The sequence below is a fragment of the Lacerta agilis genome, chromosome 8 (genome assembly GCF_009819535.1).
Source record: "Lacerta agilis isolate rLacAgi1 chromosome 8, rLacAgi1.pri, whole genome shotgun sequence".
Classification (NCBI taxonomy): domain Eukaryota; kingdom Metazoa; phylum Chordata; class Lepidosauria; order Squamata; family Lacertidae; genus Lacerta; species Lacerta agilis.
In genome coordinates, this window is record NC_046319.1 from 77,017,296 (window position 1) to 77,088,089 (window position 70,794).

Consider the following 70,794-nt stretch of genomic DNA (forward strand, 5'->3'; position numbering starts at 1 on the left):
ACAATTCAACGTCTCCTCGGAAGCACCTTGGGGTATGCAATTCGCAGGACTGCGGCAACCGGGGTGGTTTCACAGAGGAGCTGTTAGCAACTGGGCCACCTCGGAGGCAGATAAGGGGACACAAAGGGATCCAGTTGGCTGCAGACACCAGACTCAAACAGATCATTTGCCGAACAGCCGCAACTGGGAACCATGAGATACCTCAGGGGGCGGGAAAAGACAAGGCATTTCCCCAGGGCCTGCCCATGACACTACAGCTTGAGGCAAAGGGCAAGATGGCGTCGCCCTGTTCTGCATACAGAATCCAACCAGACTGACGGGTGACTCTGATTTCAACACTAGGTTGGCATCTTCCACCCCATCTGAAGGTCATCAAGGAAGTGGTGAGTCAGCTACCTTAGGGGACTTGAGTATTGGGGTGTGTTTGTGTGGAGAAACTGCTGCCACCCCCCTAACTGCCACCTGAGGCAGCTGCTCGCTCAGATTAATGGTAGGGCTGGCCCTAGCTTTCCCCTCCGCAACTGCTCACTGTGCAAACTGATGCACCCCTTACATCGTCTTCTGCAACAGAAACCACAGCGGGCATCTCCTAATGTGGATCGGCTTCTACACTGGAGAGCCAGTGTGGTGTAGTGGTTAAGAGTGGCAGACTCGTAATCTGGGGAACCGGGTTCACTTCCCCTCCTCCACATGCAGCTGCTGGGTGACCTTGGGCTAGTGACACTTCTCTGAAGTCTCTCTGCCAAAGTGATCGCCAAAGAAGAAGGAAGATATAAGGAGGGCTGTTTGACTTCTGCAGTCTCTCTCACACACACACAGGCACATGCAGAGTCCCACATGAAATCTGACATTTCACAGAGAATTGGAAAAACAAAATAAAAAAATTCCTTCCAGTAGCACCCCCTTAGAGACCAACTAAGTTTGTTCTTGGTATGAGCTTCTGTGTGCATGCACACTTCTTCAGATACTCAGTATCTGAAGTACAGATATTCAGTATCTGAAGAAGTGTGCATGCACACGAAAGCTCATACCAGGAACAAACTCAGTTGGTCTCTAAGGTGCTACTAGAAAGAATTTTCGATTTTGTTTCACCTCACAGAGTGTTTGTTGTGGGGGAGGAAGGGAAAGGAGAATGTTAGCCGCTTTGAGACTCCTTAAAGTAGTGATAAAGCGGGATATCAAATCCAAACTCTTCTTCCCTTCATGGCTGTGTAGCTGGCCAGGGAGCATGGGCAGATGTCAAGGCGCTAGATATCTATACCCAGAACTCGCCAGCTGCTGCTTACGGAGGCTAGGAGAATTCTCGAGGACGAAAAGTCTTGCATCAAACAGCTCTTAAGCATGATGGACTAAAACAGGGCCTTCCAGATGTTCACTAGACTGCAGCTCCCATCATCCCTGACCAACGGCCACAGTGGCTGGAGCGGATGGGAGCTGTAGTCCAGTAACACCCAAAGCACCACAGGTTCCCCCATCCCCGGCTTAAAACATCCAGGAGCACAGAGGCATTAGACTTAGGGGGCGGACAGCGTGCCCACCCCCCACAGGAGCATCCCCCAAGTCACATGACAGGCTCTTACAGGCCTCTGGTCTGATCCAGGAAGGGAGGTCTTAGCTTTGATGCCCGTGACAAGAGGCGGCCGATACAATTGGTGGGGGTGTAGGGCCTTCAACGGGCATCTTCTCCTTGGCACATTCGCCACCGCTCCCAGCAAGGCCGGCCCACCATGACGCTCGATGAGGCAGTTGCCTCAGGCGGCAGGTTGTGATGGGTGGCAGATCCGGCCCTCCAAGGAGTGTGACACTCGCTGCTTCCTGTGATTTTCGTCCACACTCCCCCCCCCTTTTCTGGGGCCTCCATTTTTCCCTCTGCTGCCTCCCCTGGCCCTCCTCCAGTCCCCTCAGGCAGAGGAGGAGGCAAGGGGTGGCATTTCCTGTTTTCCCTCAAGTGGCAAAACGGCCTTTCCTCCGGCAGTTGTCAGCAACATTTGGCCACGAGGCAATCTTCCGCCCCGACCCCCTGCACTCCATAATGTTGCTTTCCGGACCATGTAGCCAATCGGTGGCTAGGTCCAGATGGGCGCGGCCCAGCTCCCCAATCCCTTCTCTCCATTCAAATTACACCCCCCCACACACACACCTTTAACCCCTTTGGAAGCAGAAGCAAGGCAAGGTGACTTTTCATTGTTCTCCGGCCAACCTGGACTCCCTAAGAAAAGTCCGGCAGCGGAGCCAAAATCCTCCCGGCTTCCATACTGCCTTGCCAGACTAAAGTTTGGAGGGACAGACAGGAACCCTGGCATCCCTTCCAAGACAGAAATACAGCAGCGCTGGGCAAGTATGTACGGACGGCTTGATTGGTAAGGAAGGTGCTTTGGGGATCGCGGCCGCCACTTTTTTGGGGGGTGTGGGGGCCAGTGCCACTGGGGTCTTTAGCCCTGATCGCGGTGCTGACGGAGTCCTCCTCTGCGGGTCCAACTCCCCTCTCCGCCTTTTTGGTTTTTTTTTGCGCACAGCTGAAACACCGTCCCCTCTCCCGCTGGGTCAGAGCAGAGGCCTCGGCAAGGCCGGGGCGGCGTTCAGCCGGTTCAGTTTGGCCCTCTCCTCGTTGGAGATGTCTGTCTTTGGGAGCCCGCAGGGAGGGCGCGTTCCGGGGGGTCGCCCCGCTTTGGCCGTGGCATCGTCCTCCCCGGTCCCCTGCTCGGCGTCGCCGTGGGTGAAGTTGCGGATCAGGTGGACGGCGTCGGGCTGCAGGCTGTTGTTGGCGGGCTCCGGTGCCGCTGGAGTCCCCCGGGATTTGCGGTGGATCCACAGCACCAGGAGGACCAAAGGGGGGACCGCCAGGAGGAGCAGCGCAGCCAGCGGCAGCACATAGAGGATTGTCGTGTTGGCGGCGCCTGGAAGGGAGAGGAGTATGAATGAGGCCTTGCCCGCTGGGAAGCAAAAAAAACAGGCATTCCCAACCTGGAGCCCTCTAGATCTTTCAGACTACCACTCCCATCATCCTCGGTCAGGCAGCATGGGTGATGGGAGTTGTAGTCTGGAGGCCCCAAATTCAGTCCTTGGCCTCTCCAGGGATGGGGAAGATGTTTTGCTGGACTACAACTCCCATAATCGCCTGAAGAGGAAACGGGGCTTAGTGAGCTGGAAGAGTCTGTGGCAGAGAGCAGTCCAGAAGAAGAGGCTGGAGAGGAGGCTAGAGAGGAGGGGGGGGCCAAGAAGCAGAGATCGGGCAGGCTGGTGAGGAAGCCAGGAAGTCCCCCCCTCCTGCTTCAAAAAGCTCCCCTCTTGTCTGGTCTCCCAGGACCAGAAGAGGCATGAAAAGGGCAGAGGAGAAATTAGCATCACACATACGCAGTCTCCTATTGCTTGGGGGGGGGGAACCATGGAGAGGAGGGGACTTAGGCTGCTGTGGGAAGGCAGGAACTTTCAGTCTTGGCAACTGATTCATGGGGCAAAACCTACCAGTGTGAGCTGCTGTGCTCCTTAGGCCTGACACTGTGCAGATTGTTGTTGTTGTTTGGCTAATAAACAGTTAACTCCAACTTTGAACAGTGTGATTTACTGCCGGCTCGCTCTTTTGACACTTGGGTTTGTGGATTCAATGTGGCCCTCCGGGCTTCTCCATGTGGCCCCTTGGGATTTTCCCAGGCCCACCCCTCACCGGCCTCACTTTGCATCCTTCACTGGGCTGGAATGTGCCCTTCAACCCTGACAACCCTTGTTCAGAGGACAGAGAGAGAGGTGTGTATACAAGCGACAGCCGTTGTTGACCTCTCCTATAGCACTCTGACAGCGTTACCCTGGGCCCCGCCGGCAGCTCCTGGCACCTACCTTGGCACACGCCGTCGAGGCAGGCCTCTCGCAGTTGCCGGCAAGCAGCGCCTTCAGGGCAAGAGCAGACGTAGCTGCCGTCGCTGCCCACGCAGGAAGCGTTGTCATGGGTTCGAGAAGCAGGGATCCACAAAGACCTGCCCGGATCCAAACAACAAGGACACAAATTGGTTTGCGGAGGGGTGGAGAAGGGGCTGCAACCGGGTGGGGCAGAAATGTTCCAGATCGCCAGAGGTGGTTCTAAAAGATGACCATCTGCAGAAAGCCTGGATTCCACTTTTCTCTCTTTCTCCCCCCCCCACCCCCCCACCCCCTTGAAAAGGCATAATTTGCACAGGCAACATTCTGCGATGCATACGTCACTCAAAGTGAGCGCGTTTGCATGCATTTTGCATAAGATATCCAACTTCCGTTTGTTAATGCACTGCACGACAACATAGGTTCTGGAAAGCTAGCCTTAGGAGGGAGCTGGGAATGTTTAGCCTGGAGAAGACACAGAAGTGATAATGATATTCAGGGAAGTTTTTTTTAATGTTTGATATTTTATTATGCTTTTATATTTGTTGGAAGCCGCCCTGAGTGGCTGGGGAAACCCTGTCAGATGGGCGGGGCACAAACAGTAAAATTATTATTATTATTATTATTATTAATAATAATAATAATAATAATACGGCCACCTTCGATCCGAAGAGCTTCCACATGGAAGATGTGTTTTCCACTGCTCTGGCAGGTAGGACCTGAACAAATGGATTCCAACGACAAGAAAGGAGATTCAGGAAGAACTTTCTGACAGCAAGAGCTGTGACAGCAGGCTCCCTCAGGAGGTGATGGATTCTCTTTCCTTGGAGATTTTTAAGCAAAGGTTGGATGGCCATCTGCCATGGATGGTCTAGCTGAGATTCCTGCATTGCAGGGGGCTGGACTGGATGACCCTTGGGGTCCCCCTACCATCTCTTCGATTCTATGAAGGCACAGGGAATCGCGCTCAGCTTTCGAGGCTCCACGAGAAACAACGCCCAGATTAAAGGAAGAGATCTGTGCGGCGCTGTCTCGGCACCCTTGCCCTGTGATCCTTTTAGGAACTGAAGGGTTTTAGCTTGGTGCTCTGACCTGGCCCCACAGAAGCCCCAGCCACCCCAGGACCAGGGGACAATTACCTCGCAGCGACTGCCACTAAGCCCGGGAGGGCAGCTGCAAAGGAAGGTCTTGTTTTCCATCTCCTGGCATTGCCCTCCGTGCAGGCAGGGGCGCCACCACAGGCGCTCAGCTCCGTCTCGCACTCTGCGCCTGTGTAGCCCTCCCGGCAGCTGCAGAGGTGCCTTCCGCCTTTCACCTGTTGGGAACAGAGAGGGAGGAGAGAGACAGGAACTGGCGTTGTGGAACACAGGAAGGGGCATAGGAATCGTGGAGTCATAGAGTTGTTGAGCTGGAAGGGACCCGAGGGTCACCAACTCACCGCAATGCCGGAATAACACAAATGGGCTAAAGAGGACCCCGTTAAACGAAACTGTGGACAACTCACAGATGAACTTGCACAAAGGGAAACTGGCCCTCCGAGTATTGCTAAACCCACAACCCTTGTCATCCAGCTCATGGGCCATGCTGGGTTGAGCTTGTGGTATCTGCAGTCAAAGAGGTTCCCCATGCCAGAACGAAGTGGAAGTCTTCCTCCAGGCAGACGTAAGGCCGACAGAAAGATCATGGGCTGGCAGATATCACGGATCTAGAATACCTAAGCTACTAGATACCGAGGCAACCCATCTACTATATACTTTGGAAAGTTGTCCATCCTGTCTGTTCTCTATAGGTTCGGCCGTCTCTTGAGAGCCAGTGTGGTGTAGTGCAGGCATAGGCAACCTTCGGCTCTCCAGATGTTTTGGCCTACAACTCCCATGATCCCTAGCTAACAGGACCAGTGGTCAGGGATGATGGGAATTGTAGTCCGAAACATCTGGAGAGCCGAAGGTTGCTGACCCCTGGTGTAGTGGTTAAGAGCGGTGGACTCGTAATCTGGTGAACCGGGTTCGCGTCCCCGCTCCTCCACATGCAGCTGCTGGGTGACCTTGGGCTAGTCACACTTCTCTGAAGTCTCTCAGCCCCACTCACCTCACAGAGTGTTTGTTGTGCGGGAGGGAGGGAAGGAGGAATGTGAGCCGCTTTGAGACTCCTTCGGGTAATGAAAAGCGGGATATCAAATCCAAACTCCTCCTCTTCTTCTTGATATCTCATTGCCAAAGTCGGCACAAGGGTTCCTGGGGGGTGGCGGGGCAATCTTTGTCTCTGTTTGGACGCCATGTTGAATCAAGATGGCGGACCAAATTGGGCCTGACACTCAGCCCAGTCTGTGGAGATGGTGTTTTCGCTAACAAAGAGCTAACTCTGTCTTTGAACTTTGTGATTACTGGCTGGTTGGCTTCTGTGGCAGCAGGGCAGTGGCCCAAGAAAGTCGGCAAGGCTGTGAGGATGAAAACAACCTGGCGGGAAGTGTCTGCCAGCACAGAGCTGGGTGGATTTCTCAGGGTAGCACCCCTTAAACAGCAACCCCCAATTCTTATTTTGAAATTTCTCTCTCTCTCTCTTTCTCTCTTTGACCTGAGCACCCACAAACTTACCTGGCAGGTCCCTCCATTGCGACATCGTCTCCGGCAAGAGTTTTCTCCTATTTGGGAATAACGGAGGGAAAGTAGAAAATGGGTGTGTGATTGCTGAAGTTCTAACCCAGACACCCTAAGGCCCATGGGCCACAAGCGGCCCACGGGGGTTGTTTAACCGGCCCACGAGCCACCCTCAAACCAAGCCACCCACTCGGCGAGTCCCTGTGCGCTGCGCTAAACCGCAGTGCAGGGACTCGCTTCCGCAGTGCCAGAAATCGCGTCTGCGCATGCTCAGACGCCGAAAATCGTGTCTGTGCAGACGGCAACGATGGAAATCGAAGCTGTGCGCGGGCGTGATCCGTCCCACAGAGGGATCTCTGCTGGAGTGAACCGGCCCAGGCCAGGTAAACCTTGCCGACCCCTGTTCTAACCAGTTCCCGTGAGAGAAATACACCTATTTTTTAAGACAGTGGTTCCCAATGGGTGCTTCCACACATCCATTTAGGGGTTCTGTGGCACAATTCACATAACAAAAACTACCACAGAGATATCAAAAAATTTCAAAAGTCAAGGGGTCCATGGCTTGGCTTTCTAAAAACAGTACTTCGCTAATTGGGAAACGCTGATTTAAGACATTTCTATACCCCTTGATTATTCCCCTTTCTCAGCGGTGTACATAAAAAACTACCTATGAGAAACAGGTCAATAAAACAATAACCATTTATCCGTAAAACCAAACAGTACCTTAAAATGTCTGCCGGAACGAGAAAGGTTACATCATATCCGCACTATGCATTGAAAGTGCATCCAGTGCACAGTTAAAGCATGTGAGTTTCCTCAAAGAATTCTGGGAACTGTAGTTTTCCCTCGCAGAGCCACACTTCCTAGCATCTTTAACAAACTACGGTTCCCTGGTGGGGGAGTCATGGGGTTTAAATGTGTGGGGTGTGCTTTGAATGGGTGGTGTGGATCTGCCCTCAGTCATGCGCCTCAGTCATGTTCAGCAGGAAGCCAACCAGATTGCAAAAGGCCAGGACGGTTTTCAGCTGAGCTGTCTGGCTCGAAAGCAGCAGTGGGCAACCTTTGGTCTACAAATCCACCTTACAACACCTCTGTGTCCCTCCAGGCCCGCTTTATCCAAACCTCTACTGTTGCTTAAAACCGCCATTTTAACACCTGACTTGCTGTTTTGCTCCCCCTCCTGAACCCTGACGTGGTGCAAATCCAGAATTGTGATGTGGCATCCCCAGTCCTCCAAAGGCGGCTGCGTGACGACAGCCTTACAGTTCTATGTCTATAGGAAGATAGCTGCCTGGTTCAGTCTCACCAGTCATCCATACAAGGCTCATTCTCTCATCTGATTGGACAAAGGGCTCTCTGAAGTCTCAGGCACAGGTTCCCCCTAGCCTTGCTAAAGTGCGGTGTGTTCTTATCACTGGGTAACAGTGCTACGGGTACAACTTGCAGCGCATCAGCCAGATTAAGGCTTACTTTGCCCCGACTCCTGAATGCATGCCACCCCACTGGGGTCCCCCGTCCTTACTGATATTGCAGTTTGTTCCAGTCCAGCCATCCAGACAGTCACAGAAGTAGCCCCCGATTAGGTTTTTGCACCCGCGCACGTGGAGACAAGGGTTCTCTGGCATTCGTTCACATCTGGAAACAAGAACATGGGAAACGCGAAGAAGATCAGAGCAGAGGTCCATCGAGGTCAGCACCAACAGCTTCCGACAGTGGATCAGCCAGATTTCTCTAGGAAGGAGGGGCGTGGTGGCCTAAGGGTTGCCTCTGCTGGTTGTAACCAGCCACTAGAGATACTACTCCTGTAAATGGAGGTTCAGTCTAAGTATGTGACTAAAAACCCAAATGCACCCTTCTTCCAGCAATATGCCCGGCCTGATTTGTAAAGCCCATCTGAGAAAGAATGTATTTTGTGGCCACTGTAAATCACACTACTTAATCAACAGGGCACCCGTCAGGGTTCGAACCTCCATAAAGCTTGGGCAGAGTCATGCCCAAAGGACTCCAACATAGCTGACTCAGGAGAAAAACCACAGAGATGACACCACTTTGCAAGTATCTGGCCTCACGGTTACAGAGAAAAACCTGAAACCAAAAAAGCTCTGGTATCAGCGCAGGATTTAGGGTAGTGGGGTGGCTTCCCTGCACAGGGTGCCGATGCAAAATCCATAATGGGAAAATATCCATTTGGGGGGCACCCAATTTTGGCCTTGCACAGGGCGCCACATTACAAAAGGTTACCTAAATCCTGCCCCTGTTAAAAGGCTAAAGGCTCCGGTTTTTCATCTCTTAAGTGGCAGTTCTACTGCGGATCAGCGGAATGATCACAAAGCATGATCACATTCTAACACCGAGAGGAGGAATCCATCTTCCAGAATGCTGAAAAGGGCAGGGGTGGAGAGGGAAAGAGGGGTGTTGATTTGGGGGCAGGAAAGAAAAGGAAAACCACACGGGACCAATTGGAAGGGCAAGGAGGTGGAACGGCGGGAAGAGCAGAGCCGTCTTTGCCCTAGGGCTTAGTGGTGCTTTGTGCCAGGGCGCCGGCCTCTCAGGGGCGCCCCAGCAAGTGGCAGCCTCCCCTTTCCCTGCACCCGCCAACTGCGCCCTGTCAACCATATGGCTGGGGGCGTGCAGCTTGCCTCCCAAGCCTCCGTGGGAGGAGAGCGATCCCTGCAGAAGCTTAGGATGGAAGCTGCGCCCCGCCAACTATATGGCTGGCAGTGCACAGCTTCCCCCCCCCGCCCCACGCACACTATCGTGGTAATTTGGGGGCGCTGGGCAGATATTTGCACCCTGGCACCACATCTGCTAAAGACGGCCCTGGGGAAGAGGTAGGAGGGGATGATGTGACCCAAGGAGGAAGAAGAGGAGTTTGGATTTGATATCCCGCTTTATCACTACCCGAAGGAGTCTCAAAGCAGCTAACATTCTCCTTTTCCCTTCTTCCCCCACAACAAACACTCTGTGAGGTGAGTGGGGCTGAGAGACTTCAAAGAAGTGTGACTAGCCCAAGGTCACCCAGCAGCTGCATGTGGAGGAGCGGGGACGCGAACCGGTTCACCAGATTACGAGTCCACCGCTCTTAACCACTACACCACACTGGAAGAGCGACTCTGGACAGAACGTCATGCAACGAAGGGCAAAAAGCCTCACCGATCTGGCAGGTCTCCCTGTCCACTGAGGAGGGCAGAGGCACTTGAATCCGTCGGGGAGGTCCTTGCAAGTCCCGCCATGGCTGCAGGGCTGGGAGAGGCAGTCGGTCACCTCTAGGGGGCAGCAAAATCGTGCTACGGTTAGGAGGATCCAGCACAGAGGCAGAGGAAAATCCCAACGCCTTAATAATCCCTTAACTTTACAGCCATCTAACTAACGCAGCGCCCGGCGGTTTGCAAAACTGCACTTCTGCTAGCAGTTACGGCAACCTGAAGCTAATTTGTCTCAGGAAAAGAACAGAGATGCCGCTTCTTAAGGTTTCTGGCTCTTATGGTTACAGAGTTGGGGGAACTGAAACGCAACAGAAAGTGTGCATGTGGAATGCAATGCATAAATCGTAGAAGAGTTGGAAGGGACCCCCAAGGCTCATCTAGTCCAACCCCCTGCAATGCAGGAATCTCAGCTGAAGCATCCGTGGTAGATAACCATGCAATGTTTTGTCGCAAAAGACTTGTCAGTCTAGCCCAGCCATTGGTGTCCTCCAGCTGCTCTGAACTACAACTCCCACCCTGCACTGGGGCTGATGGGAGTTGTAGTCCAAAACAGTTAGGGGGAGGTCTCAGTTGGCTTGTTTTTTATTGGTTTTGCTGCAACAGCCCAATTCATTCTACTGGAATGAATTAATACGTTTAGCATTTACTGCGGCTTTAAAATTCCCACACTTCAGCTGTTTTTCTTTGTGTCCTTTGGAAACACCTTCAGCAGCCCAAATCCCTGAATCTGAAATCCAAAAAACCTCTGGCACCTTTGCACTTTAAAAAAAATAGCTTTTTAACAACAATATTTTGATGAAGTTTAGAATTTCTGGTCTATCTCTGGACTGCGTCTCATTTTTAAGCATCCATGCATGTCCCCAAAACTCATCAGTCGTTCCCCCCCCCCCAAAAAAAAAAGTGGGAGGAGGTCATCCCGGTAGCTGCAGGTACTGATGTTTGAAACATCAACATTTTATTTTTATTTTATTTATTTCTTAAACATACAGTTGGCATATACAGAGTTTTAATGCGTATAATCTATCAGCAAAATTAACTCGATGCAAAGTCGAATCTTGCGTAACTTGGGTCAGAACCTCAATAAAGGAGAAAATAAAAGTAAGAAAAACACCAAAAAAGAGGAAAAAGCAAGGGGAAATAGGAAACACTTATCCATCCATTTGAGGTTCCCTTTCTACTCGATGGAAAAATTGAACTCGCATAAAAATTAGGCATGCAGAATAAATGATTGTCGGCCCCGATCTTCTAAAATTCATGTCCATCTATTAAACGGTCTGAACCCAGTAAAAGATCAACGTTTAATAAGCATTTTCCATTCAGATTTAAAATTTGCAAAGCTGAGTGCTCACACCCGTCATATGCACCCCTTCCCGAAAACACACACACACTTTTACCAATGCAGAAATTTGTGCGTTTCCACCTTTGAAAAACTTTACATCTGTTCCCAAAGTTTGCAAGTGAGAGTTCTAACACTCTGTTTCCTTCCTCGTAAGTAGACACCGTCATTTGTTTATTCTTTTAAAATGCCCTTAAGTCAAGACCTGGACTGTTAAGATTGGTAAAAGCAAACATCGCATTTGAGCTCTTGCTATGGAAATCGCACGAGGTTCTCCACAGCTCTAAGAGGAAACACTTTGCCTGGCGGGAGGCAGGGGGCAGAGAAGGAGAGGGAAAGAGAGGACTGGCTCTGAAGAGTCATAAGAACTTAAGAAAAGGATGGAAAGAAGAGAGAACTCCCAACTAAAGAAGAATGGATAATAAAGATGATGCGACTACGCAGAAATGGGGGGAAATGACCTGGACTATCAGACACCAAGGTGATAACAAATTTAATAAAGAATGATATAATTCTATAAATTACATTAAGAAGCACTTGTAAACAGCTAAAAACGCTGGCAGGGTTGTTATAACACTTGTAATGTAATTCGGTAAGGGCTAAAAAAATGGATATAAACGAAGTTGGATAAATGAATTTAGATGCAGTAAAAGGGAGGAAAAGATATACAGTACTTTGGAAACCATGGGGGGGGTCTGCAGGTTCAGAGAACCCCATAATTGTGTAAAAATGATTGTGTTTAAGCATAAACAATATTATTTGTAAAAAAAACTGATTGTTTTTTTAAAAAAAACCTAAGAAGTGTTTGCTGGATCCGGCCGATGGCTCATCTAGTCCAGCATCCTGTTCTCACAGTGGCCAACCAGATGCCTGTGGGGAGCCCGCAAGCAGGATTCGAACACAAGAGCCCTCTCCCTTCCTGGGGTTTCCAGGAATTGGTACTCAAAAGGATTGCAGAACACAGCCATTGTGTGGGACCAAACATTATCACTGACTTCTCTTTCTCCCCAACACGTCCAAAATTTCCTCCAAGCTAGAAGCCGCTTACCGTGCTGACACAACTCCCCACTCCATCCTGGGGGGCACGTGCACTGGAAACCGGATGAGGTGTTGAGGCACGTTCCGCCGTTGGCACACAGCTCAGGAGTGCAAGTCAGTTCGGCAACGGGTAACGGAAGGAGAGCTGGCGTCGGGAGACAGGGGAAAGAGAAGGCACAAGGCTGCTTTGCAAACGGGCCTGCCCCAAAGATGCTAGCCCACAGTAAGGTCTACTAGCTGGCCCTCCCCTGCATGCTTACGGCCGCCAAGGGTTGGGCATGAAAGAAAAAAAGACCCCACTCTCACGAAGTTCCTCTGTTCGCCTGGAAATTATCCTCAACTCACCAAAGGCGATCAGGCAGGTGGCTGCTGAATCCCACTGCTGAATCCCACCCAATTTCCAGAGCTGGTGCGAAATGGGCGAGGGAGACACAGGTCTCTTCTCCCAGCCTGGATTGGAAAAAGAACCCTCCTCCGTTTATGACCTCTGCGTCTCCTCCTGGAGCAAAGAGTGGAGTCATTTTCCATGCCCAGACTATCGTTCCGCCCAGTTCTCTGTTAACAGACCGGCTTCTAATTTCCAGTCCCTCACATTGCACAGCTGGGAAAACATTTCTGAAGCAAGGAGGGGGGAAAGGAGGAGATTTTGTCACATCCCAAAAAGCAAAGGCCCTTCCTGGCTTCCAGGCTGCAGCTAAAAATTAATCATCTTTTTGGGGAGCCAAGGACAGCTCGGATATATAAGCGACCCACCAAGTAGAATCCACTGCAAGATTATATTTTATGTACCATGTTTCTATCTCAAACTTCCTCCACGGAGCTGAAGCTGGCATAGCTTTTTTGCGGTAAATATTATTTCTTAGAAGGTGAAGTCAGGTGACTCCTAGGTTGCTTGGAAGTTTTTTCACAGAATCAAGTGGAATATGAGTTTTACGAAAGATAAAAAAAAAATAAACGACATTAGTATATTTGGGAATAAGTTTATATATAGCTCCCGGTTAGGTCACTTTGTTTCCTTGGGTGCTAACAAGGCACCAGTATTTCAATCAGAAAGTGCTGTATTTATCCTCTTTTGTTTGTTCCTTTGATTGTTTTGTGGTTTATATATTTTGGGAAGCGCAATTTGCATCGCATCCCTGCCCTAAGGCTTTTACGATGATGGGGAGATTTGAAACATGCTTAATAACAAATGGAGGCACCTTATTCAGTTAGCTCGCTGGCTGAGTGAGGGTAGGACCCCTGCCACCCGCGTTCAACTCTGACACCCAACCACTAAGCTAGGGGTGGCCGAAGCAGTGCCCCGAAGACGGACTACAGCTCCCATCATCCCTGACCGGCTGCGGCCAATGGGAGTTGCACTCCAAAGCATCGGGAGGAATATACCTGCAGCACACCAAAATAGCTCTCTGCAAGCTGGGCCCCCCCGCACCGCCCCGAACTCTGCGCAGCATCGCAAAGGATTATGGGAGGGATCCTGCGAGGCAACCGTTCCGGAGGGGCTTTTCTCGCCCGACATCTCGAGTCGCCGCTCACCTTCCTCGCAGTTCCGGCCGTGGAATCCATCGGGACAAAGGCACTCGTACTCGTTCGGCTCGTTGTTTGCACAGGTGCCTCCGTTTTTGCACGGGCGGTGCGACCCGCAGTAGTTCAGATCTGGGCAAGGGAGGAAAGCTGAGGTGATTCCTTGGTTCCAGCGAGTTTGCATCTTTCCATCACCGCTGTGCTTTGATCTAATAAGTATCCCCCGTCTACTGGCCCGTATGAAGAGCACTTCTATATATCTGACAGCGGCCTTGCTATCAAGAATGCTTATGAAGGACCTGCTGGAGAGTAAAGTAAAGGCAAAGGGACCCTGATCATTAGGTCCAGTCGCGGACGACTCTGGGGTTACGGCGCTCATCTCGGTTTATTGGCCGAGGGAGCCGGCGTACAGCTTCCGGGTCATGTGGCCAGCATGACTAAGCCGCTTCTGGCGAACCAGAGCAGCGCATGGAAATGCCATTTACCTTCCCGCCAGAGTGGTACCTATTCATCTACTTGCACTTTGATGTGCTTTCGAACTGCTAGGTAGGCAGGAGCTGGGACCGAGCAACGGGAGCTCACCCTGTGGCGGGGATTCGAACCGCCAACCTTCTGATCAGCAAGCCCTAGGCTCTGTGGTTTAACCCACAGCGCCACCCGCAAAATGACACCTGTTGGCTTCAGTTCTTCCTTAATATACCTGTTTCAGGTTCAGGACGCATACATATCTGGGTGTACATCATACAAGGGATCGTCATTGTTTGGCTGCAGTGTTGCATAATCTACCAAACACTAAAGAGAAGAAACCCCCCATTTAACCTTGCCACTTAGCAAATGGACCTCTGCTTCCTGGGTCATCAGAAGTACAAAGAAAATGGAAGGGGCTCAACCAGCAGAGAAATTGGAGACTCTCTTATCCCTGGGAATAAAAACTTCGCAGTGTGTGGCTGCAGAGAAGAAGCTGCAGGATCTTGACCTCTCTGTGTCTTAGAAATATTTATTGTTGGGGGATTTTGGGGGGGGGGGATCTTTAGTATATAGATCTTATTGGGGTTTATGTGGAAATTGTTCAGTTTGGTTGAGTATTTGTTTAATATTTTATGTATTGTTTATGACCGATTTTGTTACGTTATAGCTATGTATTTTTTCATATTGTAAGCAGGCATACAAATAAAATTATGTATGTATGTATTTTATTATGCATGTATATTATTATGTATATTATGTATGTATGTATTTTTGGGCCTGACTCTGTTCCCTTCTCTGGCTTACCATTGCCAGGCTTACTGGAGAGAAATTTAGTGACCGATTTTCAGGCGCACACAAAATAATTTAAAACAAAGGAACCTGTCCGTAGAACATGAAAAGCAATGGCAAAGAACCCCAGAGGTTGGGTTCAATTTGAGTCATAGAGTAGCCTGGGGGGAAATTCCAGACTGGCCAATTTCCAGTAGAAGCCAAGCCTCTATTGAGCATCCTCCAAGAAGGGGGGGGCTCACCTTTGTTGCAGAGGATGCCCCCCCAGTTGGTCTCGCAGTCGCACTTCCAAGGCTCGGTGCAGCTGCCATGGACGCAGCCTGGGAAAAGAATGCACTCATCGCAGAGGTGGCCGGTCCACCCGTAGTGGCACCTGGGAGGAGAAAGGGGAAAGCTCAGAGCTGGTGCAGCACAGTGGTTATGAGTAGGAGATGTGAGCCAGCCAGCTCTAATCTGAGCAGAGAGAGGCCTTGTCCAGAGGAAGGCAACCAAAATAGTCAAAGGCCTGGAAACAATGCCTTATGAGGAACGGCTTAGGGATCTGGGTATGTTTAGCCTGGAGAAGAGAAGGTTACGGGGTGATATGATAGCCATGTTCAAATATATAAAAGGATGTCATATAGAGGAGGGAGAAAGGTGTTTTCTGCTGCTCCAGAGAAGCGGACACGGGGCAATGGATTCAAACTACAAGAAAGAAGATTCCACCTAAACATTAGGAAGAACTTCCTGACAGTAAGAGCTGTTCGGCAGTGGAATTTGCTGCCAAGGTGTGTGGTGGAATCTCCATCTTTGGAGGTCTTGAAGCGGAGGCTTGACAGCCATCTGTCAGGAATGCTTTGATGGTGTTTCCTGCTTGGCGGTGGGTTGGACTGGATGGCCTTTGTGGTTTCTTCCAACTCTATAATTCTATGAAGTTATTGGCTTCATTGTTTAATAATAAATAAATAAATAAATAATAAATAAATAAAAATAAATTACTATTTATACCCCACCCATCTTGCTGGGCTTCCCCAACCACTCTGGGCGGCTTCCAACAAAACATTAAAACAATATTCCATCAAACATTAAAAGCTTCCCTAAACAGGGCTGCCTTCAGATGTCTTCTAAAAGTCTGGTAGTTGTTGTTCTCTTTGACATCTGGTGGGAGGGTGTTCCACAGGGCGGGTGCCACTACCAAGAAGGCCCTCTGCCTGGTTCCCTGTAACTTGGCTTCTCGCAGGGAGGAAACCGCCAGAATCCCCTCGGCGCTGGACCTCAGTGTCCAGTAGAACAATGGGGGCATCTTTTTTTAAAAAAATACCTCCCCTCTAAAAGCGATTCCTCTCTTCTCCCTGGCTGTCCTGGAACTGGAATGGACTCTCTGATGCCATCTCTCCCTCCCTCCCTCTCTCTTCCTCCAAGTCTCTCCTCAGAATCTACTGTTTTGAGTAAAGTCCTCTGGCAAAACCCCCTGGCACACACAACCGAATAGACAGCTATGTTCTTCCTCGTTTACATCTGCCTCAGTTCGCACCCCTTCCATCTGTGGTCTTCCCCGTGTCAAATTTTAGACTGTAAGTGCCTCGGGGGCAAGGGACTGTTCTTTTCTCCCTCATCATGCAGCGATGGCAATTAATTAATAACAGAAGATGGGTTGAGTTTACTGCTTTTCCACAGGCAGCTGTGCCCAAAGCGGCTTACAACATATATTCGAAACATAAAAATACAGAGTGCTGAGGGGAAAACAAATATACAGATTACAAAGCACGTCAGCAAATTCCGATATATTAAAAACAACAACACATGCCATGTGCAACAGGGGAAGAATGACAGATACTTATCAAATGAAGGAAGTGCACAGAGAGGGGGGGGAGAGACGTTTCTTCCTCCCCTTTTCCTAACGCTAGAAGTCATTGGAGTCACACAATGACACCGGTTTCACAGGAGATCGGAGAGGCCAACAGGCATAATGTTAACCTCTGGAACTCACCGCGTGCCGCAATAACATGGTGATGGGGCACTAGCGTAATGACTTCGAAAGGGGTGAGAGGCAAAATCAGGCTCTTTTCCGAGAAACACGGTGGGACTTTAGCTCCTACGCCAATGCAGAACAGCGGCAACAACGGCTTCACCCTAAAGAATTGCGAGGGCCATCGCCTGTCCAGGGTGCTGAGAGGTATTAGGAGACACACCCACCCCACTCCCCTCGCAAAGCTACAGTTCCCAGAGCGGTTTGACAATCAATCCTTCTTTCCAGGGAACTCTGGGAATTGTAGCTCTCTCTGTGGGGGGGGGGGATGTGGGTCTCCTAACCACTCTCTCTCTCTCTCTCTCGCTATATATATATATTAATTGGATTTTTACAACTATTTTCCAAACATCATTTAACATCCTTTCATATTTTATACAATATTTTTGGACTTCCACCAACCACGTCTAAAGATTCCCAATTTTCACATCTTAATCTTGTATTTTCATAATTTCATAACTTCACTATTACTTTTAATATCTATAACCAATTATCATCTTCCTAAGTTTTTTTCCCTGTAATATTTCATAAAGTCCTCCTTACAAAACTTCTTGTAAACCTACTAGCTTACTTGTTGTTTACAACTGCTGTTCAAATAATTCTCAAATTTCTTCTGAAACCGTCGGGACCAGAGGTTCTTGGAAGACTAGAAGGGGTCTCCTAACCACTCTCAGCACCCTGAACAAACTACAACTCCCAGGATCTCCTGGGGGAAGCCGTGGCTGTCTAGAGGAGGGTCACAGCACTTGGAAACGGATGGCGTAAATGTGGCATCGGAACTTTCCGCGTTCCACGGAAACCCCATTTAGCTGTCTTTGACGCAGCAGTTGCTCGGCTCGGCTCCCCCACAGCTTGCCAAGAAAGCCTTCTTAACCCACCGGGGCCATCGCGCTGGGTGGCCGGTCAAGATCCTGGCCCCTGCCCAGCCTTCCCAATCAGAGGCTGGGCCTCCTCATAACCGCAATCAGTGCCGCACCCCATCCTTATCGGCCCTGGGATCCAAGGTGACATCATTTTTCCTGGCTGGGACCCAGAACTTCTTCCTCCTCCTCCCAGCGGGGCTTGGCTGGCTGTTTCCCTGCCCTAGGCCACTGCCCCGGCGTTGGAGAGGAGCTGCCGGGCTTCCATTTGCCGGGGCTGGCCATGAAAACAGCTCCTTGGGGGCGAGGGGAGAATTTGGAAAAGCAGGGAAAGGGGGGATAGGTAACCCAATTCCCAAACATTATGCACCTCGCAGGGCTGTATAATCCAATTTTACGCAGAGAAAACCCACTGAAATTAATGCCCCTGATTTCAACAGGCTGCATCCACACGGCACATTAAAGCACTTTAAACAGACATGGCTGCTCCCAAAGAATGCTGGGAAGTGTAGTTGGTTAAGGGTGCTGAGAGACGTTAGCAGACCCCCTCTATTCCTCTCACAGCGCCGCAATTCCCAGAGTTCTCTGGGAAAGAGGGGTTGGTGGTTAAACCACTCCGGGAGCCGTGGGTGGTCCGTGAGGGGAATTGGGGCCTCCCGGCAACTCTCAGCACCCTTGACAAACTACAACTCCTATAATTCTTTGGAGGGGGCAAGGCATTGCTGCTGCTGTTCCCAGGGTGTGTTGAACCACCTTGGGAACCATAGCTCTGTGAAGGAAATAGGGGTATCCCGGCAATTCTCAGCACCCTTATCAAACTACAGCTCCCAAAATGATTTGGGGGGAAGGAAGGCGTGACTGTTAAAGCGGTGTCGTAGTGCAGAGGGGGGCCAGACCCACTGTTCTGACTCCTTTCTCCTTTTTATGTTGTGTCCAGAAACGTGTGGGAAATCCTGAAGGGACTGACAACTTAAATTCATAGGTAGCCGTTCTTGAAAGGATTGGCAAGGCTGCCCCCGTCCTAATGGGCCAAGTCAAAAATCAGGACCAGGTTATTTTAAGAGACCACTTTGCCCCCTCCCCAATAGCCCCACCTGGTGCCTGAGCTCGCTGAGGGGGCCAGCCTGGAAGTGCCACGGAGCCAGTGGGAGCAGGGCCTTCACTGTGGTGTCACCCACATTAGAGAACTCTGTCCCTGTGAGACAGGCACCTCCTGTTCTGTGCTTTTGAAAGCCTCTCTTTTAATCACTCCTTCCCCAGCTGAATTGTTGTTCTCGGTTTGCGGCCAATACAATCTACAACACAGGATTGTATTATTACTATTTATTTATTAAAACAAAAATAAAATTCCTTGCAGCAGCACCTTAGAGACCAGCTAAGTTTGTTCTTGGTATGAGCTTTCGTGTGCATGCACACTTCTTCAGATACCCTGAAACGGAAGTCACCAGACCCTTAAATATAGTGAGGGAGTGGGGAGGGGTATTACTCAGAAGGGTGGTGGGAATGGGTGATCAGCTGATGGGTGTGGAAAACCTGTTAACGACTTGCGATTTTTACAGAGTCTTACAGGGAAAGGCAAAGGGTGAGATGGCTAAAGATAGCTTTGTCATGTATAATGAGATAAGAATCCAATGTCTTTGTTCAGACCAGGTTTTCTCCATGGTTTTAAAGTTTGGTGATCCCAGGACATTCTATAAAAGAACTCAAAGTAGCTGTCTTAATACAAAGGAATTTCAGAAATAGACTGGAAAGAGAAGTGGCTGAATTGCAACTAATCACCAAACGTAAAACCATGGAGAAACCTTACATTTATTTTAATATCTTCTGCATATCCAAATTAACTCAATTTGTTCATTTATTCACCTGCTTAAATATATACTCTTACGAAACTGCATGTTAGTACAATAATCCTGGCAACGTTCTTATCTGTTTTACAATTTGTCTGTAAATATTCAATAAACCATTTCCATTCTTTTTTTTTTTAATTAAAAGTTGGTCATCTCGATTTCTTATTTTCCGGTAGCTTTGCCATTCATCCACACTCAACTGTACATACCTGCATTCGCCAGGCTCCTCACAGCTCCCATGCGTTTCGTGACATCCCGGCCGGCAAATGGCTGCAAGAGACACGAGGGGGGGCGTTATCTGAGCGTTGCAAATTCAGCCCAGGGCAGAGCGATGATAATCATCACCATTACGATCTAATACATTTACAAATCTAAAAGACAATCCAGATACTGTAATTAAAAGCCAAAGGCCTGGCAGAAGAGAAGTGATTTTGCCTGGAGCACTGATGACGCCAGGTGAGTCTCTGTGAGAGACAGCATTCCACAAGCAGGGGAGCCACCACGTAAAAGGCCCTTTCCGGTGGTGCCACCCTACGGACCTCTCATGAAGAAGGCCTCAGATAATAATCTCAGGGTCTGGGACAGTTCCTAGGGGGAGAGGCATTGGGGTCCTTGAGGTGTTGGGTCCTGAGCTGCACAAGGCTTTATAGGTCAAAAGAAGAAGTCAAATTTCCCAGAGGTATGCTCCAAAGGTAAGCATTTAGGAGCACTGTTTCAAGAGAACATGGCACAGGTTCTATTAGATAACAATGAAACTTCACAGAAAACACAGCTTAGGTCACTTGGAAAGAAGATATCTGAGCACTACAAATCACCTGCCCGAGGACATGCACAGAAAATAGTAGATCTAGCTAAAACTGATCATTGCAAGCAGTGTTTGAAACTGAGATATGAAAACTAGGAGCTAAATGGTTATGGGTGCAACAGTGGAATGTCTAGGTGCCCTTTTTATAATACAGTGGGATACACTGCTGAAAATGAATGAACTGCAGCTAAAATATTATGTTCATCTTTCACATGGTCTTGTTCAGGGGTCAGCAAACTTTTTCAGCAGGGGGCCAGTCCACTGCCCCTCAGACCAAGTGGTGGGCTGGACTATTTTGGGGGGGGGGGATGAACGAATTCCTGTGCTCCACAAATAACCCAGAGATGCATTTTAAATAAAAGCACACATTCCTACTCATGCAAAACACGCTGATTCCCGGACCGTCCGCCGGCCGGATTTAGAAGGCGATTGGGCCAGATCCGGCCCCCGGGCCTTAGCTTGCCTACCCATGGTGTAGTCCTTCCCCTGCCCACCCCCCTAATATGCTTAAGAGGGTCTCCTCTACAGTCTTCAGAGAGTAGCTGGCAGTGGGGAGGCAGAACAAGGTCCTCCTTTTCTTTCACTCTGCAGTTTTAATGTGAAATCTTAGGCGCACTGCCGAGCACAGAGCTCAGAAACTGCTAGCGCTAATGGAATTCCCTGTCGCAAAATGCGCCTAGAACAATGGGAGTTTTGAATGCTGGTTGCAAGGTGTTCCTAGTTATTATTACTGCATAACTTTAAGTTCATTGTACAATCTTAAAAAAGCTGTTTAATCTTAGAAGGGACGTGGCTGTGAGGGGCCATGGGACCCTGCATTTCTGAATTTGCCACCTCTCAAGTGGGCACATCAATGTAATGAATGAATCAATAAATCAATGATTGAATGAAGGGGCTGGGTAGGGTCGAAGCAGAGCCTCAGGTTCTCTTTCCTAGATTTGTGGATGCATAACATCCACAAATCTGGACGCGGGTGGCACTGTGGTCTAAACCACTGAGCCTAGGGCTTGCCGATCAGGAGGTCAGCGGTTCGAATCCCCGCGACGGGGTGAGCTCCCGTTATTTGGTCCCAGCTCCTGCCCACCTAGCAGTTCGAAAGCATGTCAAAGTGCAAGTAGATAAATAGGTACCGCTCTGGTGGGAAGGTAAACGACGTTTCCGTGCGCTGCTCTGGTTCTGCCAGAAGTGGCTTAGTCATGCTGGCCACAAGACCCGGAAGCTGCGGACAAACGCAGCGCCCATGGCCTATAGAGCGAGATGAGCGCCACAACCCCAGAGTTGTCCGCGACTTGACCTAACGGTCAGGGGTACCTTTACCTTTTAACAAGGCTTCATTACTGGCAGGAGGCAGGGATGGAAATGACACCCAGTGCAGGACTCCTGGGTTCTCTCCCCACCTCCCCCCCCCCGGTCCAATGCAGCCCCTTCTTCCTCTCCTCCGCCCCGCGCCAGCCAGACGTCCCGGGACATACCCCGTGTACATTCGTCTCCCGTCCAGCCGTCCAGACAGACCTTGTTGCCCGCAGAGTCGCAGCTGTGGTGCCCGAAGAAATCGTCGCGGGGACGGCACAAGAAGTTGCAGGCCGGGCCGTAGTAATGCTCCTGGCAGCGTACCCGCACCCGGTACTCCAGCGAGGTGCTGCGCCCGTGATGCCACAGGTCCTGCCAGCCTTCGCCAGGGTTCAGCATTCCCGAACGGGTCACCCGCTCCATCAGCTGCCCTCCACCTGGAAGGAGAAGGCAAGAAAGGCAAGGCTGCGATTCACGGCGTCACCCGGCTAATTTCCACAGGCAGAGGCAGAGGCAGAGGACCCAAGGCTGCCTGGGTGCATCAGAAGAGAGGAAGCTAAGTTACAGCCAGTCAGGCCACTGGTCCACCAAGCTCAGTATCCTCTGCACTGGAGAGGCTGCCGGGAATAGAAATCAGGACTTTTCCCAAGCAAAGCAAGAGATTTGCCACTATGCTATAGTCCGGCACCCAGGTGGCGCTGTGGGTTAAACCACTGAGCCTAGGGCTTGCTGTTCAGAAGGACAGCGGTTCAAATCCCCGCAACAGGGTGAGCTCTCGTTGTTCGGTCCCTGCTCCTGCCCACCTAGCAGTTCGAAAGCACGTCAAAGTGCAAGTAGATAAATAGGTACCGCTCCGGCGAGAGGGTAAATGGTGTTTCCGTGCGCTGCTCTGGTTCGCCAGAAGCAGCTTAGTCATGCTGGCTACATGACCTGGAAGCTGTACGCCGACTCCCTCAGCCAGTAAAGCGAGATGAGCGCCGCAACCCCAGAGTCGTCCGCGACTGGACCTAATGGTCAGGGGTCCCTTTACCTTTACCTATAGCCCTGCACCTGGATGGCACTGCAAATGGGCCTGCACAAGTTACCAGTCCACAATAAGGTCCGTGTGGCAGCCTGCCCGTGAGTCATTTGCGGAGAGGCAAACGCATTAAAGGAACCCGAAACTATATTCATCCGGTTTTGCAAAAGCTCCCTTGCCTCCCTGCCTAGAGACAGCTAAGGAGATCTGCTGGATCAGATGAAAGGCAGTTCACTTAGACCTCCATCATGGGCAGGGAGGTAGCCCTGGGAAACCCACAAGCAAGCAGGGTTTGAAAGGCAAGAGACATCCTTTGCCGCAACTGGTATTCAGGGGTAGACTGCTCTGAACATGGAGGGTCTCGTTCTTACATGCCATGGCCAAGCTGGTGAGTCATGACTTACCAGTTTGGCTTTCCAACCCCAGTGGCCCCGCACACTCAGGGACTGGACCGCAAAAATCTTAACCATGTCCCTGTCTGGAATTCCACCCTGCAGGCTCCCACAGGTGAGTGAGAAGCTCCTTACCTTGGCTGGTGACATCAGAGGCATTGGCGGCATCCCAGGCCTCCAGAACCAGAGAGTACGAGCGCTAGAAGGAACAAGGCATTTGGTTACGGGAGATTTTCATCCTGGGAAAACATACATGTAAAGGACCGTGATCCCAATTTTAAAAGCCATGGCTTTCCCCTCAGCCCAAAAAAAAGCCTAGGAGTTTTAGTTTGCTAAGGGCGATCTGACCTTTGCTATAAAGGACCAATTATTTTTCTTTTTGTAGGAACATGCCAACCAGTGGCACAGAATTGCAAAGCGTTCTGTTTTTCTCGTTGGAAACAGAATATATGGTCAACAGCTGTATCAGGGAAAAAATGGCAAAGAGATTGCATGCACTGAATAATACAAATGCTGGAAATGATTCTGATAAAATATAGCATCCTTTTATAAAATATTTAAATGAAGAATGGAAACCACCGAAATCACAGATTGGACTTCAGCAAACTTAAATAGACTGATCCGTCCCAAAGGTGGATAAAATGGGATTCTGCTTCTGTATTTTTGCTTTTCCCTCCCCTCCTTTTTAATTGTTGTTATATAATGGAAATAAATAAACCATATTTTATCTTTTACAAAAGGGGTGCTGAGAGTCATTAAAGGGTAAAGGGACCCCTGACCGTTAGGTCCAGTCGTGGACGACTCTGGTGTTGCGACGCTCATCTCGCTTTACAGGCCGAGGGAGCCGGCGTACAGCTTCCGGGTCATATGGCCAGCATGACTAAGCCGCTTCTGGCGAACCAGAGCAGCGCTCGGAAACACCGTTTACCTTCCCGCTATAGCGGTACCTATTTATCTACTTGCACTTTGATGTGCTTTCGAACTGCTAGGTTGGCAGGAGCTGGGACCAAATAATGGGAGCTCACCCCGTCGTGGGGATTCGAACTGCCGACCTTCTGATCGCAAGCCCTAGGCTCAGTGGTTAAGACCACAGCGCCTTTAATTCCCCTCACAGATTCCCCAAAATTCCCTGGGAAGAGAGATGGGATTGTAAAACCACTCTGGGAACTCTAGGTCTGAGAGGGGGACTGCGGCCTCCTGACGTCTCTCAGCACCCTTCACAAACTACAGCTCCCAGAATTCCTTGGGGGGGGAGCCATGACGGTTTTGAGTGCTATCACGGTGCTTTAAATAATTGTGGCACGGTAGTGGCATGCCACGTTTCCCAGAAGCTGCGAAGAGGATGGGGAGGGGGCTCTCTCTCCAGCAGCCACCCCGGTAGGGCCAGCCAAAGAGCTTTTGATAAACAAGGTAAATGACAAGATGGCGGCCCCCAGGTCTACCGCATTCCACATACAGAAGCGAACTGGGTGGGCCGCCGAATCATAATCCAGCACCAGTGACGGCACAATGTTCTCCACAACACCTGAGGTGCAAATTTAGGGGCAGGGCAGCAAAACGCTCAGTCCTCCAACAGAGGGGTTGTTACTCCCCACGTCCCAAGCATTTTGCTGCCTGAGGCAGTGGCCTCATTCTGCCTAATGGTAGGACCGGCTCCACATACCAGGAAATATAGCAGGACTGCCAAACGTCTGGAATTTCCTGGACATAGCCAGGATTCGCCCATCAAAAATGGCGTCCTAATAGGGTTGGAATAAACCTTGGACACAGCTCTATAGATTTAAATAATGAACTGCGCGACAGGAATGGACTAGAAAACCTGCTGATGGGAGGGAGGGGAGTCATGGCTCGGCAGAGCAAAGATTTAGTAGTATATGTTTGTAGAAGTTTTATTGGATGTAATTTGAATTAATTGGAAAATAAAGGATTGTTCTTAAAAAAAACAAAAAACAAAATGGCGTCCGGGTAGAATGTTGTTGTTGTTGTTGCTATTATTATTATTATTATTATTATTATTATTATTAGAATTTATATATACTGCCCTATACTCGATTTTGTAAATCGGTTTAAATTTCCAGGAAAACCTGCCCATATTGGAGGTGTATAATATTTTTTTTCAATTTTCCTACAAAATAGCTTTAAAACATCTTTTTGCAAAAAAGAGGGGGGGGAGAGCTCAAGAGCTTTGGCCAAGAAGGAAGCCCAACAACTTTTGTGTCCTAATTTTCATTTTTTAAAATATGGAAACCCTAAAATAAAGGAAATACCAGGTTCAATGTCCTTGTATTAATTTACCAAGGTCTGCACCCTCAAATCCTAGCTCGATCACCGAGATCAACTGCAGGAACGTCGTTGGTTGTTTCCTGAGTTGGTGAGGCTTATTTGACAATGACAAAAAAAAAAAAACCCAAGTCCCCAACCCGGTCCTATGGAACGCTCTGCCACTAGAGATTCATCAAGCATCTTCTCTTTCAACTTTGAACGCCGGCTGAAAACTCTTCCATCCCACCCAGGCCTATGCAGGCAATTCACAAAATACATTTCATTCCTTTATTTAATATGCAGCAGAACCATCATTTTCAAGACAGCCCCCATCAAAGCCTGGCAAATCTGGAACTAGATGGATGATGTGATAACGTCGATTGTCTTTACTTGGGACTTTGTTATTATTTAACTCGTGCACAATGTACTCATTCCTCGTGGCTATTTGACAGTTTCGTTTTCATCTTTTAATTTCCACCCGACGTTATAATTGTTTCTCTCTGCCTTTTTTATACATTATAAAATGAAATAGTAATTGCCAAAGCAGGGTTGAACAGTAAACGTGCTTTCACTTTTGAAGTAAATGATTCTTAACTGGTGCAACCCCTCCAGTACATATGCAGTTCATTAGGAATATATTGTGATTTTATGTGTGAATCACTCTGAGATCTATGGGTTAATAATAACAATAATAATAACAATAATAACAACAGCAAAAACATTACACACACAAAACCCAAAAAAGCCCTTAACAAAATACAGCTCCCAGGATTCTTTGGATAAAGGGCTGTGTTCAAATATAATAACAATAACTTCATCCAAAAGGATAAATTTTCCCACAACGCTTAGCTGATTTCTGATTTTAACTTTTAAAAAAAATTGCTTTTATTGTATGGCTTGTATGTACATTTGTTGTACAGTAAACCACTCTGGTTATTTTTTTTATAGAAGTATTTTTTTTATAAATAAATAAATATTCATAATATTTATAAATATTTTATAAATAAAATTTCGGATCTGGGGCAGGTGGCTGCACCCATTTAAGGAGGTGGAAACTGAGGCACACAAAAGAGAACAAGCGATCGGTGGACAGAATCCAGGAGCCCGGGTTCCCAAAATCCCAACGCGCGCACGCACACACAAAAATACGGTCCCTTCCAACTCTACCCCTTTCGCACATTACAAAATTCTCCCAACGATTCATTCGCACTTGGGGAGATCTGGAGACAAAGAAAGAGAACTTCTCCCTGGCTCCCAGCCCCTGAGCTCGTAGCCCTCGGACACCACTCCCTCAACCACCACCAGAACTCCAAAGCTGGGAAGAGAGCTCAGAGAGATTGGCGAGGTTCCTCACAAATTCCTTCTGCCCACACAAAGATATAGTTTTGGCACAGAGAGAGAGAGAGAGAGAGAGAGAGAGAGAGAGAGAGAGAGAGAGAGAGAGGGAAGAGAGAGTCACAAGCGATAATCGCCCTCACAGCTCCCCTTTTGGGGAAAACCCAGCTTCGCTCGCAGGTAGGGCAGATGGAAAATGTTCACACAGGAATTCGGATCTGAAATTGGACCGGATCTGTCCAAACAGAGCTCGAGGCGACGGCGGGGGGGGGGGGGGATTTGCCACTCTACAGAAAGCCAGCCCAAACCCTGATTTGGAAATGCGTCTCGTGAGGTTTCCCACGCTTGAGAAACCCAAGAGATGCAAGGAAACAATGAGGGCTGTGGTCAACGCGAGTCCTACTCAGAGTAGACCCTCTGGAATTAATGTACCGGTAGGCCCATTCATTTCAGTGGGGGGGGGGTTCTACTCTGGCTGCACACAACCCCAAGGACCTGCTCCCCAAAATTTAGAATATTCTTCGGAGGGCCTGCATATTCCTTAAGGCATGGGTAGGCAAACTAGGGCCTGCGGGCCGGATGCGGCCAAATTGCCTTCTAAATCCGGCCCGCGGACGGTCCAGGAATCAGCATGTTTTTACATGAGTAGAATGTGTCCTTTTATTTAATATGCATTTCTGGGTTATTTGTGGGGCATAGGAATTCATTCATTCTCCCCACCCCCCCAAAATAGTCTGGCCTCCAACAAGGTCTGAGGGACAGTGGACTGGCCACCTGCTGAAAAAGTTTGCTGGCCCCTGCCTTAAGCAGCCAGGAACGAGCTACCGTATTTTCCCATGTATAAGACTACATGGGTAGCGCATGGGAGGAGTGGACGTTTGGTTGCAGCCGTGAGCAGATTTTCTGTGGCGACAGGGCAGGTGATTGGTGGGTCTGCGAAGGGCTTTTTGCGATTGGCTGTCTCTGTAGCAATAGCGCGGTTGATTGGCGGCTTTGGGTCTTTGGCAACGCGCGGGATCGTTAGCAGCGGGTGAGCGATTTTTGGCAATTCCACCCCAAAAGAAGCTCAACAACTCTGGGTAATCCTCCATAAAAAAAGCTCAACAACTCTGTGTCATCTCCCCCCATTTTCTTAAATTGGAGTCCCCCAAAATAGGGGGGGCGTCTTATTGACGGGAAAGTACAGTACTCTTTTCTGCTCCAGAGAGCCCCTGCAAACTTGGGGAAGTCAGAGCCTCAGTTCTACCATCTGTGAAAGGGGAACACCGGCAGCCTGCCTCACAGGGTTGTTGTGAGGGCAACCAGTTCAGAGCTTGTTCTCCAGAAACTAGTATTCTCCAGAAACGAAGCCTTCTCTGATATCAGAAGCACCGCGCAATTCCCTCCTTGGAGGTTTCTAAGCAGAGATTGGACGGCCATCTGTCATGGACGCTTTAGTTGAGATTTCCTGCATTGCAGGGGGTTGGACTGGATGACCCTCGGGGGTCCCTTCCAACTCTACAATTCTATGATTCTGTAAGTCCTCATCCTTTGCAAGCCTAATCCCACCTGCTCAGATGGCAGCCCCACTGAAGTCAGTGGGGTGCACTTCTGAGTAGGATTGCACCGTAAGTTTAAACGCAGGTAACTGCAATAACCACACCTGACTTTCCAAAGACATTTGAAGGCAGCCTTCTATTGAGAAGTTTTGTAATGCTTGGTATTTAGTTGTGTTTTTACATTCTGCTGGAAGCTGCCCTGAGTGGCTGGAGCAACCCAGTCAGGTGGGTAGGGTATAAATCAGGGGTCGGCAACCTTTTTCAGCCGTGGGCCGGTCCACTGTCCCTCAGACCATGTGGTGGGCTGGACTATATTTGGGGGGGGGGGGGAATGAACAAATTCCTATGCCCCACAAATAACCCAGAGGTGCATTTTAAATAAAAGGACACATTCTACTCATGTAAAAACCCGGACCGTCCGCGGGCCAGATTGAGAAGGCAATTGGGGCCTGGGCCTTAGGTTGCCTACCCCTGGTATAAATTATTATTATTATTATTATTCAACTATTTTACCCCATTTTCTCTGTGTCGTTCCCCACACCTGCTTTCTCATTCTTCGCAAAACGCCACGTTTGCACTTGGCTCTGCTGCTCCTCCTTATTAATTATCCTACGAAGCATCTGAATATTCAAATGCATTCCTTTCGTACGATCCATTTAAATGAATGCATTCCTATTTATTAAATGCAATTAGAACTTTTCAATACTCAGCACAGTCTCGGCTCCGGCTCACTGGGATCCTTGGGAGCGAGTGTGTGAGTGTTTGTGCGAGTCGAGTAGAATGACGAACCCCAAGACCCAGCTGTTGGCCTCAGGCTGTGAGCCAGTTGGTTAGGTTTCAGCTCGCTGGCCTGGGACCTGACGGATCAGGTCAGCACCGGGAGAAACATCTAACAAAAACCACCCCAGGCGTTGTTGTTACGTTTCCATCTCCTGCCTGCCAGCCAAGCCAATGGTCAGAAATGCTGAAAATTGTACAGTAGTCCCATAAAATCCATAGGGCCACCTCCCTGCTCTCCAAGTGTCCCTATTTTCAAGGGACAGTCCTGAACTTACAGAAGCCATCCCAGTTTCTGATTTGATCCTGGAATGTCCCACTTTTCCTTAGGGTGTCCCTATTTTCATGGGCTGCAAAAAGATCAAACTTATCCACTCTTAAAGAAATCAGCCCTGAGTGCTCACTGGAAGGGCAGATCCTGAAGTTGAGGCTCCAGTACTTTGGCCACCTCATGAGAAGAGAAGACTCCCTGGAAAAGACCCTGATGTTGGGAAAGATGGAGGGCACAAGGAGAAGGGGACGACAGAGGATGAGATGGTTGGACAGTGTTCTCGAAGCAACCGGCATGAGTTTGGCCAAACTGCGGGAGGCAGTGGAGGATAGGCATGCCTGGCGTGCTCTGGTCCATGGGGTCACACAGAGTCGGACACGACTGAACAACAAATTTTCACCGGAGACAAGATGGATGGTATGGAGATATGCGACTCTCAAGCCAAGGAGATAAGTAACTATACAGTACAACCTTTGGAAGAAATTTGAAGGCAGCCCTGTATAGGAAATGTTTCATTGTGTTTTATATATGTTGGAAGCTGCCCAGAATGGCTGGGCAACCCAGTCAGATGGGCGGGGTATAAATAATAAAATTATTATTATTATTATTATTATTATTATTATTATTATTATTATTCATAGAATCATAGAGTTGGAAGAGACCACAAGGGCCATCCAGTCCAACCCCCTGCCAAGCAGGAAACACCATCAAAGCATTCCTGACAGATGGCTGTCAAGCCTCCGCTTCAAGACCTCCAAAGAAGGAGACTCCACCACACTCCTTGGCAGCAAATTCCACTGTCCAACAGCTCTCACTGTCAGGAAGTTCTTCCTAATGTTTAGGTGGAATCTTCTTTCTTGTAGTTTGAATCCATTGCTCCGTATCCGCTTCTCTGGAGCAGCAGAAAACCACCTTTCTCCCTCCTCTATATGACATCCTTTTATATATTTGAACATGGCTATCATATCACCCCTTCACCTTCTCTTCTCCAGGCTAAACAACAACAACAACAACAACAACAACAACAACAACAACAACAACAATAATAATAATAATAATAATAATATGGAATAGTTTTTTTTTAATCAGAGGAAATTTGGGAGGGCTTGGACTCTTAGAATACAAGAGGAGCCAATGGCCCCTCTCGTCCAGAATCCTGTTCTCATACCGGCTTGTTGGAAACCAGCAATCAGGATTCGAACTCGAGAGCCCTCTCCCCTCGTGTGTTTTCCAGCAACGGGTATTCAGAAGCATTGATGCCTCTGACTGTGGAGAGAGCCATTGTGGCTAGAAACCATCATAGGCTTCTCATCCAGCCCTCTTTTAAAGACATCCAAGTTAGCGGCATCTCAGCCTCTGGTGGGAGGGAGTTCCACTGTCTATGAGCTGCATGAAGAAGTCCTTTCTTGCATCTCCGCCTCGTTGGGCGTCCACCAGTTCCCGTGTCGCGAGAGATGGAGAAAAGCTTTCCTCTGTCCCCCGCCTGGTTTTATAAACTTCCACCCCCTCGCCTGTTCTCTAAACTCTTCCCGCTTCCTTACGCTGGGGCTGTTGGGAGGAGGACTGGGGTCTGAGCCAACCTCTCCGCTGAGCTGGCAGAAAGCAGCAGGGAGGTTTTCCGAGCCACAAGGTGTGATTTCCTGAAACTCAAGGCAGACAAAAGAAAGCCCTTCTGCAGCCTAGAGCACCGTTAAACTACGGAACCCCCTCCCACAAGATAAGGCCTCGGATGGCCTTGAAAGAGGATCAGGGAAATTCGCATGGCTATCCATGGCTTGTCCCTACCTCCTCCGTAAATGGCCCTCTGCATGCCAGGTGCTGGGAGTCACAACATTTTCTAACGTTCTGTGGGCATGTTATGAAATAAAGGTTTTAATCTTAAATTGAATCTGTCCCGTCCCCACGTCCCCCCGTTTAAACCCCCCACGTGCTAAATCCAAACACTCAGTGCTGGCGGGCTCGCGGGGGCGCCCCTGGGAGGCCTGGCGTCCTGGCGCACCCTATGGACGAGACGGCCCTGCTGGCTAAAAAAAAAAAGCCCTGATGTTGTTGATGATAATTTTATTATTTATTGTGACCCATCTGAATAGGCTACCCCCAGTCACTCTGGGAGGCTTCCAACAAAATAGGGGGGGGGGGGATATAAGGATGCTGAGAGTTGTCCGGAGGCCCCCTGATTCCCCTCCCAGAACTAACATTCCCAGAGTGGTTTAACCATCAACCCCTCTTTCACAGGGAACTCTGGGAGGGGAACGGTGTGTGTGTGTGTGTGTGTGTGTCTCCTAATAACTCTCAGCACCCTAACAAGCAAAAACTCCCAGGGGTCTTTGGGGAAACTCACAGCTGTCCAGAGCGGTATCAAATCGCTTTAAATTTATAGTACGTATGAACATGGGTCTTCCTCTGGTCTGCTTTACTGCAGCCTTGCCAGAATGCAGTTATCAGGAATCTATTGAAACTTATCACCCTGCTTGCCCTGGCTCTCAAATCTCCCACATCAAGTTTCTAGTCCTTCTGATTATTAAGATAAATAGGTTAGGATGGATGTATTGAATATTATATATGAAATATGCAGCATTTAAGGGCAAATATGGAAACCGTGGAAGGCGGGTGGAAGTCTGTAAAGTGTTCTGTTTTGAAAAAGCAATATATATATATATTAAGTTTCTAGTCCTTAAACTTGGAAGATACGTGGGAGGCACACAATACTTTTCCCTCTGCCTTCAAGAAACCTCAGCTGAATCTCCTGGCTTAGAGCAGTGTTTTTCAACCACTTGCCTGGTGTGCCATGGGAAAAATTTGTTTATTTGATTCCTATTCAAGAGAATTACTTTATATATAGTCAATATAGGCACAGAGTTAAATTTTTTAACATTTTCTAATGGTGGTGTGCCTCATGATTTTTTTCATGAAACAAGTGTGCCTTTGCCCAAAAAAGGTTGAAAAACACTGGCTTAGAGGAAACAACTTGCAGGGCCAACCAGTCCCCACAGCTCTGCCTTTAAAAAAAATTCGCGGGAGGATCTGGATTTGACCCACAGAAGACCCAGGCCCCGAGATTTGCCCAGGTCTCCACCTGCAGAGCCTTGCATGGCAGACCCAGAGCGCTGCGAAGAATTAAGCCGTCATCTGGGGAGGAGGGGAGGAAAGTGACTTTGCATCAATTAAGGAGAGAGACTTTAATTAAGTTATTTATCTCCAGATCTCGCTCTTCTTCTCTTGCCCTCCCCCCACCCCAGAGGGATGGGCAGAATAACACAAAGAGCTGGCAGGGGGAGGGAGGGAGGGAGGGAGGTGGAAGAATCCCAAGCCTTCTTCGCCCTCCCAGCGCTGGAAATCCCCTGGGAGAGAGAGAAAGAAAGAGAGAGAGAGAGAGAGAGAGAGAGAGAGAGAGAGAGAGAGACCACATTATAGGCTCATTATAGGCTCACCTTTCCGCTGCACACGGAGATCTTGCATCACATTTAGCAAGCTCATTTCCACATTCTGAAATGCAACCCTTCAGAGGCTGTGGGCAGGCATGGGGGTTATTCAAGCCCAAGGATACAGCACTCTGCACATGCCTAGGAGATCCTCACCACACTGAGCTCACAGATTCGGCTCTAAGTCAGAGTCACATTGCATCACCATGAACAAATATTGCTCTGATACCACTTTAACTATCACAGCTTCCTGCAAATAATTCTGTTTTTTGGGGGGGGGTTATGAGGATCCTTGGCTTGTTGAGGGGGAGATTACAGACCCTCCAAGTGTCCCTATTTCCCAGGGAAAGTCCCAGATTTAAAGACGACGTCCTGGTTTCTGATTTGATCATGGAATGTCCTGTTTTTTCCTTAGGACGTTCCTATTCTCATCAGAGAAATGTTGGGGGGAGATGCCTCTATATTCACTGGAGAAACGTCGGAAGGTACGGGATGGGATGTCCCTATTTTCTTCAGAGAAAGGTTGGAGGATATGTGATTGTGAGGGTTTTGGTCTGAGATGGCTCACGTGCCCCTCCATCGCACCACCTGGAGAAAAGATTTAATGATGAGCGAGACACAACCTTTCCTCCTGCTTACTCAAAAGTAGGTCTCTTCAAGTCCCATGGGACTAATGCTCAGGTAAATGGGCACAGGACTGCAGCCTTAAGCAAATGCCCTACCAGATCAGGCCAATGGCTCACCTGGGAAACCAGAAAGCAGGACTCGAACACAGGATCACTCTCCCGCGATCTCCAGTCACCGGTATGCAGAAGCATCACTGCCTCCACCCATGAGAGCACGGCCACTGATAGCCTTCCCCATCCATGAATTTGCCTAATGCTCTTTTAAATCCATCCGACTTGGTGGCTATTGCAGACTCTGGTGGCAGTGAGTTCCAGAGTTTAACTCTGTGCGCCGTTCCTCATGCACCTTCCAGCTGCCCTGGTATGTTTTGAGCCGTTGATAACCTATTGGAGGACAACATCTCTCCCCCCCCCCCCCGCATATCTCCTTGAGCCAAGAACCATGACCCTCTTAGGGCAACCATTTTTGCAGAAGACGGTCCTCTCTTCCAAAGGTTGTCGCTGCAATGGTTAGTGTTAGCAGGGTTCGAATCCCACACTGAGCCATGAAGCTCACTGGGTGACCTCGGGCCAATCTCCATCTCTCAGTCTAACCTACCTCACAGGGTTGTTGCGAAGATGAAATGAGGGAAGAGACCCATGTCTCACCTTGAGATCCTTGGACAATAAAGGTGGAAGGAGGAGGAGAAGGAACCCTAATCTAGGACAGCAGGCCAAAAGGGCACCCAGGCTGCTTGCATTTCTGTTTATAAATTGGAGTATTTCTTAATTTTCAGCTATGCATAAAAATTATGCAAATCTCTTTTAGCCTTTTTTTTTTAATTACAAATCTCTTTTCGGCAATGCGTTAAGTGGCCACCCTGGTGGAAGACCAACATTTGCAGAGTAAATTAATACAAAGCACAGATGGCAGAATTTGGCTTTCGGCTTGAGATGTGAAATCTACAAGAAGCATTTACTGGTAGGTAGCCGTGTTGGTCTGCCATAGCTAAAACAAAATTAAAAATTAAAAAAATTGCACACGAAAGCTCATACCAAGAACAAACTTAGTTGGTCTCTAAGGAATTTTTTTAAAAAAAATTTATTTTGTTTTGACTACACGAAGCATGTCCTTCTTTTCACAAGTGGCGCCGTATAATTTATCAGCATTCGTCCTCCAGACCGGCTCAAAGTTTAAGGGTGCTTTGTCTCAACTGAAGTATGAATTGGAAGGGCCCCCTAGGGTCATCTAGTCCAACCCCCTGCAATGCAGGAATCCTGCCCACAGCCATCCCTGGGTGGACTCGAACCACCAACCTTCTGGTTAACAGCCGGACGCAACTAACCCATTGTGCCACAGGATTAGGGCTACTCCCTTGGCGTTTTTTGTCCGTGGGCCCTGGCACGCCTACCTGGCGGCGGGCAGAGGGGCATCTACCCACCATTTAAATATCCCACAATGCCCTGGAACATGGCTAAGTCCAGGGCATTCTGGGAAATTAAAATGGCAGCTAGAGGCTTGGGATTCCCAGCACTGCTCGCTGGTGGGGAGAGCGGGAAGCTAAAGGAACCGCCAGGGCACAGAGTGCGAGATCTCCCGCAACAAATGCCCGAAGGCGCCAACTTCTGGCACCAGCCTTGCTTGTGCCACCAAACCTTTGGCACAGCCCTGACCCCAGACAAAGTGATTTCCGCCATCCTCTTGGAGAAGGGAAAACGAGAGGCAGATGGATGGAGTGGCCAGGCGTATATACAAGCCAGCGGAACTTTTTAACCCAGAGCCAAAGTATCCCACCCACTTAGTCGCCGTGCCCTTGCGGCGGGGAAAGGCATCCGGGGCTGGCCCCATAGAGTCAAAGGTCATCGGTGCACCGTGACCTTTCCCAGGGCCGGAGGAGAGGAACGGCTGGGCTTTCCTCGCTCTCGCTGTCTTTCCAAATCCAGGTGGACCCTTCGAAAGGAACACAACAGAAACGGCAAGCCAGCCTGTCCAAACAGAGATCGCACCCCAAAAAGCATCAGTTGGGTGTGCTGGAGGCCGGCTGTAAAGTTTCAACCCAGGCACTTCAAAACAACACTTTTCATCAGGTTAAAGAGAGCGAAAGAAAACGCTCTCTGCCCATTAATTGGGGAGGAGATCTTTCCCCCGATTTAGATGACATTAAGGGAACTTTTTGGTGTGAATAAAAATAAGAGGCCTCAGAATTTTCAGAGAAAATCCAACGCACGCTTTGTTTTTAATACCAGGGCTTTTAAGAGCTGCAGGTGGCTAGCATCCTCTTCGTAGAATCATCGAGTTGGAAGGGACCCCAAGAGTCATCTAATCCAACCCCCTGCAATGCAGGAATCCTCTTGGTAAAAGAGGACTGCGAGGGCACTCATTTGCCACATCAAATTATTAATTATTATTATTTATTATTATTATTATTATTATTTATTAGTTGCTTTGCTCATAAAAAATGACTCGAAGCAACTTGCAAGCACAGCAGAAATCAGTTGCAATGAACAGAATCAATGAAAACCTAAACAAGCAAACAAATTGATACAAGTAAAGGGAAATTTGACATCTATGACGTCAACAGAAGCTGCCGCACCCATAAAACCCTGGGAAATCTGTCCTGGCACCCACCTAGTCCGTCGCTTGAGCCACAATGTGCTGGGGAGGGGGGGTTTCCTCAGCCCCGGGACCTGTTTCATGTAGCAGCTCCCCACCACGGAATACTTAAACTGCTACTGATATAGAGAAGAGTACCTCTGAACATGTGCAGAGCGTCTCTCCCCCATCAGGCAGGCCAGGCGTGAGCGTCAACCCTCTTTTTAGAAAACAACCACACCCCACACCAGATCTGGATCTGGTAGAGGCAGGAGAGCAAAGATCGCTGCAGGTTAGGAGCGGATCCACGCCCTGCGTTTTCACCCTTTCAAGACAGAATCTGAAAGGGAGACCAGGTGGGTGGAGAGCCAAGAAGGCGTTCCCCCCCTCCCCTAGCAACCGCCTGCAGCTCCTGACATTGAAAACATGGGTTGCCACATCCATAAAGAAAACTTGGCCAGGATGCAACTTTTCCCCTCCCTGCGTTTCCGTGAGGGGAGAAGGTGCATGTGGCAGAATTCCCCCTTTTCAACATATAATCTCAAAAGGCACAGGAGTCCTCCCAGGTTCTGGGGGTCCTGACTCTAGGACCGACCCTATCCTTTCCCACCTCCTGCAGGCATTTGGGGGGTGAAGGGCAAGAGACGGGGTTCCCTCTGCTCAGAACCTCCCCCCCCATTTCCCACCGGGCTAATATAATCCGAGACCTAATTAATTAGAACGAGGAAATGGAGCACGCACACACACACACACACCTATCTCTGTGTCTTTGGCATCGAAGTCAGCCGGATAAAAGCTCCGGAAATCAATAAATCACTAAGGCAGACAGTTTGTACAGGAGCTGCCTTGCCCAGTTGATTGGCCAAGTGAGATATTGCATCTGCCTCAGTTCCCCCAGGGGAAAAGAGAGTCTAAGCAAAGTCCATCTGGCTCTCGCCTCCCCTGGCTCTCTCCTGTTCCCTCCCCCTCGGCCCCTCGCCAATTGCACCTGGGTCCCACGCTAGCAAAAGGAACTGGCTCCGATTTCAGAGGTTGACACCACCGCCCCACCCTCCAAAATATCGCCACCCTTCCAAAGGGAGATTTTTGTGGGGTGAAAGGAAATGGTTTGCAATTGGATAGACTTAGGCAGCAGGGGGAGGGGAGAGAGTACGCAAGCTTCTGGGTTTCACCGAGCTCCGCGCCATCCCTGATGCAATGGGCCAAAGCGTTCTGTGAAACGTTAAAGCTTGCACACTGGCTTCAGTTAATCGAGGCATTTCTCTCTTTGTCTGCACCTCTTCCTGTGCTTTAGGTTGTGACGTAAGAGCAGGGGCTCAGCACCTGCAATGAGTTTGTGCCCTTTCCCAGTCAAATGGCTGACAAGACGCCTGGTTCTATTCTCAGCTCCAGAAGGGGGAATGTTATCTAGTGAGGAGAACGACAGGGAACTGGGCTTCAGATTTCAGGGCCCAAAACTGAGAACTGGGGGCGGCCCCTGGTGATGTCACGATGGGAGGCCCTAGTGATGTCACAAGGTAGACCCTGGAGACGGAAGTTAATTGGGAGAAGGGAGCAGAGGGGGGAATGTTCCTCAGAGCATCTATGCGATAATTTGCAGCCAGCTCCTGCTAGGCTGAAGCTTGTAAACTGCATACACAGTCTTCTTAATTTAAAAATTATTATTATTATTATTATTATTATTATTAATATCCCGCCTTTTCCCCAGACTCAAGGCAGCTCACACAAATCAAAACAACGAAACACAGAAGGCTAACTACATACAGAAGGCTATACTTGAAAAGCAATTGAACTATATCAGAATTAAAACACTTCTGTTAAATTACAAATAGTGAAAACAGCACTATTTAAATTATCGCCACTCTCGCCCACCTGGAAGGGGGAGCAGGCAGACTTCAGGTCGGGCCTGGAGATCTGGCACCCTAGCGAAGTGAAGCGAGCCCCTGAGCATGTGCAGAATGCCATTCCCCCCCATCCCCACTGAGCCAGGGCATCTGAGCCACAGGGTTGCAGCTGCCGGCTTCCTTAAGCTCCAGCGCTTATTTCCCTCCCTCCCCCCCCCACCCGGAGGAATTCGCAAGCTCCCCTCCTAGTGGCACACCCACCCACCCACCAAGAGAAGGAACCCGAATCCACCTTACCGGCCAGGCAAAATCAAACGGGATAACCACCCTGCCGGCGTGGTCGTTCTTCTGGTGACCGGTGGAGAAGACGTTGCCCCCTAGGACGGGTGTGGTGGCGGCACCCAGCACGCAGGGCCCCCCGGGGAGAGCCCGCAGCTGGTATTCCTTGAGGCAGACCCGGAAGAAGGTGCGGCATTGCTGCGCCACGGGGCACGGAGGATGCAGGCCCCCGCGGCAGCACCGCGCGTCAGCCAGCACCCCTTTCTCGTTGCGGGCAAAGCGGATCTGCAGCTCGAAGGTTCCTGCCGCTTCGGAGACCTGGAGGGAGCAGAGCAGACGGAGAGGAGAGATTGGGACGGCTGACCTACGGAACTCGCTGCTGCAGGAGTCAGCGGAGGCCCACAATTTGGGCAGCTTTGAAAGAGGGTTGTAGACAAATCCATCGAGGGACCTGTTGAGGCCTCAAGGTTGGAGGCAACAATGCTTCTGAAGGCCTGTCGCTGGAAACCACAGGAGGGGAGAGGGGGGGGTCTTGTGTTCGAATCCTGCTGGCTGGTTTCCCACAGGCATCTGGTTGCCCCCTGTGAGAACAGGATGCTGGGCTAAAAGGGCCATTGGCCTGATCCAGTAAACTCTTCCTGTGTTCTTATGAAAGAGGCACACGTGTCATTAAAAAAAAAATAAAATATTTTATTGAAGTAAATCAAATGAATCAATACAATAAAAAATTGGAAGTCCAAAAAACCAGCGCAGTATATCTGGGGGGGGGGGGGTGGACTTAATATGAGGCTGCTAAAAGTACTCAAGGCCACTGAAACCCAATTTCACCCTGTACTGTCCATTGCTCAGCCAACGCATTAAGAAGCGCAGGATCAGACCCAAAAGATCTGCTGCATCCAGAGTTCTGGTGCTGCCAAAAGCAGCACGGCCCAATGCCTCTGGGTGTTCATGGGCAGGAAAAATATTTTTCGTTTTCATGTTCTGAAAAGTGGTGCCCTTCCCCCCCACCCACATCCCAAGTTGTATGGACTTCTTGAGGATTTTCACATGCATGTACACACAAAGCAGAAATTATGCCCCTAGATGTGGCTATCCTGGCTCAGGATCAGGGCTGCCTATGAATCAGAGCCAGAACCTGTTTCATAGATTCACAGAAGTCATCTATCTAGTCTCCCTGCAATGCAATATTTCTCCCAACATGTGTCTTGAACCCACAACCCCGAGATTAAGAGTCTTATGCTCTACGAATGAGCTATCCAGCCTCGAGTGCCAGGGCTTGATTGTTAAGCTACACAAAATCACAGAAATGGTGTCTCTGAGCATATGTGAAAGGCATTTCCTTATACACACCCACCCAAACAGCTGTGGCTGTGTGGTCCCTGAGCATGTGCAGAGAGGTGCTCCTTTGCTAGAGAGAAGCCAGCCCAGGTGTTCCATTCACAGTGTCACAAACCTCACACACGGCAGAAATTTCCTGTGGCCTGTTCCCTGGCAAAGGAACATCTGCACATGCTCAGGGGAACCCACTAAAAAGAAGGAGCAAAGCTCAAGCTTGCACAGAAATCCCACTCTCAGACTGCTGCCTGGGAGTGCCAGGTGCACATCTTTGGCTGTGGATAGGGAAATGAACTCTGCATATGTTCAGAGGCACCCTTTCCATTATTTTGCACGTCACACTGCGAGGTCAAAACAGGTCCTTGAGGTTGGGTGGGCCCTGATCCCAGGCCAAGGTAACCAGGTCTCGGGGCATAGTTTCTACTCAGGGAGGGGCAGGAGCCCCCAGAATTTAATGCCCAACCCCAAGATCCCCACTAACAAAACTGCTACTGCTATTTTGGTTGGGAGAGGGACGTCTGCTGGGGGGGACGACAGGGGGAAAAGGGGCTGAAATGTCCCCCACCTCCTTCCCTGCTCGTAGGTGGGGAGGCCGGATCCATTCCCCGCCCTCCCCAATGAGGAAATCCATCTTCCCTAGGGGGATGCTGGGCGTTACTGGAATAGCAGCAGGCAGGATTTCACCTCTGCCCCCCTCTCCTGCGGGGAGGGAGGTTCCTCATTTTGCCCTCTGTGCTCGCCAGATGTGGAGCCCTGACAGTGGCACAAGGCTGCCAAATGCCACCAGTCGGGGGGGGGGCTGCTGCCCATCCACCCCCCACCCACCTGGTCCAGCCCACCCGGCCCTTGGCAACTCCCCACAGGACTCTGCGGCCTCCGGAACATTTGCAGCGGCAACAAAAGGAAGCTTTTCTCGAAAACACACACGGGGCACACCAACTCTGCTAGCCTTTTGTTTCGTGTCTGAACAAGGAAATCGAACCCGAGCCAGGAGCAGGCGCCCGAGGTGCGAAATCCACGGAGCGCCCTGCCTCCTTGCCAAGCACCACGGGACCCAATCCACCAGGAAGTTCCCATTCCGCCAAAATGATACAGGAGGCACGCAATTGCTCTTGCACAACGGGAGGTAGGCCCAGGGAGGCAGTGGGGTGCAGTGGTTTGAGTGTCGGACTAGGACCTGGGAGACCTGGGTTCAAATCCCCACTCAGCGACAGGAAACCCACTGGCTGACCTTGGGCCAGTCACTGCCTCTCAGCCGAACCTACCTCACAGGGTTGTTGCAGGGATAAACTGAGGAGGGGGGGCTGAACCATGCATGCCACCTTAAGTTCCTTGGAGGAGCGGAAGGGTAGAAAACAAACAGCCTGGGATAACTCAGTTGGGAGAGACTCTTAAATTCCAGGTTGTGGGTTCGAGCCCCATGTCAGGCAAAATATTCCTGCATTGCAGGAGGTTGGAATAGATGACCCCCCAGGGTCCCTTTCAACTCTATAGTTCTATGAAACAAAATCTGGTTGGCCATAGGATATTGGACTAGACAGCCCTTTGTCCTGATCCAACTATAGCCCCCCCCCCAGATGATATTAGGGGCTCCCACACTGTCCACTTTCCATGCGGCTTCTACAGAAGACCTGATCAGAGGATTGGGGCCCTCAGATCTGCCTCTTAATGGCGCCCAAACCTCACAGCCCTAAAAAGGCTCTGCCGGCTGTGCCTCCCAAGCTTCCCTAACTCGCTCTGACTTCTGAGATGCTGGCAGTCAGTCGTGGGGTGAGCTTGCTCCCGTCTCGACGCAAAGCTGCCTCTGGGATGGGGTGACTGCTTCCCTCCCAGTCCAGTGATGCAGCTGACTCTGGGGTGGAGCACAGCAGCTGCCAAACTGCCGCACAGCACAGCAGCAGCTTTTGCAGTGGAACCAAAAGGAAGATCGCACGCCGGCCTCTTCTCACCCCTGGTTGGTGGCGGCGGGGGAAACACGGGGAGGTCTGCAGGTTCCTCGGAAGTGAAGTGGGGGGAGCAGATAGGACCGTCTAGGATCCCGCAAACAAAAGCGCTGTCCCAGCTGCAAACCGAAGCCCAGTGCAGCAGGGGCTGATACAGTGCCAGAGCTACCCCAGGGGATGAGGCTGGTTCAACACCAAAGAGGTGCATCCACACCTAACCAGTTTAACCAGGTTCCTTCCTCCTCCTCCGGGACTGGGAACTGGGGGAACTGTAGTTCTGTGACGGGAAGGGGGGGCCTGGGAAAACCTCTAATAACAGAGCAGTCTAGCTGCCTCGTCAAACTACAAATCCCGGCCTTTTTTTTTTTTTGGAGGGGGAGGCAGAAAGTTGTTGCTCAACCAGTATATCAAGCAAACCGAGAGAACGATCCGGCGCATGTTGCCTTACTCCCTGCAGTCAGTGTGTCACCAGATGCCCCAAAGATGGCATGTGAGGCAGGCTCAGGCAATGGAGCAACCCCCCCCCCTATGATCACAGATCTCTTCCCCAGTCTTCCCCCCCCCTCCTGAAAAAACACCCCTCCCCGCCCGCCCGCCTCTCTCAGCAGCTTCTGGGCAAAGGCACAAAACCAGCTCAGGATCCGCTCTCCAACCAAGCAGGCACTGGAGCGAGTGTAGAGATGCAGACATGCTCTCCACATGGCACATTGATGCTCTTTGCCTTGTGGCTGGCCAGGCAAGACACCACGCCTAGCTCTCAAAGGGATTGCGCCGTCCGGACTGAGTTCTCTCTCTGGACAGGGGTGCGATGCGCAGAGACGAGAGCGCAAAGGGTTTTTGGAGGTTGGCAGGGGCCAGGTGGGTGGCACCTGGAGACGGCTGAGAGCCCGGAGATGGGTGCAAAGCAGACCTCGACGAGCCTCACGTTCAGCGGTGCCCACACCCAGCCAAAGAGCCCGGGTGCCATGGTGCCTCTCTCCAAATGCCACCCCCAGAGAGAATGCTAGACACCCCTACCACCCAAAACATGCAGCTCTCAACTTGGGGTAAACAGAGGCTGGGCATGCCTGGGCAAAGTTGGCACCTGCCTCTCCCAGCGTGGGGTTGGTGCACCCATTTCAAGCGCCCACCCCACCCGCAAGTGTTGGAGGGAGCCTCTGGAGAGGCGTGCCTGAGTGCCCCGCGCGGGCACCTCCCGGGCCCCCAGCAAAAGGGTTTGGGTGGGCGTCCGAGAAGTGGGGGTCTCACCTGGGGCCTCGAGTAGCAGAGGAGGAAGAAGAGGGTGCACAGCACGTCGCCAGGGGTCCTCCGCCGTCTCATTGTGCTGGCGGCGGTGGGTGGCGGCGGGTAGCCCCCTGCCCCTCGGCCGCGGCGCCCCGGCAATGGGAGCCCCTGGCCGGTCGCCCAGCGTGGGGCATCCAGGACTCGCTGCCCAGGCCACGCCGCCGACGGGTGCCCAACCTCCCGGGAGCGCAGCTCCGATTCGGATCGGGAGCCAGAGCCAGAGCCGTCGCTTCTACTGCTGCCGAGGACGCCCGGCTGCGCTCTGGCTGCGCTGGGCAGGGCCGCCTGACATCACGCGCGCCGGGGTGGAGCCTCGTCGCCCGGCCACTTTCCCTGGCCCTCCGCCCAGCTAAGGGGGCGGCGGCCGCGGCGGCAGAAGCAGCATCGTTTCCCGACCCTCCGGGGCAGGGAGGGGTCGGCACCGGGACCGGCAAGGAGGAGCAGCCGGTTCCTCCGCGGTGCGCGGGGTTCATTGCGCCCAGGGCGCGGCAGCCGGAGGAACGCTGCATCTCCTCCTGGCGAGGGATGGAGCGCTCGGACTCGGGCCGGCAGCACAGCAGCGAGCCCCTGGGTGCCTGCACGGGCCGGCAGCAGCGGCAGCTCCTCTCCGGGGTTTCCGGCCAGGGGGATGGCCCCAGCCCTGCGCTCAGCTCTGCAGCCCTTCCTTCAAAAAGAAAAGCTAAGGCGCTAGTCCTCATGGTTAAGAAGAAACGGGCGCGGGGCCAGTTTGCGTTCAGGAACCGCGGCATGGGCGGCTGCGTCCCTTCCTCCTCCTGGTGAGGGATGGACCGGCGACCCAGCCACCCCCGTGGTGCCTGCACTGGCCGGCAGCTGCAGCAGCTCCTCTCCGGGGTTTCAGGCGAGGGACGTCCCCAGCCCTGCGTGCGCATGGCCTGATCAGGGATTGGGGTTTCCCGCGTGCCCGGCAGATGCGCTGGCTTGCCACAGAGCTGCTTCCCTTTCCTCCAAAAAGGAAAAGCTAATCCGCTAGTCCTTGTGTTTAGGAAGAAAGGTTTCGTTTGAGTAGGTGCATTTGGAGAGTTGGAAGCTTCAAGGGGGAAGGAGGGCAGCTGCCCCCCCCCCCCAATCAAGTGAATAAATAAAAATACTTAAATAACCGACCAAACGCGTCGCAGATAGCTCGGTTCAGCCCTCCCCAACATAGATCCTGTCCCCCCTCCCCCGCCAACATAAATCATGGCTACGCCCATGGTTGGAAAAGATCCGAGCGTCATCTAGCGCACCCCCCCCCCATTGCAAGACTATTTTGCCAAACGGGAGGCTTGAACCCACGGCCCTGAGATTAAGAGTCTCGTGCTCTACCCACTGGGCCATCCCACCTGTGGCGGCGGGGTGGGGGTTGGGATCAATCAGGGGCCCTCCTGCCGCATTCTGCTGGGTGCTCCCAGCCCCTTCCAGTCCTTCTCCACTGTGGGTCTCTGGCTGTTGTTGGACTACGACTCCCATCATCGCTAGCTAGCAGGACCAGTGGTCAGAGATGATGGGAATTGTAGTAATAATAATTATTTTTTTAAAAAATATTTTTTTTATTTATACCCTGCCCTTCCCGATGGCAGAAAGTGAGGAGGAATTGAAGAACCTTTTAATGAGGGTGAAAGAGGAAAGCGCAAAATATGGTCTGAAGCTCAACATCAAAAAAACTAAGATCATGGCCACTGGTCCCATCACCTCCTGGCAAATAGAAGGGGAAGAAATGGAGGCAGTGAGAGATTTCACTTTCTTGGGTTCCATGATCACTGCAGATGGTGACAGCAGTCACGAAATTAGAAGACGCCTGCTTCTTGGGAGAAAAGCAATGACAAACCTAGACAGCATCTTAAAAAGCAAAGACACCTTGCCAACAAAGGTCCGTATTGTTAAAGCTATGGTTTTCCCAGTAGTAATGTACGGAAGTGAGAGCTGGACCATCAAGAAGGCTGATCGCCGAAGAATTGATGCTTTTGAATTATGGTGCTGGAGGAGACTCTTGAGAGTCCCATGGACTGCAAGAAGATCAAACCTATCCATTCTCAAGGAAATCGGCCCTGAGTGCTCACTAGAAGGACAGATCCTGAAGTTGAGGCTCCAGTACTTTGGCCACCTCATGAGAAGAGAAGACTCCCTGGAAAAGACCCTGATGTTGGGAAAGATGGAGGGCACAAGGAGAAGGGGACGACAAAGGATGAGATGGTTGGACAGTATTCTCGAAGCTACTAACATGAGTTTGGCCAAACTGCGGGAGGCAGTGAAGGATAACCGTGCCTGGCGTGCTCTGGTCCATGGGGTCACGAAGAGTCGGACACGACTGAACGACTGAACAACAACAACTTCCCGGTTCAGAAACCCAAGCTCAGGGCGGCTAACAAAAGATTTAAAAACACTTAATTATAATACAACATAAAAGCAGCATAAAAATACAGTATAAAAGCATGAGTAACAATAAAATTCAAAGTTCAAAAATCAATAATGGGGGGAATCCATCCAATAAACATTAGATAGTCACCAGGGCTAGCTGGCTAAATGAATCCTAAAGTAGTCCAGCAACAGTCAGCTGGGGACCCAAGAAGTGCTGCAGTTAGAGATTCTCTGCAGCTAGGCCTGGCCAATTGGCTGTTGCAAGACACCCCCCCCCCACTCCCATCAGCCCCTGCGGCAGTCAGCAGGGTCAGTGGTTAGGGCTGGTGGGTGTCCAACAACGTCCGAAGGGGCCCAGTTGGCTCCACCTGGGTGGAAGGGAGCAGGGAAACTGGGGCTGCAGCTGGCCAAGGTCCAGGGTAGATGAGGGGAGTGGCAGCTCCAACATCTGGAAGGCTGCACTTGCCGTATTTTGACTCATGGAAAGAGCTCCCCGGTGGAATTAGGGGCCGCGTTTGCCAAAACCTCAAGACAGTGGCTTTTGTGTGATCCTGGAAGGAAGACAAAGCTCTTTCAATTAATACACACACACACACACACACACATATATATGAATACGACAGAGCCACAAAACCCCACTCTCCTCTTTTTTAAATGGCGTATGTTTAAAGGGAGAAACACCCAGCTTGGATCATTTGCTTTTAACCTAGAAAGTCGTTCTTCATGGCGCTCTCCCTGGCTGGGGGGTGGGGGGTGGTCTTCAAGCAGTTGGTGAGACATCCGCCTGCTGAGAAGGCTCAAGGTGTGGCTTACCTGCTCTGAGGAACATAAGAACAGCATCCTCTTCTCAAAGTGGCCAACCGGCTGCCCTGAATGGGAAACCTGCATGCAGGATTCGAACCCTCTCCCCTCCTGTGGTTTCCAGTGGAGAGGCAGAACATCATGGCTAGCGATCACGGACGGCCCTCTCCGACATGAATTCGCCTCATCCTCTTTTAAAGCCACCTCGTTTGGTGGCCGTCCCTGCTTCCTGTGGCAGGGAGTTCCGTAGGTTAACCATACCCTGTGTGAAGAAGGACTTTCTTTTGTCCGCCCTGAATCTTTTAGCATTCAGCTTCATTAGATGCCCACAAGTTCTAGTGTTAGGAGTGAGGGAGAAAAGCTCTTCTCTATCCAATTTGTCCGTGCCAGGCATGAGTTTATAAACTTCAACCATGTTGCCACTTACTCCCCCTTTCTCTAAACCAAGATTCCCCGGACTTGGGTCTCCGGCTGTTGTTGGACTACAACCCCCATCATCCCTAGCTAGCAGGACCAGGGATGATGGGAGATGTAGTCCAAAAACAGCTGGAGGCCCAAGTTTGGGGAACCTTGCCTAAATTTTTAAAAAATCCCGAATTCTGCACAGGGGAGTCTCTCCACCCCCTTCATTACTTTGGTTGCCCTTTTCTGAAGCTCTCCGCCAAGATGGGTCAGCCCCAAAATACCAAAATAATAATAATTATTATAATTTTAAAAAAATGAAATAGGGTTGCCAGCTTTGACAGTGGCCCCTGTTCTTATGCCTTTGTTGGCAGCAGTTTAAATCACAAGCATTAGCAAATTAGCAAATGACACTGAGATCCAGCACCGAGGGCCTTCTGGCGGGTTCCCTCACTGCGAGAAGCAAAGCTACAGGGAACCAGGCAGAGGGCCTTCTCGGTAGTGGCGCCCTCCCATCAGAGGTCAAAGAGATAAACAACTACCTGACACTTAGAAAATACCTGAAGGCAGCCCTGTTTAGGGAAGTTTTTAATCTGTGAACAAATGTATTTTAATATTTGTTGGAAGCCGCCCAGAGTGGCCAGGGAGACCCAGGCAGATGGGCGGGGTACAAATAAATAAATTATTATTATTATTATTATTATTATTATTATTATTATTATTATTTTCTCTCCATGCCTAAACAAGCCTCACCCCCTGATTTCTGCAGCTGCAGATGTTGCCATAAAAGGCACAGCCACTGTTGCTGGTTGGAAAATTGGCAACCCTATTTAAAACTGAACCCTTTCTTTCCCCATCCCGCAGCACCCTGCATGTTACTAATAAGTATTACTGTGTTTAATTGGTCCTGTTTACAGGAATATGGGTATAGGGCCATGGTGGACTCTGTTTATCTGACACAGCTCCAGCACATCCAGGAAGAAATTAATCCGTCCGTTGCGGGGACAATTCCGAGGACTTTCCCTTCTGTCCAACGGGAGAAAAAGCAGTGAGAGCTATGAAATCTGCTTTTGCCACACAGACACTGAAAATATCATTCATGGCAGCAAATGCCATCAACTGTCAGACAACACATATTAAGTTACAGGTAGGTAGCCGTGTTGGTCTGCCTACCATTCCCACCACCCATCTGAGTAATACCCCTCCCCACTCTCTCACTATATATAAGGGTCTGGTGACCTCTGTTTCAGTGTATCTGAAGAAGTGTGCATGCACACAAAAGCTCATACCAAGAACAAACTTAGTTGGTCTCTAAGGTGCTACTGGAAGGATTTTTTTTTATTTTATATTTTGCTTTAACACATATTAAGATACACCTTAATGTTCATGTTCAAATATATAAAAGGATGTCATATAGAGGAGGGTGAAAGGTTGTTTTCTGCTTCTCCAGAGAAGCGGACACGGGGCAATGGATTCAAACTACAAGAAAGAAGATTCCACCTACACATTAGGAAGAACTTCCTGACAGTGAGAGCGGTTCGACAGTGGAATTTGCTACCAAGGAGTGTGGTGGAGTCTCCTTCTTTGGAGGTCTTTAAGCAGAGGCTTGACAGCCATCTGTCAGGAATGCTTTGATGGTGTTTCCTGCTTGGCAGGGCGTTGGACTGGATGGCCCTTGTGGTCTCTTCAAACTCTAGGATTCTATGATATGGGCTGCCAACTTGCACCCTGTTTACTGGCATGTTCTGTTTTTGTTTTACTTTGGGTGCAGTTTAATTCTCGATTTTATCTGCTTTTGCAGGAATGACAAAGTCTTGGCATAAGCTACCGGTAATTCATTAAGCAACAAATCTTGGGCTGACTGATCTCCTTATCTATCTGTGTACGAATCTGCGCACACAGAGAGCACGATGGCTGTTGCTCTGTGCCTTTCTTATCTATAGGTTGCCGCGAATGCATAAGGCACTTCACAAAGCTACACAATTGCAATCCTGATTGTCGAAAGCGTGGGAGAACACAAAGGGCAAGGAGAGGCTGGCTTCTCGTATCCTGGTTGTGAAACGCCATTTCTGCATCTCGCCAAATTCACGCCAGTCAGGGGTATCGTTTTTCTTTTAATCCACTTTCGAACCTTCCTTCCCATTTATTTGCATTAATAGCTCACCTTTTTTTTCTCCAAAGAGCTCAAAGCTTCTCCCCACTCTTCATTTAAGCCCAACACAACAACCCTGCGAGGTAGGTTTGGCTGAGAGGCAGTGACTGGCCCCCAAAGTAACACCCAGTGAGTTTCAGGGTCAAGTGGGGATTGAACCCTGGTTTCTCCCGGGTCCCAGTCCAGGGGTAGGCAATCTAAGGCCCGGGGGCCAGATCCAGCCCAATCGCCTTCTAAATCTAAAGTAGAATGTGTGCTTTTATTTAAAATGCACCTCTGGGTTATTTGTGGGGCCTGCTTGGTGTTTTACATGAGTAGAATGTGTGCTTTTATTTAAAATGCATCTCTGGGTTATTTGTGGAGCATAAGAATTCGTTCATTTTTCCCCCCATCAACCTATAGTCTGGCCCACCACATGGTCTGAGGGACGGTGTACCGGCCCACAGCTGAAAAAGGTTGCTGACCCCTGCCTGACACTCTAACCACCGCACCACACTGCTTCTTTAGAATGAAACTCCCGGTGCCTCCCGTTTCATTCCTCTTGATGAAGAGCTCTGTGCTTCTCACAACCCTGCACACTTCATTGGCAGCAAACCGTGGCCTCAATAAAGTGCATTTCTGTATCTCTGCACATTCCTTACTGATCTTTGACATACTGCCCACAGGTACCCCGTCCCATATGCAAGAACATCACTGCAAACTTCCCTCAGCTGACTATTTAAGTCAGAAACAGGATGCAGTCTCCCCCTTCTGCTTACCTACGGTAAAGACACCCACCTATTGCAGGGAAAACTAGGAATTGTTTCCAGCACAGCAAGAATTTGATATTTAAATCGGTTCCTGCACTGTGCTTGCATTTTGAATGGAAAGGCAACTGAGTCTAGCAGTACCTTAAAGGCTAAGAGATCGGTTGTGGCAGAAACTTTCCGTACGTCTTGTGAAGTGCTCCCTAGTCCACCAATACTTTTGTGGGCATCCGTCTGACTTGGGGAGACAACAGAGGACTGCACCACCGGGTTGTGAAGTCAAACCATTGGGGAGTCACAGCTCCTGTTGTGGCTGTAGAGAACGATGCAGGAGAGACATGTTTCGTTACAGGCGGGGCAAATGAAGGCGTCCGGTTTTCCTGTTACAGGTGCACTGCAGCATTTTGTATGCCTCAAATAAATCAACAAGATGTTGGTGTTTGTTTTGCAGCAGAGTAGCATTGGTGTTGAAAGCCCCAATTGACTTAGGTCCCAAATGTCTGAAAGACTGCCTCATTCCCTACAGACCCTCTCGGGCATTCTGGATGGGCAGATGGGTCCCTAAACAGGACTGCCTTCAGATGTCTTCTAAAAGTCAGATAGTTGTTTATTTCCGTGACATCTGATGGGAGGGTGCCACCACCGAGAAGGCCCTCTGCCTGGTACCCTGTAGCCTCACTTCTTGCAGGGAGGGAACCGCCAAAAGGCCTCAGCGCTGGATCTCAGTGTCTGGGCTGAACAACGGGGGTGGAGATGCTCCTTCAGGTATACTGGGCCGAGGCCGTTGAGGGCTTTAAAGGTCAGCACCAACACTTTGAATTGTGCTTGGAAATGTACTGTAGGGAGCCAATGTAGGTCTTTCAGGACTGGTGTTTTATGGTCTCGGCGGCCACTCCCAGTCACCAGTCTAGCTGCCGCATTCTGGATTAGTTGTAGTTTCTGGGTCACCTTCAAAGGTAGCCCCACGTAGAGCGCATTGCAGTAGTCCAAGTGGGAGATAACCAGAGCATGCACCACTCTGGCGAGACAGTCCGCGGACAGGTAGGGTCTCAGCCTGCGTACCAGGTGGAGCTGGCAGACAGCCGCCCTGGACACAGAATTGACCTGCACCTCCATGGACAGCTGTGAGTCCAAAATGACTCCCAGGCTGCGCACCTGGTCCTTCAGGGGCACAGTTACCCCATTCAGGACCAGGGAGTCATCCACACCCGCCTGCCCCCTGTCCCCAAAAAACAGTACTTCTGTCTTGTCAGGATTCAACCTCAAAAACACAATAAAACACTAAACCTTTAAAAAAAACAAACTTTCCCTACACAGGGCTGCCTTCAGATGTCTTCTACTCCAACATTTCTCCGATGAAAATAGGGACATCCTGAAGAAAAAAACGGGACATTCCAGGATCAAATCAGAAACTGGGATGGCTACTGTAAATGTGGGAATGTCCCTGGAAAATAGGGACAGTTAGAGGGTCTGTAAGATCGGCTTCCCCCAAATATGCATACCCTCCAACTTTCCTCCAAAAATAGGGACATTCTATACTACATCTCTGCTTGAGCATTTCCTACAAAAAAAAGTTATTAGAGGAACCGTAATAATAAAAATTATAGGACCCACCCTATTTTTCTGGTTGGAAACTGTTTCTACCTGATCTTAATCTAGATTTTTTTTTTAACATTGTTGTAACCTGCTCTGGGATCTTACGGTGTAGGGGAGGTAAACAACATCTTAGAAGTTGCTACACCAACATGGCCTCTGGGATTTTAAATATGAAAGGAGGCTTAAGGGAGCTGCTCATGAGAACCTGGATGTAAGATGGGGTACGTTTCTTGGACGTCAAGATGCTCGGAGGAGGTCAAAGGTGCTTAAAAAAAAGTTCCCTGCAGATTAAAAAGTTCTTTAAAATATGCTTCTAGTGTCATGTAGAAACATGCCCTCTTGGATCACTCATAGAGAAAAAGGAGTTGATGAAAAGCCTCCAGCCTTCCCCCTGCTTCCCAGGATAAAAAAGCATCTCTAGCTCTCTGAAAGGGCTTCTTAAATCTTCATGTGATACAAGAATGAAAGGGGTGGGGGGAATCAGGCCTGGGTGCTCAGTAGTTCCCAGCCAGTTGGCACTGCAAGGATCTCTTCTGGGCAGAAGTCCAGGTCCCGTAAGCCGAATGCAGCTCCCCAGCTTCTGCCTCTAAATATTCCAAAACTATGCCTCACGTCTCCTGGGCATACACAGAGTGCCTTTCTCAGAAGGGAAAGCAACATCTCTCTCTCTCTCTCTCTCTCTCTCTCTTTCCCTCGCTGCGAGAAGCCAAGCTACAGGGAACCAGGCAGAGGGCCTTCTCGGTAGTGGCACCCGCCCTGTGGAACGCCCTCCCATCAGAGGTCAAGGAGATAGAAAACTACCTGACATTCAGAAAATACCTGAAGGCAGCCCTGTTTAGGGAAGTTTTTTATCTGTGATATTTTAATGTGTTTTAATATTGGTTGGAAGCCGCCCAGAGTGGCTGGGGAGACCCAGACAGATGGGGCGGGGTACAAATAAATTACAGTGGTACCTCGACTTACGAGCGACTCAACTTCCGCATTTTTCGACTTCCGAATGACCTCCGGAAGCGGAAAAATGGCCACCGCTTCTGAAATTTTCAACTTGCGAAGTGAAAGCGGCAGCACGATACCTCGACTTACGAAGAGTTGAACGCGCTTTTTTCAACGTATGATTTTTTTTTCCCGTTCCGAGATGGCGGCTTCGGCTTGCGAAGATTTCGACTTGTGAGCGCGCCTTTGGAACGGATTAACTTCGTAAGTCGAGGTACCACAGTATTATTATTATTATTATTAATTATTATTATTATTATTTCCCTCTCTCTCTCTCTCTCTCACACACACACACACACAAGCTAGAGTAAAGGGATATTTAAGCCAATAGAGAGTGGCCTTCTCCCGAGGGAAAACGAATTATTTATTTAAAAAAAAAAAACTTCAGAGAAACTGCAGAAAATTGTCTCTGGGCATGTACAGAATGCCTTTCACTTCTGACAGAAACGCCTGCTTAGTGAAGTGAAGGAGAGCTTCCACTTGTGGTGGGCGGGGGGGGGGTCTCCTCAGACACCTCAGTTAGGAAATGATGGAAAATCTATCCCATTCCCTTCGTTTTCCCATCCTTCTTTCCTTTGAGCTGGGCTAGGAGAATGAAACTCTGCTCCACCGACCGCCAATCCCCCCCCCACCCCAAAAAGAGGGGAAGAGAAGCCCCGACCCTACTCAGCTTCTCTCTCCCCCCCTCCAAAATGGACACTGCTGCCGCCCCCCCCCCCCTTTTCTGTTTGTTTAAGGCATTAGCAGAAGCCACCCACTGGAAAGTCTCTCCAGCCACCGCAGATTCCCACAAAACCTCTTTTGTTCTCTCGGAGAAGGAGGGCGGCAGCCGGCAGAAAGGAGTCAATGGGCTTTAACGCTGGGAAAAAAGAAAAGCCCCCAATGGCTGCAGCCAAGGGTCAGGCCTTTCTCAAGCCTCCCCCCCTCCAAAAAAAAGGAATTAACCCTCAGCTCACCAGCAAGGGTTTGCATTGCCTTAAAACAGCAGAACAGTGAATTCCATGCAGAAAACAACCCTCAGTATGTGCTCTAAGCCTAGAGGTGTTTTGGCTGTTGTTGTTGTTGTTGTTGGTGGTGGTGTTTTGGGGGGGGGTTGCAGGGTGCGTGTGTGATTACAAGCAAGCATTGGTCAGAGAAATTTGGTCAGATAATTGTAGAATTGAGAGGGGACCCCCCAAGGTCATCTAGTCCAACCCCCTGCAGTGCAGTTGCTCTGAACCTTGTTTGTTTGTTTGTTTTGATTACGAACAATTTTTTTTGTTTATGAACAATTTTCTTTTCAATTACGACCTGGTTTTTTTGGAGGCCCCATTGGCGAAAGCGTGCCTTGGGTTACGACCTGTTTTGGTTTACGAATGGACCTCCGGAGCCGATTATGGTCGTAAACCTAGGTACCACTGTAATAGCAACTACTACTACTACTGACTAGGGACGTGGATGGTGCTGTGGTCTAAACCAGAGAGCCTAGGGCTTGCCGATCGGAAGGTCGGCGGTTCAAATCCTCGCGACGGGGTGAGCTCCCGTTGCTCGGTCCCAGCTCCTGCCCACCTAGCAGTTCGAAAGCACGTCAAAGTGCAAGTAGATACATAGGTACCGCTCCGGCGGGAAGGTAAACAGCGTTTCTGTGCGCTGCTCTGGTTCGCCGGAAGCGGCTTAGTCATGCTGGCCACATGACCTGGAAGCTGTCTGTGGACAAACGCCAGCTCCCTCGGCCTATAGAGTGAGATGAGCTCCGCAACCCCAGAGTCGTCTGCGACTAGACATAACGGTCAGGGGTCCCTTTACCTTTACTACTACTACTGACTACATTAGGATTTCAGGCAATGGGATTTCCTTCCCAGAGCTTCATAGCAATGCTAGGATTGAACACACAACCGTCTGCATGGAAAACGGAGCTGCAGTTCCCCTGACCCTCCCATCACTCTCTGGAGGTTTTGTTCTTGAAAGGAGGAGGAGACAGGAGATCCTGAAACTTGGTCATCAAACATCTCACCCCTTGCTTTTTCCTGTAAGACGAATTGCAGTCGTTAACAGTCGCCAACAGGTTTTCCACACCTATCAGCCAATCACCCATTCCTACCACCCTTCTGAGTCATACCCCTCCCCACTCTCTCACTATATATAAGAGTCTGGTGACTTCTGTTTCAGTATATCTGAAGAAGTGTGCATGCACATGAAAGCTCACACCAAGAACAAACTTACTGTATCTTTCGCTCCATAAGACGCACTTTTTTCCTCCTAAAAAGGTAAAATATCTGTGCGTCTTATGGAGCGAATGGTGGTCCCAGGAGCTGAATTGCCCAGGGGCCAAGAGAGGATCATGCTTTTTATTTTACAAAGAGAAAAGGGGGGGGGGGGTTGAAAGGACCCTGCTCAGCAGCTGATCAGCAAGAGATCGGGAGAGAGATAAGAGTCCCCGGCTCCCTTTCAGCCCCGCCCTCCTTTGTTGAATGTGCTGCAGAGGGAGGTTGTTTGTTTCCCCAGCTACATGTGACTGGCTGATTAGATTACCTGTCTGGAAACTGTAGAAAAGGCTCCCTTTCCTTTAGAAGCTGCAGAAATGTGAGTTAAACCCCATAAAAACAGAGCTTTTCCTCTTTGCTTTTCCCCCTTTGCAAAAGGAGCTTTGCTTTTCCCCCTTTGCAAAAAAACAACAACTGCAAAACTTTTAGCTGATCCTAAAAAAAACCAGGGTTTTTCCCTTTGCAAAAAAAGCTGCAAAACTTTTAGCTGATCCTCAAAAAAACAGGGCTTTTCCCTTTGCAAAAAAAGCTGCAAAACTTTTAGCTGATCCTCAAAAAAAAACAGGGCTTTTAGAGGAGGAAAACCAGAAAATATATTTTTTTTTCTTGTTTCCTCCTCTAAAAACGAGGTGCGCCCTATGGTCCGGTGCGCCCTATGGAGTGAAATAGTTGGTCTCTAAGGTGCTAATGGAAGGATTTTTTATAAAAAAAATTATTTTGTTTTGACTATGGCAGACCAACACGGCTACCTACCTGTAATCGGTCATCAAACAGTTGGTCTTCTGGCCTTTCGCCACTAGATGGCTCTGTGGGGGGTGGAAATGCCTCTCTCTTCCTCTCCAGGCTACCCTGCTATCAGCGCTGCATTAACCATTAAGCAAAATAAGCCCCCGCTTAGGGCATCCAGTGAAAATGGGGGGCACCACAGAAATTCCACACGGCCGGATTTTTAACATTTGACGGTCACAAATTGCTCATTTTCTCTTAACGGAACAACTATGCAGCAAGGCAGTGGGGAAGCCTTATCCTTACTAGGTACAGAAGACGAGAGATTAGTTTTGAGGATCTGATCAAAGACTTTGCAATTAGAAAAAAGTAGGGAGGAATTTCTTTCAAATATAAATAAAGTGGAAGTTTACATTATTTTCCAGCTTTGTTTCATTTAGAAAAATACCTTTTTACTTTCTTTTAGGGTTTATTATTGTTTGTTTTGAATTAGAGATATACAGTATAGGGACACCAAAATCTTTTAAGTGCCACAGGCACTTAAAGCTCTCAATCCGTCCCTGCCTGCTATCCATAATGGCCCCAAAGCCAGATGTCTGGAGTCTCTCTCTCCAGATGTTGATAGCGATTCCATCTCTTGGCAGTTCCAGCCAACATGGCTAATGGCAAAAGTTGATGGGTGATATGGGCTTCTCATCCCTGACCCCCAAAGGAGGGAGACATTCCCCCCTCAAATATATGTCCCAATGGGCTCCATCTAAAGCAGCGTTTCTCAAGCTTAGGTCCCCAGCTGTTTCTTGGACAACAATTCCCATCATCCCTGACCACTGGTCCTGCTAGCTAGGGATGATGGGAATTGTAGTCCCAAAAACAGCCGAAGACCCAAGTTTGGGGAAGCCTGGACTGGAAACAAGGGTGACATTCGCTCAAAGTGACTCAACAATTAATAATAATAATAATCCCTTCGCCCTAAGGCCACACAGTTAAAGCACAGTGTTAAAAACAGTCTGAAACAACAACCGGCTTGAAGTGGGTCCTAAAAATGTAGAACCCGTGTGTCAAGGGTCAGGTTAGAGGAGTGCGCCTTCGCATTCGCCGGAAGCTGTAGTACGAAGATCCCAGACTCACCTCTGTGGGTTCCAACATTTGGACAGTGTTTCTCCACCGTGGGTCCCCAGTTCTTGTTTGACTACAACTCCCATCACCCCTGACCCACTAGTCCTGCTTGCTAGGGATGATGGGAGTTGTAGTCCAACAACGGCTGGGGACCAAAGTTTGAGAGTCACTGGTTTAGGGGCTGCCGCAGAGAAGGCCCTGTCCCAATCTGCCGCCCCCCCGAGCTTCAGAGGGAGGAGGGACCCTCCTCTGCTGATCTTAACACACCAGAACACGCCTGTGGGGAAGGAGGCCATCTATTTGAGGCCCGAAGTGATAGGGATTTTAAGAATGGGAAGGAAAAAAACGGAGGCTGTACCCAAGCTGGCAGGTCTTTCAATACTTACTTTATTTTAACATCTTTTGTTTAATTACAGACAGTAAAATAGCTCAAATAGGTAGGAGGGCGAGTGGAGAGGAAATCCTGGATGTATAAAAACCCTCCATGGTCAGCATGGAAATAAGAACATCCAAAGTGCTTCTGGAATATTCGCTGGTTTTCTCTTTTCGGCCACGATAGGGGAAGAAAGCAGCCTCGTTTCAGTTTGGAAAAGCCGAAATGACAATGCCTTGCCAGAGCGGGAGCAAGAAGGGGAGGTCCCAAGAAGGTGTGAGTGTTTGGGGGGGGCGGGGCGGGGAGTAGGAGCAACCAAAAAAAACAACAACCCACCAAATGTTTCCATTTCCCAGTTCTTCAACCCTTTGGCAAAGTTGGTCCCCTCAGGCCTGATTCCCCCTGCAGCTTTATCCTCTGGCGACGAAAACTTAAAACGCTCGAGCTAGGGGGAAGGAAATAAAACCACCCAGGAGGAAACCAGGAGCCACAAGGCAGATTCTGCTCATCTCCGCTGCCCGAATGAGACTGAGGTCTCTCTCTCTCTCTCAACCGAGCTTGTGCGATTTCAGAATTGGAAGGTCCCCCCCTAGAGAAAGGACCCTGACTTTCCCCGAGATCCCATCAGCAGCATATCCTGGACTATAGGAGTGATCCCTCCAAATCAGTCACAGGAAAGAGGTCGAGAAGGATCTCGAGAGGATCAAAGCCCCAGAAGCGGTGTTTAGTCTACCCCACCCCACCCCCGCTCTCCCCGGACAAACGGATCCCCAAAGCCTGCAGATCTCAAAGACGGGAGAGTCGTAAAAATGCCCAGATGAATTTTCCCCTCCCCGGAACGCGTAACAATCCCTGCGAGGCTGGAATGAAGGGGCCCCGAAAGCCAAGGGTCAGCCCTAACACACTTCCCAAATCCCCTTTCTGAACACCTTCCTGTCTCCACCCCAAAATTACCAGAAAGCCCCCCCCCTCCCCTGCTCTGTACTGAGCTGGGGAAGGTGGCCAGTAATAGCCCAGCTGAGGCTAATCCACAGTTGGCTGGCATCAGGATGGAAAAATTCACACACACAAACATGCAAAGAGGCTACACATTCTCCTGAGGTTTTCGGCTTAGGCTAGCTGGGAACATGATGATAGGACCAACAAAGTACCCCGGAAGAGTTTGGAGCTGGCGGGCAGCTGGGCTGAGAAGCCATCCTCGCCCAGAGATGGCAGATCCCTTGTCGCTAAGACAAGGGGGCACAAGAAAGAGGCAGAGGTAACGGTTAAGCTCTTCCTCTTGAGCTTTGAGCGCCTGGGCAAACTGAACAGTTTCCTCCGGCAAAGGTGGCAGGGGTTGGGTGTGTTTGCACATGCCTAACGGAGTCGAGCTTCTAATCTTCTGAGACAACAGCCATCAGCTGGAGGAGGGGCAGGGGAGAGGCTGCCCAAGGCAGCCCTCAACCTCCACCCCACTCCTCTAGGCTGGTGGGTTGCAGAATTAGCTGGAAAAAGATGGAGAGCCGGGCCGGGGGGGGGGGCAGGGAAAAAAATCAGAGTAGGTGAGGAATAAATAACAGTCTTCCAATATATTAAAAAAAATGTTATCTAACGTTCCGGCTGCCGTTTTCTCATGTTGCCTGTGCGCATTACACAACGCTAGCAAAGGAGAGGGTCGCCCTGGGACAGTACCAGCCTTCTGGGGGTGGGGGTATTACAGATGCAGTCCTCAGCACACACACACACACCCTGCAGGAGATGCTCAGGCTTAACCACCACCCCACCTGCCCAAACGTCCCTTGCTTTGTAGTGAAGGCTGATGTCGGAAGGAAATGTAACCAAAAAAAAAAGGGAGGGAGGGAGGGAGGGGATTTGTTGTTTGCCTAGCGCAGGGGTCTCCTGGCAAGAAGGGGGGGGGCAAGCTGGCAGAGGTGGAGGGCAGCTTACATCATCCCCATTTGCAGCAGCGAATTGGCATACATCATTGGCTTGACGTTCGGATGAGGCTGGGGAAGGAGGAGGAGAAGTATGGTTAGGAAAGGTGCACCCCCTTCTAGAGCAGGGGTCCCCAAATCAGGTCCCCGTCCCCTTGGTTCCATAAACTCCTCCCCGGTGCCCCCTGCCCCATCAAAAGCACCACTCAGAATTGTAGCAAATTGTTCCAAGTCCAATTAAGGCTTTTTGGTTTAACTGGTTCAACAAAACCGACACACTTGATCCAGTGATACCAGCGTGAACAATATTTTTTACGCCTTCTTACGAAAACAAGGGTGAAGGAAATGGACAGCGTAAAATGTTTTTACACGGCTGCTTCCTGAGCATGCGCACACGCCTGTGAATACAAACAGATTTGGCCAAATGGATCGTCCAGGGTCATCCAGTCCAACTTTCTGCAGTGCAGGAATCTTTTGCCCATTGCAGGACTCGAACCCACAGCCCTGAGATTAAAGGCCTGTTTGCGTGGCAAGATCCCCGGGAAGGGGGCCGAGAGGGAGTTGGGGCATTGGTGCAGGCGCACTTGAGAGCTGTGCGCGACTGCTAAGCGCATCGTTCCAGTAGGGGAAGGACTCACCACTGCTGTGAACTGGTGGAATTCCGGCCGCAGGTCTGAGCCTTGCAAGTGGATGTACGAACCCTTATTGCCCATCTGGTCACTGGGAAAGAGAAGGTGGGGAGGAAAGGGTGGGAAGAAGAGGGTTAGGGCAGCATTTTCCTCAGGGTTTTCAGGATCTCCCCCCCCCCCCCAGAAAAGGCGTGGAGCGCCATCAAGGGAGGGCATTAACAGTTTGCACATTATGGGGGCTAACAGGCCGGTAAAAGGCACAACAGGAAGACCCAAAGCAGAGGAGCGATGGATCAAAATTTGGGGGCACTGCCAAGCTTACAAGTATGGTTAGGGTTAGGGCATGTGGTCTCTGAAAGGCTGCCCAGAAAGGAACATGGCCCTTTGGCTGAAAAGGGCTCTCAATCCTTGATTTAAAGGCTCTCAGGTTAAGGCCTTTCTTTGCCCGAGAGCCTGGAGAGGAGCTGCCTATCAAAGCAGATAGCAGCTGGCTAAGCGTCCCACCAACCTGAGGCGGCTTCCAGGGTCCCTCTCCGAGGAAGGCAGCCTTTGTTAAAGAAGAAGAGCTCCCAACCTCTCTCTGCTGGACAGGAGCGAGCCAGCAGAAAGCCACACTGAGCAAGCTGGAGTTAACTTTTTTATCAGCACGAATAAGGATCTGCACAGGAGGGCCAGGCCTACATCTCTGGCAGTTCTTGCCCCCACGAAGCAGTTGCTGAGACTGAAAATCCCCGCCTCCCTACAGCTGGCTAAGTCCCCTCCTCTCTAGGTTTCCCCCCAAGCAATCAGAGACTGTGCCTGCGTGAAGCTAACTTCTCCTCCGCTCTGTTCATGCCTCTCCTGGTCCTGGGAGACAAGGGATAGGGAGAAGAGTTTGTCACAGCAAACAGAGGTGGAAAGACCCCCTGGCTCCTTTGCCATTCTGACTCGTCTCTGCCTCTTGGCCTCCTGCTTCAATTTCTCCCTCTGTTAACCCTCCAGCTTCCAACACTTTCTCCTCCCAGCCTTCTCCCTTGTGACCCCTCGATGTTGCCCCACCACCGCTCCCCAGGCTCGGAGCCTTATTTTCTTGGGGGTTCCCCAGCTGGCTCCTGCCACCATTCCTCTGCATTCAACCAGTCTGCCTTCCAAGCAGTACCCTCTGCTTTCCGGTCAATGGCTGCCATCACCCTCTGTTGGCTAAGTCCCACCTCCACTGTCGGAGGCAGCAAATGCTTCTGAATGCTGGTTGCCAGAAACCGCGGCAGAGATTGGCTCTTGTGCTCAGGCCATGCTTGCGGTCTTCCTGTCTTCTGGCCGGCCGCTGTGAGAACAGGATCCTGGACTAGACAGGCCAGACTGGACCCAGCCGCCAGGCTCTCCTCCTGCCCCAGCCGTCCAAGCAGGAAGTAGCGCACCACCTGCCAGTTAACTCTTTCCCTAGGCTGATGTATTTATATTGCAACTACAACTGAGAAAGCTTATACCAAGAACAAACTCAGTTGGTCTCTAAGGTGCTACTGGAAAGAATTTTTTTTATTTTGTTTTGACTATGACAGACCAACGCGGCTACCTACCTGTAACTACAACTGAGAGGAGAGAGAACGGCTGGAGCGAAATGGGACTTTTGGGAATAATGGATTAATATTTGGTAAAGAAAGAGGAAAAAATATGGACAAATAATTATTACACGTAGCAGTAAGGATATAGATCTTCACTTGTGGACTAATAAAATATTGGATGCGTTAATACGAATAGAAGCCATAAATATTGCAGCTGTTGAATAAGGGACTATTATTATGATTGGAATACAGCTAGATTAAGAAAGACTTTGGAAGCAGAATTTTTTTTAAAAAAATATTAAACCTGTAATTCTAGCACGTGGGGGGCCCACCAAAATTACACAATTGGATATTTGATCAATTGGTATTTGATTTGGTATTGTGATTTGATATGGATATAACGAGGCGTATTTTGGATTTTTGTAATTGTAAACTAATAAAAAGCAAAGACACCACCTTGCCGACAAAGGTCTGTATAGTTAAAGCTATGGTTTTCCCAGTAGTAATGTACAGAAGTGAGAGCTGGACCATAAAGAAGGCTGATCGCCGAAGAATTAATGCTTTTGAATTATGGTGCTGGAGGAGACTCTTGACAGTCCCATGGACTGCAAGAAGATCAAACCTATCCATTCTTAAAGAAATCAGCCCAGAGTGCTCACTAGAAGGACAGATCCTGAAGTTGAGGCTCCAGTACTTTGGCCACCTCATGAAAAGAGAAGACTCCCTGAGAAAGACCCTGATGTTGGGAAAGATGGAGGGCACAAGGAGAAGGGGACAACAGAGGATGAGATGGTTGGATAGTGTTCTCGAAGCTACTAGCATGAGTTTGGCAGTGAAGGATAGGCGTGCCTGGCGTGCTCTGGTCCATGGGGTCACGAAGAGTTGGACCTGACTGAACGACTGAACAACAACAAAAAACTAATAAAAATTGTTTATACATAAAAAGTAGGAAGTAGAGCACCGCCACGGCAGTGTGCCCCCTCTCACACTCACCAGTAGTTGGGGGCAGAGAAGACAGTGACGCACTTGCCATCGTGGGCCATCTCATACCCTTCGGGCTTGACTTCGTGGCTGCGGATGATGTAATCTAGCTGGTTGCGCTCGAGGAAGCTTTTGGTGACGTCGGGCCCAAACTGGCAGCTCACGCCACGCTTGCTGATGGACCGGCCGTTCTGGGTGGAGGAGAGAAAGACACTCTTTGGTGCAACGGCAGTCTTATAAAAATGAGATTGGGGTGTGTGTGTGTGTGTGTGTTTCGGGTGCCCAGTATGCAGGCGACACCAAGAAATCCACTGGCATCCATCTGTCTCGGGAGACGGAACCAGGCAAAAAGAAGAGCTCTTGATATAAACTCTACAGCAGAATTCCCCAAGCTTGGGTCTCCTGCTGTTGTTGAACTACAAGTCCCATCATCCCTAGCTAACAGGACCAGTGGTCAGGGATGATGGGAACTGTAGTCCAAAAGCAGCTGGACCCAAGGCAGGATAGAGAAGGGCGTACCAGAGGTGGTGCTGCTCTGTACACCGAAGACAGCACTCAGCCCAGCAAGGGGCAGACTCCTCCACAGAATCTTTGTGAGAGGGGATACCAGTCCCCAAGTGTAATTTAGTCCCGGGGAAATGCTACTGTCCCTCCCCACCCGGTCAAAATGCCCAGGGAGATCTCGAGATGAAGAATGAAATCAAAGAAGCATCTGAAAGAGGAGACGTCGTAGTCATGGAGCAACGGGCATGCAGCTCACGAGTCTCACCAAAGCAAGACCTACCTGGGGTTGAGGGTCTGACCAGAGTAAGTCGCACATGGGGCCTGCAAATGAGGAGGAGGAGAGTTCAATAAATGAGCGGGAAGGAATGCAGACACAGAAAGCGAGGCATGTGGCTGGTGGGCACCAGTGTTGGCTGCCAGCTGACTGCCGATCAACCACCTTGGGCTCTGCGATTGCCAGGTGAGGCCTTGCTGGTGGTGCCACCACTGGGGGGGGGGGTGTGTGCCTGGCTGGTGCTGAGTCGTAACAGGGCCTTTCCTGTGGCGGCCCCCCAGTTGTGGAATGCCCTCCCTAGTGAGGTGCGCCAGACTCGCCATCATCGTTAACTTTCAGGAGGAATTTGAAAACATCCCTGTTTGCACCCAGGCACTTGGTGACTGAAAACTACTGTTCTGGGCAACCCTAAGGTCACTGGGCGGAAGAATGGTTCTTAATTGTAACTGCTTTTAGCTGTTTTGAATTGCAGTCGTTCTGAGAATGCTTTCACCAGTTTTCAAATGTTTGCTTTGCTTTTGTTTTGCTATCTTGGGCTCTTTGGGGAGTTAAGGGCATGATATAAATTCAATCAATCCATTAATCACAGAATTAAACCTGCCTTTGCCTGGTGCCCTCTAGCGATGTTGGACTGCAACTCCCACCAGCCTACTGGACTCTCCTTTATTGGAGGTTTTAAAGTACAGGTTGGATGTCTGTCTGCCATGGATGCTTTAGTTGAGAATCCTGCATGGTAGGGGGTTGGACTAGAGGACCCTCGGGGTCCCTTCCAACTCTACAATTCTATGAGTCAACTCTCAGGCATTCTGCCCTACCCCTAATCTGCTCAGATCTAGGGTTTACACCTCTTTTTTCCTTCCCTCTCCAAGCATGGCTTTTCTTTCTTAATAGCAGCTGACTGGCAGCAGTCTTCCCCATCACATTTGTCTCTATGCCAGGAAAGCTTCACCTGCCAAATTTCTGCTCCTCAAAAACAGCGAAGCAACAGCAGGACAGTAGGTGGGTGGAGAAAACAGACAGACAGCCAAGCCTAAAACTTTTAGATGACTACATCGGTCAGATTCGCCAGTCAATCCCAAAAGGTTCAAACTAACAAAAAGGTTCCACTAGTGAATTGAGGCAGGAAATTTGTATTTCCCCCCTCTAAGAAGGGCAACCGCAACCTGCTAGGCAGGAAGGAAGTGAAGGGGGGGAGGGCTGTCCTCCCACACAGGGCGGTAAGATTGTCCTAATTTTCAGAAAGCATCCTGGTGGAGTTTGTGGGAGAGACAACCCATCCAAGATCCCCTTCTCCACGGCAGGAAAAGCCACCCTCGTTCCCTCCGAATAATTTGCCATAAATTAAGTGCAAGTGGCAAGTGCCATCTTAAGAGAGGTGCTCTTGGAAGAGAAGGGGATGCCTCTTCTCAGATGGTGTGTGCCGTGACTCACGCTACACCTGTGCATCCTCGAAAAAGAGAGAGCTGCTTTCGTTGTGGCTCAGAACAGTTTGCGCAAATTTATGCCCGTTTAAATCGCTTAGTCCAGAGTTTCCTAAACGTGGGTCTCTGGCTGTTTTTGGACTACAACTCTCATCATCCCTGACCACAGGTCCTGCTAGCTAGAGATGATGGGAGTTGTAGTCCCAAAACAACTGGAGACCCAAGTTTGGGAAACTCTGGCTTGATCGACCAACACCTGATGCAATGAATCAACAAATATTTCTTTTGGTGACTATTCCCTCGCTTGTAGCATTGATAGCCTTACCCTCCACTGCAGTAGCTCTGGGGCAGAGCACCTGCCTCGCACGAGGAAGGTCCCAGGTTCAGCATCTCCAGGTAGGAGGGCAGCTGCTGCCAGTCAGTGCAAACAATATGGAGCTAGATGGACCAAGCGTCTGGCTCATTGTAAGGCAGCTTGCTTTGCTCCTATGGGTACACAAGGCTACCCAATCCCCACCAGGCAATTCATTCCACCCCAGCCCTTTGACCCTGCCACCGCTCACCCGAATCTGGAGGTTGCCGATTCCTCTCGATCTTCCTGATATCATCTAACGTTATGCCATCTTCACTGAAGAGGCCACCGTGCATTATCTATCCAGGGCGAGGGGGGAGAGAAGAGGAGAAAGAATAGCAAGGGTCACAAAGAGTGCTCAGCTGAGCTGCAGCCCCCCCCCCCAAGCTGCCGGCTCCTCACCAAGACTTTGCCGTTGATGCACTGCGCCAGAGGTAGCCACTCAAAGACCTCGCTGAAGAGCTCAAACATCTGGGCTGTGTATTTGGCTTTGACCTCTCCCTCAAACCCATAGATCTGGTTCATATTGTCCGTTTCGTGGTTCCCTGGAGAGCAGGAGGAATTAAAAAGGCCAAAATTCAAGGGGGATTTTGGTTCGAGTTTGCAGGAAAGGGCTTCTCCCTCCCACCAACAAACTTCCAGGGCTGATGACATTACAGTCGTACCTTGGAAGTCGAACGGAATCCGTTCCGGAAGTCTGTTTGAATTCCAAAATGTTTGGAAACCAAAGCGTGGCTTCTGATTGGATGCAGGAAGCTCCTGCTGCAAATCGGAAGCCGCGGAGTTTGGCTTCCAAAAATAGTTTGCAAACCGGGACAGTCACTTCCGGGTTTTGCGGCGTTCGGGAGCCAAAACATTCAAAAACCAAGGCACTGTACGACTCTATTATTAATTATCATCGTCGTCGTCGTCATGCCACTCATCTGACAGGCTTGCCCCAGCCACTCTGAGAAGCTCTAAGAAAGTATTAGAAAAAAAATATGCCTTCACCCCGGTATGGTTCCCCTTCATCACCCACACAGCCCAAAAAGACAATGACAATGAACTCAGGGAACTGTAGCTCTGGGAGGGGGAAACGGGGGGGGGGTGTTTCCCTAACAACTCTCAGCACCCACAACAAAGGACAGCTCCCAGGGGTCTTTGGGGGAAGTCACAGCTGTCTAGAGTGCCAGGGAGCAAAGAGGGTTGGTACGAGGCGACTGTTTTGCAACATCTCAGAAGATGGAGCCCTGTGCTTTTTGGGAATGTGTAGTGCAGCCTGCTGCGGCAAACCAAAGACCCACCTGCTCTCACATCCTGCTTTCGCAGTGGCCCACCCGATGCATGTTGGAAGCTCGCAAGCAGGTTGAATGAGGGCCACTGCCCTCTCCACCCTACCCGAGTTTCCCCACAGGTGGCGTTCAGGGGCACGCTGCCTTCAAGAGGGAAGAGGGAGCACAGCCACCAAGGTTCCCCCAAGAACGAAAGAAAGCAGGGAAGCTAGAGCCACCCCCTTGCCCTGGAGAGACACACAATCTCAAGAGGAAAGCCGTCAGGGATGAACTCAGCAAGCAGCTCGGGAATGTGGGTTCGTTACACTAAAAAGCTCGACACGGAAAGCCATAGGGTGGCGTGGGAGGAGTGCCAGGCTTCTAAAGTCATATACGTGGGGCAGGGCGAGTGGCAGGAGGTTCCTAAAAGCATTTGATAAAGGAAAGGAAGGAGGAGGATTCAAATCACAAGAAACGAGATTCTGACTTCTGAATACCAGGCGCTGGAAACCACAGCAGGGGAAGAAGGTTCAAATCCTGCTTGCGGCCTTCCGGCGGGTATCTGGCTGGGCAGATGTTGGACTAGATGGGCCAATGGCCTGATCCGGCAGGGCTCTTCTGATGTTCTTACCTCGAAGTAGGTGGAAATGATCCGGATACAGCAGCTTAAAACCAAAGAGCGTCAGTATCACCTCCACGGAGAAGGAGCCACGATCGACAAAGTCCCCGTTGAATATCTGTGGTGGGGAAGCAGCTGTGCTCAAGGAAAAAAAACCGTAAAAATGCAGCCTTTCCATGGCGGGTCCATGTGGATTCCCACCCCACCCCCTCCCCAACTTCCTTCTTGTCATCTGATACATCTCTTCCCCAAGAAATGCCACACCTTGTCTAGAGCTCTTGGGAGGGCAAGCAAGACAGGTAAACACAAACTGAAGGATAGATTGCCGTGATGGGACAGAGGGTGACAATGAAAGGAGCCAAACGTGGCTTCAGAAGAGCTCAGGGAGCAATGACAAAAGCAGGTAAACGTTGCTATGCAAGGATCCTGCCCTCGCAGCAAAAATACAAAATGAAAGGGAGGAGAGAGGTTCACCTGGATGAACCTGCAGAGCATTCCAGCTCCCGTGGTTCTAGCGAGGCTCTGAAAGCAAGCTCCGAAAGCAAGACCTAGGCATGTTTACACGGAAGTAAGTCCCATGAGCTCGTGGGGGGGATTGTTCTGTAGTAAGGGCATCTAGGATTGCAGACTGAATGTGGATCCCAGGAGCCTGTACAGAATTCCTGGAAGCCTCAACGTTCATTAGCAACAACAGCGGGTGGGGAGAGCAAAAGGGGGGGGGGGAAGGAAGGGGAAAGTTTCTACCCTTCACATTCGGAGAGAGAAATCTGAGCACGTATGGACAAAACACATGGCAGCAAGAGGGCATTTCCAAGTGAGATTTCCAGCTCAGAAGTCTTCACATTGCCCAAAACGTCCCACACCCAAAATTAGGGGAGTGGCAGAGAATGAGCGTTACTTCTTAATTCATAACAAATTAATTAAGAAGCAGCAACACATTTTTTTTAACCAGCCCCTAATCAGCAGGTCCCAGGGTGGGATACGGCCATTCAAAATTCAGTACTAAAAGTGGGTTAAAGCAAAGTAACAGCCACTGGAATTGGGTGGGCCCTGAAAAAAACACAACTGAGGCGTCAAAGAGGTGTGTCTTCAGCATCTGCCAAAAGCTGTATAGTGAAGATGCCAGACGCACTTCCAAGGTGGGTGGGTGCAAGTCACACAACTAAGGGGCTGCCACAGAGAAGGCCCTCACCTGGGTCACCACACACACACACACACACACACACACACACCTTGAAATTTTGGGGGTTTCTGAAAGTTACCAAGATGGCTCCCTCTGCGGATCTTCGCACCCGAGAAAAGGTCTGCAGGGAAGGTGGCAGCCTCCAAGATCTTTCCCCCCGATAAATTCAGGTGTACACAGAAGTTCTACAAACTGGCCTACAATTTTCCCGGATGGAAGGAAGCGTTTGCCCCCAGCAGGCCGGTTCCCTCACATCTGGGTGTGCGGAGAAGGGGGAATTGCCGGAAGTCGCACATGCCGCTCCTTGCTCCCCAGGTCCCCCGCCGTTTCTCCCTTTCCCAAGTCCGTCCATCCGTCCCCTGCCAGGAACCCACCAGCGCAGTTCCCTTTCCACCCAAGGAGGAGGAGAAACAGATGAACAAGGCCTACAGCGGCCCTGGAGGAGTGGCAAGAAAGGATACATATGGATTCGTTTCCGACGGCAGCCCGTTCAATTCAAATATATTCAGGAGGTCGTAATACTGTCCGTGGGTGTCTCCGCAGACAGTGATTTTCTCTGTCTGGAACAAAAAAGAAGCGGGGGGTGGGGTGGGGAGGCAGAGTAAGACAACAGAGGGAAGAGGCGTGAAGCTCAGCCAGATAACGCTTATTTATAACCAACTATTTTTGGGTGCTTCTCCTCCTCTCACTCTTTGGATTTCCCCACACAAGACATTCCTGCAAGAAGAAATCTATGCAGGGCACTATAGGGCTGACGTGGTGACAGGGGTGTCGCGGGGGGGGGGGGGGGCGGAGGGCCCCGGGCAGCGCCCCTGCTGGGGGTGACAGATCGGGGGGCGGCCCCACCCACTGGTGTTTTTTTTTTTTTTTACTTTTTTTAAAATTCTTTTTAGGCTATTTTCGGCACTGCCGGGGTGGAGCCGCAGGGGCCGCCAGTGAGTCGGGGTGTCACCCCCTTCGCTGGCCGCCCCTGCGGCTCTGCCCCGGCAGCGCCGAAAATATCCCCCGCCCTCCAGCAGCTTTTCGCACCGCTGACTGGCTTGCCGAGCCGGGGCAAGGAGAGGGGCGGGCCAGCAAAGACGGGTGACACCCCTCTTCGCTGACCCGCCCCTCTCCCTGCCCCACTTGCGCTCCCCCGAGGGGGCCCGGGCGGCGGCTTCGGGAGTCTCTGCAGCCCACAGAGGCTCCCAAAGCCCCCGCCCGGCATCCCCCGGGGGCGGGGCGTCTCAGTGTGTTCGTGCGTCATGACGTCATGACACACGCACCGCAATGCCCCCGCCCCCAGGGGTGCCTCTTGGCTTCCCGCCCCGGGCAGCCAAGGGGCTAGGAACGCCCCTGCGTGGTGAACCTGCGCAGAAGTGCCTTGCTGGACTCTGACCACTGGCCATGCTGGCCAGGGCTGAGGAGAGCTGGGAATCCATCAGTGCCTGGAAAACCCAGGACACTCCCCGCCCCTGCTTTAAAGGGATGGGTGGCACACAGGATTTGCAGGCGGTGTACGCCAACCCAGACTCCTTTAACTGTTCTGGCCTCCTTTGCAGAATGACAGCACTTCAAATCTGCTGGCAAACCCGCAAGAGGGCCCTAAGCTCTCATGATTATTCCCAGTATTTCCTCGGAAGGAACAGCAGAGGTGACAGCAATAAGCAGTCTGAGCCTGTAATGCGGATAAACTTTCGTGCTGCCGTGGTGGCTCATGGGGACAGCAGTCACGAAGCAAGGCATGGCTGCACTCTGTGTGTGTGTGTGTGTTGTGTGTGTGTAGCGAGAGAGAGAGATCACTTGGGGAGCCGTGATCTCTCTCGGAATCCCGGCATCATATGGCCAGGGATTCACCATACTCTCAAGCTAATGGAACGTTAAAAGTTCTTAAGGATGGGATGCAGCGCAGACGCTTTCGAAAGAATGACTGCCGGGCAGTTCAAGGAGTTCTGAAAACCTGGAGATCTATTTGCAGAATGGATCTCCCAGGCCTTGATGGAAAAATGTAACTCATGGACAGCAGGCTAGAAGGAAAAAGAGTAAGACTGCAGGTGATTTCCAGATTATTTTGACTGATTTTATGTCTTATGTAATGACTGAAGAAGGCTTGGTTACTGCCCTGCGCATCTACAGAGCAGTATTCTGGAGTGAAATTTTTTTTTGACAGGTCCCTGTCTTTTTGTAATCCAGGGAAGCTGAGGAACTGTTTGGTATCTGAAGAAGTGTGCATGCACACGAAAACTCATACCAAGAACAAACTTGGTTGGTCTCTAAGGTGCTACTGGAAGGAATTTTTTTGTTTGTTTGTTTTGCTTGGAAGATATTAGTCTTTGTATGTTTCCTTTTCTCTTCTGGTTTGAATTTTATAACGTTATTTAAAAATCAATAAATATATTACCCTGCCCCCAACTGGGGAGTTCTGAGAAGAAGAAGAAATGTCAAGGAGGGAGGCCCAGACCTGCAGCTTTCAAATTAAACGTTTTTGGCACAGAGACACGCACCTCTTTTAACGTAGTTTCTACTAGGGTGGGGAGTTTTGATAGCACCTCTTTCACTTGCACCAAGATCTGCAAGGAGGAAGGGAGAAGTCAGTTAGTGAGAGAGAGAGAGAGAGAGAGAGAGAGAGAGTGCACATACAGGCATGGTGGCAGAGAAGAAAGATGAATGCAAATTATTATCACATTTATATACCACCTTTCTTCCAATGAGTTCAAGGTGGCGTACATGATTCTCCCTCTCCACGTTTTATCCTCTGAGGGTGGCTAGGCTGAGAGGCAGTGACTGACCCAGAGTCACCCAGGGAGCTTCAGGACCGGGTGGGGATCTGAACCCTGGTCTGACAAGCAGTCTAATCCAGTGGTTCTCAAATGTTTTTCCTCTGGGCCAGAGTGGCTGGGGCAACCCAGCCAGATGGGCAGGGTACTACTACTACTACTACATAAAAGTTTGCTTGCGCCACACTAAATTTTTAATTGACAAGAAATACATATTCTGCAAAAAAATAAAAAATTATACTATCCTATCCTATACTGAAATGTTTAAATGTTTCTTTGATTGTCCTTGAATCCTCCCACCAGCCTCACCTTCCAAACCCTTTGAGAACCACTATTCTAACCACTGCACCAAGGGGGGACGGGACGGGGAAGAAGAGTCGAGGCTTCCAGTGGGTATGGCTTGGATTAGCTTAGATCAACCTTCGCCATCCTCTTGCCCTCCGGAGGTTTTGGACTACAACTCCCATCAGCCCCGGCCAGCACCGCTGAGAGATGACCTGGGACAGGGCCTTCTCAGCAGCCGTTCCCCGTTGGTGGAACGCCCTCCCTAGTGAGGCGCGCCTGTCTCCCTCATTAACGACACCCAGGAGGAATCGAAAAACATTCCTGTTCACTCAGGCGTTTTGCGGGCCGAAAGATACCGTTCCTAACCCTGAAATTATTAGCTGGGAGTATATGCGCAGCGACTGTTTTTAAACGCCCTTAATGATTTGAAAAGCCTGTTCTGCTGTCTGCCATCCTGGCCTCCTTTGGAAGAGCAGGGGAGGCATTTAAATGAACACGTACCCGGCGGAAATGTCACGTGGCTGTGGCCCACAAGTGCCAATGGCCTGCTGGGATATGTACTGACACTGTGCATGAGATATGCCTTCAATTACGGGCAGGCTGCAACGATCCCCTTAGAGCAACCTCTTGCAGCTCCAGGCCAGAGTATAGAGAACCCAGTGTTTCTGCAGCCCTGGGGGGCGGCTCTCAAGGGAGGAAGAAGAAGAAGAGGAGGAGGATGAGTTACCTGATAGGCACATTTCCTGTGAAGCTTCTTTTGATCCTTGTACCACTGCATTAATTCCTTCATGAATGCAAGCGTCACTTTCCCGTTGTCCAGCTTCGGGCCACTGTACTCGTCCTCAATAGCTGGGGAAGCAGGAAGATGGAAGTTGGGTGGAGAGGCAGCACGCGAACACAAGGCCAGCCTAGCATCATGCCGGGGGGGGGGGAGTCCGCCTGCCCCTTGGCACCCCAAGCGGCCGCCCAGGTAACACCCACTGCGTTACAGGTAAGCAACTGCAGGTTCAATCCCTCGCCGGCCGCTTGCCTTTCACAAACGGCTCCATCCCAAGCTGCCCTGGGAGC

General features: G+C 50.2%; 2 protein-coding genes across 2 annotated transcripts in view; both read right to left on the reverse strand.

Moving 5' to 3' along the window:
* Positions 1–3,943: 3,943 nt before the first annotated feature.
* LOC117052052 (protein jagged-1-like) lies at positions 3,944–42,839 on the reverse strand (the record flags this gene model as incomplete). Its single annotated transcript, XM_033158779.1, is given in 15 exon segments — positions 3,944–3,971; positions 4,992–5,167; positions 6,447–6,493; positions 7,972–8,067; positions 8,070–8,084; positions 9,603–9,617; positions 9,620–9,715; positions 12,040–12,174; positions 13,563–13,682; positions 15,050–15,180; positions 19,732–19,792; positions 21,800–22,054; positions 23,163–23,226; positions 37,972–38,271; positions 42,480–42,839. Coding segments are annotated over 15 exon segments (1,611 nt in total), but the record flags the coding sequence as incomplete, so codon positions are not given.
* A 15,003-nt stretch (positions 42,840–57,842) lies between these two features.
* Positions 57,843–70,794, reverse strand: part of LOC117051773 (serine/threonine-protein phosphatase 5) — a 24,141-nt gene continuing 11,189 nt past the window's right edge. The window contains exons 4-13 of the mRNA XM_033158426.1: positions 70,454–70,575; positions 69,169–69,234; positions 67,147–67,245; positions 65,515–65,620; positions 64,036–64,178; positions 63,845–63,932; positions 61,867–61,907; positions 61,095–61,273; positions 58,570–58,651; positions 57,843–58,003 (exon numbers count right to left, since the gene is read on the reverse strand). Coding sequence (XP_033014317.1) covers positions 57,941–58,003; positions 58,570–58,651; positions 61,095–61,273; positions 61,867–61,907; positions 63,845–63,932; positions 64,036–64,178; positions 65,515–65,620; positions 67,147–67,245; positions 69,169–69,234; positions 70,454–70,575 — 989 coding nt within the window. The 3' untranslated portion in view covers positions 57,843–57,940. The remainder of the gene's footprint in view (positions 58,004–58,569; positions 58,652–61,094; positions 61,274–61,866; positions 61,908–63,844; positions 63,933–64,035; positions 64,179–65,514; positions 65,621–67,146; positions 67,246–69,168; positions 69,235–70,453; positions 70,576–70,794) is intronic.